Consider the following 72089-nt stretch of genomic DNA (forward strand, 5'->3'; position numbering starts at 1 on the left):
CAAGTAATATCTAACAAATTACCGTAAGGACCGACGCTGGGGATGAGAAGCAAGTACGGGGAGTCAAACAATTGTTTACAGACAGATTATTTAAATTACAGTTCACTGTATCACAAATCCAATGGGTCAGAAGTTTACATACACTAAGTTGACTGTGGCTTTAAACAGCTTGGAAGCTTTTGATAGGCTAATTGACATTATTTGAGTCAATTGGAGGTGTACCTGTGGATGTATTTCAAGGCCTACCTTCAAATTCAGTGCATCTTTGCTTGACATCATGGGAAAATCAAAAGAAATCCGCCAAAACCGAAAAGGTTATGCCAAATGTGCCTGGCACGGCCCAAAACTGCTGGTGTTTTGATCATGCAATAGTGCCTGTGATCTTGAAGTCACATTGGACAGTTATAGCCAGCCATAGATATGCAGCATATGCTAGCGGTACTAGCATTACATCAAATGTAACAATTATGGATTCCTTAAGCCAGTATGAAAGAGAATAAGAGGATACACTAATTCCACTTCCACTACCTTTTTTTCTCTCGACATTCCCAAAGTTTAGCATGTCTTTGCAGAGGACATCTTATTTTGAAAAGATACATTTCGCGTTCGTGCTGCCATCATAATATCCTGCTGCTAAGAAAACGGAAATCCCCCCTCTCTCTCTTTCAATTCAAGGGATTTATTGGCATGGGAAACATATGTTAACATTGCCAAAGCAAGTGAGGTAGACAATAAACAAAAGTGAAATAAACAATAAAAAATTAACAGAAAATATTACACTATCGCTATCATCTCTCGGTTTTCGTTCCCGGTCACACGCGCTGTCAGGGACCTAACTAGTTACCATGAACACAAAGTCATAAACCCCGCCCATTTCTACCATTTATCTTCTTAAAATCTGATTTTAAACTTAACCCTAACCTGAAACCTAATTTTAACCACACTGCTAACCTTATTCCTAACCCCTAACCTTAAATTATCAGCCAAGTTTGTTGGTAACTAGTGGAAACCGTCTGATAATGTTGCTTTGCAGACACTCGCATTTTTCCAAGCTGATGTCACCGTGCTATCCGGTTCGTAAATCCTAACTCGTTTTCCCTCCCTCCCTCCATCCCCTACACAATTCCCATCCAACTCTTTTTCTACTATCTCAGTGTGCCATCGGAAGCGCGAGATGCCAGAAAAAGCGCTGGGGAGATGGCATGGATTTCTCTAGACTGCGGAATAGGTTTGTTTATCACAGTTAAAAAACATCAGAATTACAATTTTCTCTCAACTTTGATGCAGTTGTAGCCAAATTTGTAGGCCTGCTGTTATTCACCAGCCACTTCCGCTTAATACGTGATTATCCTGGGGGTGAGGTTAGCCTACTATAGGGTTTATTACAAGTAGACTCCGAAATATGACATAGATGCAGAAAGTAAACAGCACAGCACAACAACTAATAGGGTTGAAGCCCAGGCTCAACTTCTCCACTGTTTTGATCACCTGGCTACAAAGAAAACCAGTGCAGATACTGTGCGAAGTCTTGCATCTTGCTCATCTCAATATCTGTGGTGCTTCTCGTGGCAATGCTCTTTAGCTAAGTCCACCTTTAAACTGTCATCTTGTAGCTAGCTATCCTAGACCCAGGCTATGTGGGTGGGATGTGGTGGGTTGAGTATTATGGGAGAAGCAGAGGAGTGAGATGGCAGGAACAGAGATGGAAAGAGAAGGGACAGCTGTTTTTGACTAGAGAGAACAGAGAATGGAATGTCCTCCTTTATTTAAAAGTGTAACTTTAGACGCAGACATGCCACACTTTCACAGGGGTGTTTAATGGAGGTAGAGATGTGACTGTGTGTGTGTGTGTGTGTATTAGAGCCGGGGCGATATGGAAAAAAATCTTGAATAGATGTGAAAACGATATGTAGAATGATAACATGCTGTGTTGTTGTCTTAAGTCTCTCTTTATGTAGTGTTGTGGTGTTGTGATGTGTGTTTCGTCCTTTATTTTTAATCCCAGTCCCCACAGGAGGCCGTTTGCCTTTTGGTGGGCCATCATTGTAATAAGAATGTGTTCTTAACTGATTTGCCTAGTTAAATAAAGGTTAAATAAAGGTTAAATAAAGGTTAAATAAAGGTTAAATAAAAATAAAATGAATAAATATAACAATGTGCACCGCAGTTTTTCTTAATTATCTTTTGAACTTCTACTACTAGTTTGATGGTTGTAGTGTCAGGTGTGTGTGTACTGGGAGCGGAGTCAGGTGTGTGTGTACTGGTAGCGGAGTCAGGTGTGTGTGTACTGGTAGTGGAGTCAGGTGTGTGTGTACTGGTAGCGGAGTCAGGTGTGTGTGTACTGGTAGTGGAGTCAGGTGTGTGTGTACTGGTAGTGGAGTCAGGTGTGTGTGTACTGGTAGCGGAGTCAGGTGTGTGTGTACTGGTAGAGGAGTCAGGTGTGTGTGTACTGGTAGCGGAGTCAGGTGTGTGTGTACTGGTAGAGGAGTCAGGTGTGTGTGTACTGGTAGCGGAGTCAGGTGTGTGTGTACTGGTAGCGGAGTGAGGTGTGTGTGTACTGGTAGCGGAGTCAGGTGTGTGTGTACTGGTAGCGGAGTCAGGTGTGTGTGTACTGGTAGCGGAGTCAGGTGTGTGTGTACTGGTAGCGGAGTCAGGTGCAGGAGAGCAGAGAGTTTTGAACAGGCGCACACTTTATTGAGGCAGGAATAAAACCAACAGACGGACGCCACTGAGTCAAAACCTCCAGCCAATAAGGCAAAAGTGCAAAGCGCGCCACAATAATTATGTTCAAACAAATAAACCTCATGACAAAAACATGGGAAATACGAACACCAGTCTGGCGCCTCAAACACGACACGTAACACACAACAATATCACACAACCACATGGAGGGAACAGAGGAATAAATACATGCAGTGTGATTGGGGGATGAAAACCAGGTGTGCAAAACAAGACAAAAATGGATCAATGAAAAGTGGAGCCGCGATGGCTAGAAAGCCGGTGACCTCGACCACCGAACGAGGAGAGGAGCCGAAAGTCGTGACATGTAGCCATAAAATGTCCCACTAACAATCACCCATATATTTATTTTCAAACTTAACATTTATCTAGCATAGACTACTTATCATAATGAATGATATCAACAAATGCCTGGGATAAGTGATCATTATGGTCAGTGTCGATCATTTTTGCGTTATCGTCCCAGCTCTAGTGTGTAAATACCTCTCTCTCTCTCTCTCTCAGTCTCCTGTCTCTCTGTGTATCTGCCTCTCTCTGTGTGTGTGTATGTGTGTGTGTGTGTGTGTGTGTGTGTGTGTGTGTGTGTGTGTGTGTGTGTGTTGAAGAGGGCATGTCGCCATATCTGAATATGCCCTGATCTGTTTAAAAGCAGCATTAGTACTCTAAGAACTGTGCCAGAAAGTGTGAGAAATGAACAGAGCCTGCATCCCAAATGGCACCCTATTCTCTGTATACAGTAGTGCACTACGTTTGACCCTATTCCCCATGTCTTTACATCCAAACTCATTATGGTATTGAATATCATCTGGTATCCTAATATGAAATGTGAATTCACACCCCTGACATGTTTTATGTGAAAGGACTTGTGTGTGTTAGGATGGATGACACTAGACAAGTAATTGCACGTATAATCTTTATTGTATTATTCAAAATGACAATACGAAGTACAAGCTCGACTCCACAAGACCAATTACTTTATAATTACATATCTCCATGACAATAATATCGGATGTGACATAATAAAAATAGGTAGCTATAAAGCATAGATTGATTATTTTAAGTTGGAATCATTATACCAAAGTGCAAAGTTTGGTGAGAGAATGACGGTTTCTGCTGTTTGTGCCGTCGTTCTGTTACCAAACTTTGCGTCTGCACTGTTCAACTACCTTATAGGCCCATGGCTTTCTTCATCATATTGACAGTTGGTTTCAAGAATAACACTTGCATATTGTTTTTGACTTATGCAAATCATCTTCCCGTTCTATATTTGCATACATCTAACAGAAAAGGGCTGATTGGTGGTCCCTTGTTGCTGAAGCCGATACAGCACAATGGCCAAGCAGAAAACAGAACAAAGAAATACAGTTGAAGTCAGAAGTTTACATACACTTAGGTTGGAGTCATTTAAACTCGTTTTTCAACCACTCCACAAATTTCTTGTTAACAAACGATAGCTTTGGCAAGTCGGTTAGGACATCTACTTTGTGCATGACACAAGTCATTTTTCCAACAATTGTTTACAGACAGGTTATTTCACTTATAACTCACTGTATCACAATTCCAGTGGGTCAGAAGTTTACATACACTAAGTTGACTGTGCCTTTAAACAGCTTGGAAAATTCCAGAAAGAATGTCATGGCTTTAGAAGCTTCTGATAGGCTAAATGACATCATTTGAGTCAATTGGAGGTGTACCTGTGGATGTACCTACTGGCTCAAATGGCAAAATGGATCAAGGACAACAGTCAAGGTATTGGAGTGGACATCACAAAGCCCTGACCTCAGTCCTATAGAAAATGTGTGTGCTGAACTGAAAAAGCATGTGCGAGCAAGGAGGCCTACAAACCTGACTCAGTTACACCAGCTCTGTCAGGAGGAATGGGCCGAATTTCACCCAACCTATTGTGGGAAGCTTGTGGAAGGATTCCCTAAACATTTGACCCAAGTTAAACAATTTAAAGCCAATGCTACCAAATACTAATTTTGTGTATGTAAACTTCTGACCCACTGGGAATGTGATGAAAGAAATTAAAGCTGAAATAAATAATTCTGTCTACTATTATTCTGACATTTCACATTCATAAAGTGGTGATCCTAACTGACCTAAGACAGGAAATGTTTACTAGGATTAAATGTCAGGAATTGTGAAAAACTGAGTTTAAATGTATTTGGCTAAGGTGTATGTAAACTTCTTTCTTCAACTGTATATAATATAGAAAGTATCCGTGTTTTCTCTGTGACTTTGCAATGAATAATGGGTATGTTTTTTACAGATCTTGTTCCATACTCTTTAATTAAATGAAGAGTTACCCAGCGTTTGAATAGCACAGCAGATCTACAGAGTAACCCAAAAGTAATTACTATGAATTATTATAGAGAAACGCAGACTCCTTGGTGTTGGAATATTCATGCAGTGGTTTTACATAATGTTCCCAAGAGATTCTGACTGGATCCTGGATTGTGTTTTTACCTGTTTTTCACATATATTAATATTTGATTGTGTTTGTTTGACAAACACAGCACGTGTCCTGCCATGTTCATGTGTATGTGTGCGTGTGTGTGTGCCAGTGTGTGCTATTCAGAAGTGTGTGTGTGTGTGTGCTAGTGTGTGCTATTCAGGAGTATATGTGTGCTTGTGTGTGTATATGTGCATGTGTGTGCACGCGTATGTGTGTGTGAGTTTATGCACATGCACAGATATGTGTACATACTTGCGTGTGAATCCATATGTGTTTGTTAGTGTGTTTGCATGTATGCAAATGTGTGTTTTTTAAGTGCATTTGGAGTGCTGTGTTGGCTCTCCCTGTCTGGTCTGGATTGTGTTTACAGGGACTGCATGTTCCTGGGTCGAGATATAGAACACACTAGGAAACAAGGCCCTGTCTGTGTGTGTGTCTGTTTGTCTTTGTGTGTGCTTGTTTCTGTCTTTGTGTGTGTGTGTGTGTGTGTGTGTGTGTGTGTGTGTGTGTGTGTCTGTTTTGTGTGTGTGTGTGTGTGTATTATGTGTGAGAGAGCATGTTTGTTTTGCATAGTGCGGTGGGTGTCTGTTTGTTTGTGTGTGTGTGTGTGTTTGTGTGTTCACACCCAGGAGAAAGTCTAAAAGGGAAGTTCTCATTTCCCATCACAAGATCAACTCATTTAGGGAGAAGAAGAAGTGACTATCAGAGACGAACACACACACACACACACACACACACACACACACACACACACAGAGGAACTCTTCAAAAACAACCCTCCCTTAGGAGCTATGCTTATCAAGGCCATTTGAGAACAAAGGAAGGGAAAGTAAGGAAGAAATATTAGATACAAAGATAAAACTAAATGATTAGTAGGAGAGATAGAGGAGATAAATATATATGTTTTTAATTTATAAAGACAAAGATTTACTGTTGTAGATACAAAAGTAGCTTTGTTATTGTGGATTCTGAGAGCAGCCTGTACAATACAGCCTAAACACATTTCTGCTAGTCATCTGATGGAGCGAGAAGGAGAGAAAGAGACAGGGAGAAGAAGAGAGAGATGGAGAAGGAGGGAGAGAGAGAGAGAGAGAGAGAGAGAGAGAGAGAGAGAGAGAGGGAGGAGAAGGACAGAGAGAGACAGGGAGAAGGAGAAGGACAGAGAGAGACAGGGAGAAGGAGAAGGACAGAGAGAGAGACAGGGAGAAGGAGAAGGACAGAGAGAGACAGGGAGAAGGAGAAGGACAGAGAGAGACAGGGAGAAGGAGAAGGACAGAGAGAGACAGGGAGAAGGAGAAGGACAGAGAGAGAGACAGGGAGAAGGAGAGAGAGACAGGGAGAAGGAGAAGGACAGAGAGAAGGAGAAGGACAGAGAGAGACAGGGAGAAGGAGAAGGACAGAGAGAGAGACAGGGAGAAGGAGTAGGACAGAGAGAGACAGGGAGAAGGAGAAGGACAGAGAGAGACAGGGAGAAGGAGAAGGACAGAGAGAGAAACAGGGAGAAGGAGAGAGAGACAGGGAGAAGGAGAAGGACAGAGAGAGAGACAGGGAGAAGGAGAAGGACAGAGAGAGACAGGGAGAAGGAGAGATAGAGAGAGACAGGGGGAAGGAGAAGGACAGAGAGAGAGAGAGACTGTGAGAAGGAGAAGGCCAGCAAGAGAGAGACAGGGAGAAGGAGAAGGACAGAGAGAGACAGGGAGAAGGAGAAGGACAGAGAGAGAGCGTCTGTGTGTGTGTCCTCTCCCTGACCACTGGCTGTGATGTCGCTGAAAGGAACGCTTGTTGTGGGGGTGGAGTCGACAGAAAAGACAAAAAGTGAAAATGCGGAGTCATTCTGCCCCTCTCTCCTTTTAACTCTTGCTCTTTCTCTTGTTTTAAACCACTCTCTTTTTTCCTGTCTGACACTGATCTGACAGCCCTGATTAGAGACTGGACAGTCGTGTGTGTGTGTGTGTGTGTGTGTGTGTGTGTGTGTGTGTGTGTGTGTGTGTGTGTGTGTGTGTGTGTGTGCGTGTGTGTGTGTGTGTGTGCGTGTGTGTGTGTGTGTGTGTGCATACGTGTGCACGTGCGTGTCTCTTAGTACATGCTGGCCAACACACGTCGCTAAGTACTAATTGGACGTCAATAACAAGCATAAGGAAGTAAAGAGCGCTTAATATTGACATCTAGTTAGTACTTAGAGATGTGTGTTCCAGTGCAGTGGCTGGAAAGGCAACCCTGCTCCTGGATTACCTTCTGAGGTACTTCAGCTTTTTGAGTTGACCTTTTCTGCTTAAAACCCTGGGAGACCATGTTCGGTAGGCGGAATTTATCCAGCCTTATTCAGAGAGAATGTGTTATTCAGAATGCACAGCTAGAAAACATAGCAAAACGTTCTAACTAACTGGATGGGACCCTGAGTGTCTCATAGCCATGCAGCAACACCAATTTGTGTTCTCCCCAGTGCTGCGTGAGAGTCGACGAGGCCAGGTCACAGGGCACCCTATTCTCTTTATAGTGCAGTACTTCTGACCTGGGGCTCTCAGGGCTCTGGTCAAAAGTAGTGCACTATATAGAGAATAGGGTGCCACACAGAACCGGCCTAAGACCCGAGTGGGACACTAACGGCAACACTAATTAGTATATATTACCAGAAGCTCGTTAATTAGGCCCCTCCCCCGGGGGCTGTGACTGGAAGCCACGCTGTAATTACAGACCCGATTAAGCAGCTACTAGGCCCTGGCAACTGTAGCACAGAACCCCTGCTGAGCTACAGCTTTTACCTCATTCATCTGTATCCAAAATGGTTGCAGTTTCAGTGTGTTGCAGGTGGAGGGAGAAGTTCCCAAATGGCTGCATTTTCAGTGTGTTGCAGGTGGAGGGAGAAGTTCCCAAATGGCTGCAGTTTCAGTGTGTTGCAGGTGGAGGGAGAAGTTCCCAAATGGCTGCAGTTTCAGTGTGGTGCAGGGGGATGGAAATTTCCAAAATGGCTGCATTTTCAGTGTGGTGCAGGTGGAGGGAGAAGATCCAAAATGGCTGCATTTTCAGTGTGGCACAGCTGGAGGGAAAATATCCAAAATGGCTGCATTTTCAGTGTGGTGCAGGTGGAGGGAGAAGATCCAAAATGGCTGCATTTTCAGTGTGGCACAGCTGGAGGGAGAAGATCCAAAATGGCTGCATTTTCAGTGTGGCACAGCTGGAGGGAGAAGATCCAAAATGGTTGCAGTTTCAGTGTGGGTCAGGGAGAAGAACAGTAATGGCGGGTTGCAAAACTAGAGCGGATTAAATTAATGTTCTGTTTCTTTGTGATCCGTTTGATTGACTTTGTAACAATTTACAAAAACAATGAAGAGGTTGTTACAGTAGGCCTACAGTATGTTTTTTGACTATAAAAGGGCTGCATCAAGTTGATTCAAGGTCATGTAGACTAAAGGAAAGCAATTACAATTTCAGGAACTGAAGTGACTAATTGGACAAAGTTGTTTTCCACAGAACAAGATAAACAGAGAATTAAGATAAACAAAAAGAAAGGGCCTCTGTATTGCTCTTTGGTTGAAGCACCATCTGCCTCAGATACAGCTCTTTAGTGTGTGTGGATAGAGAGAAAGAGACAGAGAGAGTGTGTAAAACACACACACACACTTTGAGTTTAGATTTTGACATTCTGTAAGGTTCTGCAGTTACCAAGCAGCATGACCCTGAGTCGTTAACAAACTGTCAAAGAATCCTTCCATTTTTACACTTGCTTTGTCCCAAATGGCACCCTATTCCCTATGGGCAAGGGTACTCTAGGGTGCCTTTTGGGATGCAAACAGTGGCTACACATTGTCATCTTCTTGTCATCCTGAAATGCCAATATGTGTCAGACATGGGTTCAAATACTATTGTAAATATTTGAAATACTTTCAGTGTTTGGTCTAGCATGCCTGGAGTGCCAGGTGAACAGGATTAGCAGTTTGGGGCCTATTGTATTGGTCAATTAAACCAGGCAAGCTCAATCAAGCACAAAAAAGTATTTGAAATGTCCTAAATAGTATTTGGATCCAGGTCGGATATGAGTAAAGCCAATAGAAGGCGTATTGAATAATAGTGATTTTGATAACAATACAAAGCATACAAAATCATTTGTGTTCCTTCACACGCAATACCCTTTTCAAAATCTCTCTAAAATGTCAAAGTAATACTCCTCAGGCTGACGTGTGTGTTTGTGTGTCTTACCCACACACTTCTCAGCCAATCCTGGTTGCCTGGACACCAGTGTAAAAGGCTGGCACAGGTTTCCCAAACCCATTTGGTGAGCTCACAGCAGAGGGGAAAGACACACACACACACACACACACACAGCTTAGCAACGTTTAGACTAACATACGGACTGTGGGCGAGCTGCAGAGGGGGAGCAGGTACTAGGGCCATTACAGTCCCAGCAGGGAATGTTTGTGTGTATGTGTTTGGTATGTTATACACTGTGTTCCTGTTAGATTTTAGAGCAGGTTATGGAGATCTAATGGTAGGAAAAGGAGAGAGTGTATGAGGGTTTAATGATCTGATGGAGCTCAGGTTCAAGCCAACATCAATATGGAAGGGAATGTTCGGAAAGGTGTGTGTGTGTTTGTCTCTATCTATGTGTGTGAGCACACAGAAGCATTTTTGAGCTTGCGTCTATGCAAATGTTTGTGTGTTTGAGCATGTGTGTGAATATACACTGAGTGCACATAACATTAAGAACACCTGCTCTTTCCATGACACAGACTGACCAGGTGAATCCAGGTGAAAGCTATGATCCCTTATTGATGTCACTTCCTAAATCCACTTCAATCAGTATAAATGAAGGGTAGGAGACAGGTTAAAGAATGATTTTCAAGGCTTGAGATAATTTAGACATGCCATTTAGAGGGTGAATGGGCAATACAAGTCAGAGAGACAATTTACATTTGCCTCATAATGATTAAAATTTTCTCATAGATATGTATTAATGTATGTATGTATGTATGCAGTGGCGACCCGACATTCAGGGCAGGAAAATTGGAACGGGGAAATCTCAGACTTCAGTGAGTTCAAGACAACTGGGAACTCTGAAAAAAACGATTACTTACTCGGGAAAAAAACAAACATTTTGAACGGTCATCCAACTCGGAATTCCAAGTTGGAAACTTGGGGCTCTTTCTAGAGCTCCGACCTGAAGATCACTGACGTCATGATTAAAACTTGTTTTTTTTTCAGAGTTCCCAGTTGTCTTGAAAGCACCATAAATCAAGAGAATGCCAGACTTTGATGGCAAAGTTTGATGACTAAATTTGCCCACAAGAAGGACCGCCATGCCAACTTCCTGTTCATGTGAGCACAGCACCACAAGGTGAGTCCATGTATTGTATGCTGCTGCATAAATGATGCAATATGACAGGGAGGAGTCTATACTGTAGCTAAGACAGTAATACTAAGTGCATGTTGTGTAGTAAGATGTTAGAAGCCCATGTGCCTCACCCTAGTATCTGGTCCCTTTCCTGTCATGTACTGTCATGTTGTGTCTTGTCTCTGTCCTTTCCCTTCACCCTGTCTCCCTCTGCTGGTCGTTGTTAGGTTACCTTTTCTCCCCCGCTTTCCCCCAGCTGTTCCTTGTCTCCTCTAACTACCCATTCACCCCGTTTCCCACCTGTTCCCTTTTTCCCTCTGATTAGGTCCCTATATCTCTCTCTGTTTCTGTTCCTGTCCTTGTCGGATTATTGTTTGTTGTGTTTCATGCCTGAGCCAGACTATCGTCATGTTTGCTGTAACCATGTCCTGTCCTGTCGGAATCTGCCGGTCTATCTGAGCCTACCTATGTTTGGTTATTAAAGAAGCTCTGTTTAAGTTAGTTCGCTTTTGGGTCCTCATTCACTCACCATAACAGAAGAATCCGACCAAGAATGGACCCAGCGACTTCGGATCCTCTCCACTCAGCCGTCGGGATCCAGGGAGCGATGCTAGGCAGACACGAGCAGGAAGTGTCTGCTGCTCGACATGCCGTTGAGACCCTGGCCACCCAAGTCTCCAACCTCACAGAACAGGTTCACCATCTCCGCCTCGATCCACTGGCCACTTCCAGGGCTTTCGAATCTCCGGAGCCCAGAATCAATAACCCGCCGTGTTACTCTGGGGAGCCCACTGAATGCCGCTCGTTCCTCACCCAGTGTGATATTGTGTTTTCTCTCCAGCCCAACACTTACTCCAGGAGCACTGCTCGTGTCGCCTACGTCATATCTCTCCTTATTGGACGGGCTCGTGAGTGGGGCACGGCAATCTGGGAGGCAAGGGCTGAGTGTACTAACCAGTATCAAGACTTTAAGGAGGAGATGATACGGGTTTTTGATCGATCTGTTTTTGGGGAGGAGGCTTCCAGGGCCCTGTCTTCCCTATGTCAAGGCAATCGATCCATAACAGACTACTCTATTGAGTTTCGCACTCTTGCTGTCTCCAGTGGCTGGAACGAGCCGGCCTTGCTCGCTCGTCTTCTGGAGGGTTTCCGCGCAGAGGTAAAGGATGAGATTCTCTCCCGGGAGGTTCCTTCCAGCGTGGATTCCTTGATTGAACTCGCTATTCGCATTGAGCGACGGGTTGATCTTCGTCACCGAGCTCGTGGAAAGGAGCTCGCGCTCTCCGTCGCCTCCCTCTCCGCATCACTACCATCTTCCTCTGCCGGCTCGGGTGCTGAGCCCATGCAGCTGGGAGGTATCCGCATCTCGACTAAGGAGAGGGAACGGAGAATCACCAACCGCCTCTGTCTCTATTGCGGTTCCGCTGGTCATTTTGTCACTTCATGTCCAGTAAAAGGCCAGAGCTCGTCAGTAAGCGGAGGGCTACTGGTGAGCGCTACTACTCCTGTCTCTCCTTCAAGATCCTGCACTACCTTGTCGGTCCATCTACGCTGGACCGGTTCGTCAGCTTCCTGCAGTGCCTTAATAGACTCTGGGGCGGAGGGCTGTTTTATGGACGAGACCTGGGCTCGGGAACATTCCTCTCAGACAGTTAAAGGAGCCCACGGCCTTGTTCGCCCTGGATGGTAGTCCTCTCCCCAGGATTCAGCGTGAGACGCTACCTTTAACCCTCACTGTTTCTGGTAATCATAGTGAAACCATTTCTTTTTTAATTTTTCGTTCACCTTTTACACCTGTTGTTTTGGGCCATCCCTGGCTAGTTTGTCATAATCCTTCCATTAATTGGTCTAGTAATTCTATCCTCTCCTGGAACGTCTCTTGTCATGTGAAATGTTTAATGTCTGCTATCCCTCCTGTTTCCTCTGTCTCTTCTTCACAGGAGGAGCCAGGTGATTTGACAGGGGTGCCGGAGGAATATCACGATCTGCGCACGGTGTTCAGTCGGTCCAGGGCCACCTCTCTTCCTCCACACCGGTCGTATGATTGTAGTATTGATCTCCTTCCGGGAACCACCCCCCCCGGGGTAGACTATACTCTCTGTCGGCTCCCGAACGTAAGGCTCTCGAAGATTATTTGTCTGTAGCTCTTGACGCCGGTACCATAGTCCCCTCCTCCTCTCCCGCCGGAGCGGGGTTTTTTTTTGTCAAGAAGAAGGACGGGTCTCTGCGCCCCTGCATAGATTATCGAGGGCTGAATGACATAACAGTGAAGAATCGTTATCCGCTTCCTCTTATGTCTTCAGCCTTCGAGATCCTGCAGGGAGCCAGGTTTTTCACTAAGTTGGACCTTCGTAACGCTTACCATCTCGTGCGCATCAGGGAGGGGGATGAGTGGAAGACGGCGTTTAACACTCCGTTAGGGCACTTTGAATACCGGGTTCTTCCTTTCGGCCTCGCTAACGCTCCAGCTGTCTTTCAGGCATTAGTCAATGATGTCCTGAGAGACATGCTGAACATCTTTGTTTTCGTTTACCTTGACGATATCCTGATTTTTTCACCGTCACTCCAGATTCATGTTCAGCACGTTCGACGTGTCCTCCAGCGCCTTTTAGAGAATTGTCTTTTTGTGAAGGCTGAGAAGTGCACTTTTCATGCCTCCTCCGTCACATTTCTCGGTTCTGTTATTTCCGCTGAAGGCATTAAGATGGATCCCGCTAAGGTCCAAGCTGTCATTGATTGGCCCGTCCCTAAGTCACGCGTCGAGCTGCAGCGCTTTCTCGGCTTCGCGAACTTCTATCGTCGTTTCATCCGTAATTTCGGTCAGGTGGCAGCTCCTCTCACAGCCCTTACTTCTGTCAAGACGTGCTTTAAGTGGTCCGTTTCCGCCCAGGGAGCTTTTGATCTCCTCAAGAATCGTTTTACATCCGCTCCTATCCTTGTTACACCTGACGTCTCTAGACAGTTCGTTGTCGAGGTTGACGCGTCAGAGGTGGGCGTGGGAGCCATCCTTTCTCAGCGCTCCCTCTCTGACGACAAGGTCCACCCATGCGCGTATTTTTCTCATCGCCTGTCGCCGTCGGAACGTAACTATGATGTGGGTAACCGCGAACTGCTCGCCATCCGGTTAGCCCTAGGCGAATGACGACAGTGGTTGGAGGGGGCGACCGTTCCTTTTGTCGTTTGGACTGACCATAGGAACCTTGAGTACATCCGTTCTGCCAAACGACTTAATGCGCGTCAGGCGCGTTGGGCGCTGTTTTTCGCTCGTTTCGAGTTCGTGATTTCTTATCGTCCGGGCTCTAAGAACACCAAGCCTGATGCTTTGTCTCGTCTCTTCAGTTCTTCAGTAGCCTCCACTGACCCCGAGGGGATTCTCCCTGAGGGGCGTGTTGTCGGGTTGACTGTCTGGGGAATTGAGAGGCAGGTAAAACAAGCGCTCACTCACACTCCGTCGCCGCGCGCTTGTCCTAGGAACCTTCTTTTCGTTCCCGTTCCTACTCGTCTGGCCGTTCTTCAGTGGGCTCACTCTGCCAAGTTAGCCGGCCACCCTGGCGTTCGGGGTACGCTTGCTTCCATTCGCCAGCGTTTTTGGTGGCCCACCCGGGAGCATGACACGCGTCGTTTCGTGGCTGCTTGTTCGGTCTGCGCACAGACTAAGTCCGGTAACTCTCCTCCTGCCGGCCGTCTCAGGCCGCTTCCTATTCCCTCTCGACCGTGGTCTCACATCGCCTTAGATTTTGTCACCGGACTGCCTTCGTCAGCGGGGAAGACTGTTATTCTTACGGTTGTCGATAGGTTCTCTAAGGCGGCTCATTTCATTCCCCTTGCTAAGCTTCCTTCTGCTAAAGAGACGGCACAAATCATCATCGAGAATGTTTTCAGAATTCATGGCCTTCCGTCAGACGTCGTTTCGGACAGAGGTCCGCAATTCACGTCTCAATTTTGGAGGGAGTTTTGCCGTTTGATTGGGGCTTCCGTCAGTCTCTCTTCCGGCTTTCACCCCCAGTCTAACGGTCAAGCAGAACGGGCCAATCAGACTATTGGTCGCATCTTACGCAGTCTTTCTTTTCGTAACCCTGCGTCTTGGTCAGAACAGCTCCCCTGGGCAGAATACGCCCACAACTCGCTTCCTTCGTCTGCGACCGGGCTATCTCCTTTTCAGAGTAGCCTCGGGTACCAGCCTCCGCTGTTCTCATCTCAGTTCGCCGAGTCCAGCGTCCCCTCCGCTCAGGCTTTTGTCCAACGTTGCGAGCGCACCTGGAAGAGGGTCAGGTCTGCACTTTGCCGTTATAGGACGCAGACTGTGAGGGCTGCTAATAAGCGTAGAACTAAGAGTCCTAGATATTGTCGCGGTCAGAGAGTTTGGCTCTCCACTCAGAACCTTCCCCTTAAGACGGCTTCTCGCAAGTTGACCCCGCGGTTCATTGGTCCGTTCCGTATTTCTCGGGTCATTAATCCTGTCGCAGTTCGACTTCTTCTTCCGCGATACCTTCGTCGCGTCCACCCGGTCTTCCATGTCTCCTGCATCAAGCCCGTCCTTCGCGCCCCCGCTCGTCTCCCCCCCCCCCCCCATCCTTGTCGAGGGCGCACCCATCTACAGGGTCCGTAGAATTTTGGACATGCGTCCTCGGGGCCGTGGTCACCAGTACCTCGTAGATTGGGAGGGGTACGGTCCTGAGGAGAGGAGTTGGGTTCCCTCTCGGGACGTGCTGGACCGTGCGCTGATCGAGGATTTCCTCCGTTGCCGCCAGGTTTCCTCCTCGAGTGCGCCAGGAGGCGCTCGGTGAGTGGGGGGGTACTGTCATGTACTGTCATGTTGTGTCTTGTCTCTGTCCTTTCCCTTCACCCTGTCTCCCTCTGCTGGTCGTTGTTAGGTTACCTTTTCTCCCCCGCTTTCCCCCAGCTGTTCCTTGTCTCCTCTAACTACCCATTCACCCCGTTTCCCACCTGTTCCCTTTTTCCCTCTGATTAGGTCCCTATATCTCTCTCTGTTTCTGTTCCTGTCCTTGTCGGATTCTTGTTTGTTGTGTTTCATGCCTGAGCCAGACTATCGTCATGTTTGCTGTAACCTTGTCCTGTCCTGTCGGAATCTGCCGGTCTATCTGAGCCTACCTATGTTTGGTTATTAAAGAAGCTCTGTTTAAGTTAGTTCGCTTTTGGGTCCTCATTCACTCACCATAACATTTCCCCTCATACTTTATTCTACTACTCTGATTTGGTGGTGCACATGTAGCCTTTAGCCTGTTTTAGAGAAATGTAATCATTGTAAAAAATGTTGGTCAGTTTGCCCCATCAAGATTTACATTGTAAATTGTGTGTGTGCTGTTTCCACCGTGATTGGAGGATCTCACTTCCTTAAACAAAGAAGGTGTTAGTTTACACATATGTGTTAGTGTCATATCACTAATCATGCAAGTACACCAGGTCTACTAAAGAGGAGGTTTTCATCATCTCATGTATCCCTTCAATAAGTGATTGCATGTAATCGGTTCTTCTAAATCAAGCCTTGTGAAATGCACAGTATGATATGTACTGTACATAATGTCACCTCCCTCAGACCAGATGCATGGTGGGAACTGAGAGAGAGAGAGCGAGAGAGAGAGTAGAGAAAGAAAGAAAAAGGAAAATAAGAGAAAAGCAATACAATTGGTTTTAGAGAGACCCTTAGAAAAAACAACATGAACAAGTAAATGTGAAGAATGTCACATGTAAAAGAAAAAAAAAGAAATTCACATTTGATATTTTCACGAGTCAGACACACGGTTACATTTTTCACATGTTTTTCCCTAATGTGAAAAATAATTTCCCCACCTGTGACTTTTTTCACCACTTCCAGCTACATCTGGTCTCCCATCCAGGGACTGACCAGGACCGACCCCGCTTAGCTTCAGAGGCCAAACAGAAATTGCTAGATTTTGTTTTGGACATTAAGATGCAGTAATATTATCCTATTACGTATCTGCGTAGACCGGTGGAGGCTGCTGAGGGCAACAACTTTGATTCTGATGTGTAAGTTCTATTGTGTGACCAGTCCAAGTTCCATTTAAAACAATGTATGTACACTACCGTTCAAACGTTTGGTGTCACATAGAAATGTCCTTGTTTTTGAAAGAAAAGCATTAAAATAACATCAAATTGATCAGAAATACAGCGTGGACATTGTTAATGTTGTAAATGACTATTGTAGCTGGAAATGGCAGATTTTTTAAATGGAAAATCTACGTTGTATTAGCTAATCCAAGTTTGTCATTTTAAAAGGCTAATTAATGATTATAAAACCCTTTTGCAAGTATGTTAGCACAGCTGAAAACTGTTTTGCTTATTAAAGAAGCAATAAAACTGGCCTTCTTTAGACTAGTTGACTATCTGGAGTATCAGCATTTGTGGGTTTGATTACAGGCTCAAAATGGCCAGAAACAAAGAACTTTCTTCTGAAACTTGTCAGTCTATTCTTGTTCTGAGAAATTAAGGCTATTCCATGCGAGTTATTTCCAAGAAACTGCAGTCCAGAATCCCGGAGTCGCCTCTTCACTGTTGACTTTGATACTGGTGTTTTGCGGGTACTATTTAATGAAGCTGCCAGTTGAGGACTTTTGAGGCGTCTGTTTCTCAAACTGGACACTGCAATGTACTTGTCCTCTTGCTCAGTTGTGCCCCGGGGCCTCCCACTCTTTCTATTCTGGTTATAGGCAGTTTGCGCTGTTCTGTGAAGAGAATAGTACACAGCCTTGTACGAGATCTTCAGTTTCATGGCAATTTCTCGCATTAAATAGCCTTCATTTCTTAGAACAAGAATAAACCTACGAGTTTCAGAAGAAAGGTATTTGTTTCTTGCCGGTAATCGAACCCACAAATGTTGATGCTCCAGATACTCAACTAGTCTAAAGAAGGCCATTTTTATTGCTTCTTTAATCAGCAAAACAGTTTTCAGCTCTGCTAACATAATTTCAAAAGGGTTTTCTAATGATCAATTAGCCTTTTAAAATGACAATCTTGGATTAGCTCATACAACGTACCATTGGAACACAGGAGTGATGGTTGTTGATAATGGGCCTCTGTACGCCTATGTACATATTCCATTAACAATCTGCCGTTTCCAGCTACAATAGTCATTTACAACATTGTTTTTCTGATCAATTTTATGTTATTTTAATGGACATTTCTAAGTGACCCCAAACTTTTGAACAGTAGAAGTGGACATATCCCTGGAGTAAACAACTAGTGGAGGTTGCTGCAGGGAGGACGGCTCATAATAATGTCTGGAACGGCACAAATGGAATGGCATCAGTACCATTGTACTGATTCTGCTGCAGCCATTACCATGAGCCCATGCTCCGCAATTAAGGTGCCACCAACCTCCTGGGGTTGTAGATATGTGCAAAGCAGGTGTGATGTGAATCATAGTGATGGGGGTTCAACAGGTTTGGTGCCATTACTGCTACGGCCAGGTGAGGGTGCTGTTGTCCACTGAGGTGCAATACAGTACACGCTATCTGTCGGTGGTCGTCATATCCTGGAGGGGGGGGGGTCCTAGTACACACACCCCTAACACATGCACGCATGCACACACACACGCACGCACACACACACACACCACAAGCACACATGCACACAGGCTTGGTCGACACACACCCAGTCTGCCTATCTCTCGCTCTCTCTCTCTTTCTCTCTCTCTCTCTCTCTCTCTCTCTCTCTCTCTCTCTCTCTCGTACACTCACCACCAATAAAACAGATGTTCCGCCAACCTTGCTATAGTTACCTACCCGATACCAACAGTACCATCTTCCTGCACCCTCTTGGCCTGGGATCTAAATAGGCCTAAACTGCAGGAGAGTGCAGGAGAGGTCAGGAGAGGTCAGGTTACACCATTATTAATAACTCTCCTCTCCTGTTTCACTTTGTAAACTAATATCTGACAAGCTCTCCCTCTTTAGCTCTCCTTCCTTCTCAAATTTCCGCTTTATCATCCCAGCTCTAGTGTAAATACCCCTCTCTCTCTCTCTCTCTGGCTCTCCAAGCCCCTAAATATATATACACTCACTAATATAGTGTTGCATGCAGACACACACGCAAAACTAGCAAACATATGTCACAGTCAGCCAAAGCTAAAAAAAAATGGAAACGTTAGGCTTTCTCTCTCTGTAAACTAATATCTGACATGCTCCCTCTCTCTTTTTAGCTCTCCCCTTTTTCTTACTGTCTCTCGCTCTGGCTTCAGCTCTCTCTTTCAATTCAATTCAAATCAAGTGGCTTTATTGGCATGGGAAACATATGTTAACATTGCCAAAGCAAGTGAAGTAGATAATAAACAAAGGTGAAATAAACAATAAAAATTAACAGTCAACATTACAGTCACAGAAGTTCCATGACAAATGTCATTATGTATATTTACAGTGTCATAACGATGTGCAAATGGTTAAAGTGCAAAAGGGAAAATAAATAAACATACATTTGGGCTGTACTTACAATGGTGTTTGTTCTTCACTGGTTGCCCTTTTCTTGTTTCAACCGGGCACAAATCTTGCTGCTGTGATGGCACACTGTGGTATTTCACCCAGTAGATATGGGAGTTTATCATAATCGGGTTTGTTTTTTAATTCTTTGTGGATCTGTGTAATCTGAGGGAAATGTGTGTCTCTATATGGTCATGCATTTAGCAGGAGGTTAGGAAGTGCAGCTCAGTTTTCATTTTGTGTGCAGTGTGCACATAGTCTGTCTTCTCTTGAGAGCCAGGTATGCCTACAGCGGCCTTTCTCAATAGCAAGGCTATGCTCAGTGAGTCTGTACATAGTCAAAGCTTTCCTTAAGTTTGGGTCAGTCACAGTGGTCAGGTATTCTGCCACTGTGTACTCTCTGTTTAGGGCCAAATAGCATTCTAGTTTGCTCAGTTTTTTTTTATTCTTTCCAATGTGTCAAGTAATTCTCTTTTTGTTTTCTCATGATTTGGTTGGCTCTAATTGTGTTGCTGTCCTGGGGCTCTGTGGGGTTAGTTTTTGTTTGTGAGAGAGCCCATTGACCAGCTTGCTCTTCTCTAGGTTCATCTCTCTGTAGGCGATGGCTTTGTTATGGAAGGTTTGGGAATCGCTTCCATTTATGTGGTTGTGGAATTTAACGGCTCTTTTCTGGATGTTGATCTCTCTCTCTCTCTCTCTCTCTCTCGCTCTCGCAGTACCTTTCTTCACTGACAGGTTTGCCAGGTTTGAGCAAATATAATAACCACAGTCGCAAAATGGCCATTAAAATATTTATCTTGTAGTCCATCAAGGGATATTGGGTTATTGATATTCTTAAAATTGTTCATAGGGGATATCACCATAACTATGTGCCCTGTACTCTGTTCTATAGAATCTGTGCCCTGTCTGTCTGTCTGTCTGTCTGTCTGTCTGTCTGTCTGTCTGTCTGTCTGTCTGTCTGTCTGTCTGTCTGTCTGTCTGTCTGTCTGTCTGTCTGTCTGCCTGCCTGCCTGCCTGCTAGCTAGCTAGCTAGCTAGCTAAGGACTGCACTGGCAGAACACAGTATGCAGGCAACAGTATGCAACTGTATCTATTTCAACAGGTTCTATGGCACAGAGTATTAGTTTCAGGATATTATCAGGGGTGGCAGGTAGCCTAGTGCTTAAAGCATTGGGCCAGTAACTGAAAGGTTGCTGGATCGAATCCCTTAGCTGACAAGGTAAAAATCTGTCATTCTACCCCTGCTGTCATTGTAAATAAGAATTTGTTCTTAACTGTCTTGCCTACTTAAATAAAGGTAAAAAAAATAATAATTATGAATGTTGATGATTATATGACGCTCTCAATATGTCTCTACAGTACACCTCCATCAACCCAATCTCATAGCTCATCAACCCTCAGAATTCAATGGTGGCCATCTTGTGAATGCTCACACCTTCGGTGTCAGTATTTTTAGGCATGGTCAGGGACCTCTACAAAACTTAATATGGGAATGGAATCCTCCCTCTCTCTGTCACCCATACCTTCTCCCCTCCCTGACACTAGGTATGTCTCTCTCTCTTCTCGCTCCGTAGCCATGGCATCCAACAGGTGGCCCTAAGATAGCCCCTCCCACGTGTCCACCCATTTGCTATTTTCTAAACCCCCCAAACCCCTCGTCAGTAAGACCCCCCCCTTCTACTTTCTCTCCCTACTTTTCAGCGGTCAACTCTCCCTGGGTCTTCAGCCTGCTTCTCTCTCTCTCCAACTCACTCTCGTTATTGGAACCACTCCCCTCCCTCACCCCCCTGGCCAGTAGCGTCTAAGCCCACGCGCCATTTTTTTAAAAGGGGGATTCAACACTCCGACCTGCTCCTCTCTGGCCGGCGTCGAAACGAAGTGGACCTTGTTCCTGGGTGTAGTGTTTTGTGTATTTTAGGAACAACGTAAAACATATATATATATTTTTTTTTACGAAACATTAAACAATTCATCCATTGACGTCCGAGTCGTGGGAGACTTGAGTGTCGGGAACCAACAATAACCTGGAACCATGAAGTGGGGTTGGGTGTTTCTGGGGGCCCTGCTCTCCTTGGGGTCCCTGTCCTGGGGGGAGAAGGGTCTGGAGATCCCTGAGTATGATGGGAAAGACCGCGTCCATGATCTCAACGCTAAGAATTACAAATCTGTGATGAAGAAGTACGATGTGATGGTGATCTACTACCATTCACATGTGGAGAACAACAAAAACGCCCAGAAAGCTTTTGAGATGGAGGAACTCGCCCTGGAGGTAGGTCCTATAAAGGGAATGAATGGAAAGATGGAGGGTGGGTGGATTGAGAGGATGAGTGAGGTAGTGAGGGAACAGTTAAGAGTCTTTGAGATGGAGTTGGCCCTCAAGGTGTGTCCCAAGGAGCATGAACAATCGGAGGGATGAGGGGAATAAGGGTTGTAGAGGCACAGAGTGGATGGAGGGATGTGAGGATGAGTGAGATGGAGGACATGACCCTGTAGGTAGGTGTTGGGACAGCATGACGAAGTGGAGGGATGAGGGGAAAAGGGTATGGAGGGATGAAGGGTTGAGGGTGGAGGAATGAGGGAGATGCAGGAGGTCGGTCCTAGAGAGGTACAGACAAGAAGTTGAAGGGTGGGAGAGTGGATGTAAGGAAGCCGAGGAATGAGAGAATTGAAGGAGGGGCAACAATGAGGGAGAGACACACGGCATCAGTGGAGCTGTAGGTACATCCCAGGAAGTCAGCATCATCAAGCCAGAAGATATTGAGGGAAGAGAGGAGGAGAGAGAGGGGAGACAAGATGGCAGGGGAGAAGACTAAATGCTGAGAGATGCTGAAAATAGCTGCGTCGATCAGTCTTTACCAAGTCTATTGTCTATCCCAAGTCATTCTAACCTGGTTAGAATGTGCACAGCAGACCAGGCTAAACCTGGGGCTGTATGCATCAGTCGTCTCAGAGTTGGATCTAGGGTCAGTTTTTTAGATCCTAATCAATTACATGGACATGAGGGACCTGGGGCTGTATGTATCAATCGTCAGAGTAGGATTGCTAATCTAGGATCAGGACCCCCCCCATCCATTTAATCTTATTCGTTGTAATTAAAAAGGAAACACTGATCCTAGATTTGCACTCATACTCAGAGACTGACAGTGTCTTCTTCCAGGTCTAGAGTAGGGCTATCTGTAAACCACGACTCTAAATTGCTCTGGAAAGGGGTGACGTGGTTAGGAAGAAGGCCTCTGGGGAGAGAGAGAGCATATCTCATAGCTCTAACTGCAAGGTGGCAGGTAGCCTAGTGGTTAGAGTGTTGGGCCAGTAACTGAAAGGTTGGTGGCTCAAATCCCCAAGCTGTTAAGGTAAAAATAGCTTGTTCTGCCCATGAACAAGGCAGTTAACCTACTGTTCCTAGGCTGTCATTGTAAACAAGAATTTGTTCTTAACTGACTTGCCTGGTTTTAAAAATTATCTGCTCTTTATGTGCCATAACACACAATGCTTGCTCTCAGGTTAGTGTCTTAAATCATTGTTTTTGTACCTATCACGCTTTGGATATGATCGGTGGACTGGGTGAATGTGCCTGAGTTGAGCATGTTTGCGAGTGTGAGGAGTTGTTGAGTAGCTAGACCCCTATTTTCATACTGCGGACTCCTAGCCAATCGGTAACTAGCTCTCAGGGGTCTAAAATAAATACTGAAAATAGCAGGTCATTACTACCAAATGGGATTCATTCATTATTAATTGATGATGAACCCAATAGAACCCAATTGATGGACCCAATAGAAAAATATGTTATTGGTTTTATTGCAGTGAAGACCCTACAATCTCAAGATATTGATCAGAGGAATGGTTTTTCATGGTGGTTTAGGTTGTGTGACATGCTCTGACACATTTCATAGCTGGGAACATTTCATATGTTTTCTCTTCGTCTGTGTGATGTCTTGTAATGCTATTGGACAGATGAGTAGCATAAGATGTGTAATTTAATGTTCTCTATCTAGCTCTAACTGTGTTGATCAGACTTCTGAAACTGCTGTCTCCTCATGGATATCCCAAAACCATAAAGAGGCTCAGCGTGGATACGATTGATTTAACCGTTAGATACAAATTACAGCAGTCTAGCCACATTACATCATTTTTGTTGAGGCTTGTTTCTTTCTTTAGATTTAGCGTTGTTGTTGAGGTTGTGACAGTGTCTGGATTCAAAAGCAGTGTTTATGTGAAAAGCTTATTGAATTGGTAGTCTAGAGGTTAACTGTTAAGACTGCTAAGTGAGAGATAAAGAGAGAGAGAACGAGAGACACACCAGAAACACTGACAGTTAAGACAGGTAGTGTGACTCTCCATGTGTACGAGATCGCAAATATGTCCTCTTGTGTCCATAGCAAATAGGACCCCTGGTTTTACTGCCGCCCGAGACTGAACCATCCTCGTCTAAGTGTGGCTGTCGCGAACGACACCTTCAGCATCTTCTTCTCAGAGAGATCAAAGGTCAAAATGCTAGCGAGAGTCATCCTGGTCTGTCACCCCTCTAACCCTGCTGGAGTCAGGTTATAGTGTATCTCTCTGGGTTGAAAAACAAGACCACTGAGAGGAAGATGCTATTTCTATATGTGTTTGGGCGTATCGGTTTTGGGGTTGATATGATGTTGAGGAGTATATGATGTTGCTTGAGGATGATTTGGGTGTGGGAGAGTATCAGTGTTCATACAGTGCCTTGCGAAAGTTTTCGGCCCCCTTGAACTTTGCGACCTTTTGCCACATTTCAGGCTTCAAACATAAAGATATAAAACTGTATTTTTTTGTGAAGAATCAACAACAAGTGGGACACAATCATGAAGTTGAACGACATTTATTGGATATTTCAAACTTTTTTAACAAATCAAAAACTGAAAAATTGGGCGAGCAAAATTATTCAGCCCCCTTAAGTTAATACTTTGTAGCGTCACCTTTTGCTGCGATTACAGCTGTAAGTCGCTTGGGGTATGTCTCTATCAGTTTTGCACATCGAGAGACTGAAATTTTTTCCCATTCCTCCTTGCAAAACAGCTCGAGCTCAGTGAGGTTGGATGGAGAGCATTTGTGAACAGCAGTTTTCAGTTCTTTCCACAGATTCTCGATTGGATTCAGGTCTGGACTTTGACTTGGCCATTCTAACACCTGGATATGTTTATTTTTGAACCATTCCATTGTAGATTTTGCTTTATGTTTTGGATCATTGTCTTGTTGGAAGACAAATCTCCGTCCCAGTCTCAGGTCTTTTGCAGACTCCATCAGGTTAACTTCCAGAATGGTCCTGTATTTGGCTACATCCATCTTCCCATCAATTTTAACCATCTTCTCTGTCCCTGCTGAAGAAAAGCAGGCCCAAACCATGATGCTGCCACCACCATGTTTGACAGTGGGGATGGTGTGTTCAGCTGTGTTGCTTTCACACCAAACATAACATCTTGCATTGTTGCCAAAAAGTTCAATTTTGGTTTTATCTGACCAGAGCACCTTCTTCCACATGTTTGGTGTGTCTCCCAGGTGGCTTGTGGCAAACTTTAAACAACACTTTTTATGGATATCTTTAAGAAATGTCTTTCTTCTTGCCACTCTTCCATAAAGGCCAGATTTGTGCAATATACGACTGATTGTTGTCCTATGGACAGAGTCTCCCACCTCAGCTGTAGATCTCTGCAGTTCATCCAGCGTGATCATGGGCCTCTTGGCTGCATCTCTGATCAGTCTTCTCCTTGTATGAGCTGAAAGTTTAGAGGGACGGCCAGGTCTTGGTAGATGTGCGTGGTCTGATACTCCTTCCATTTCAATATTATCGCTTGCACAGTGCTCCTTGGGATGTTTAAAGCTTGGGAAATCTTTTTGTATCCAAATCCGGCTTTAAACTTCTTCACAACAGTATCTCGGACCTGCCTGGTGTGTTCCTTGTTCTTCATGATGCTCTCTGCGCTTTTAACGGACCTCTGAGACTATCACAGTGCAGGTGCATTTATACGGAGACTTGATTACACACAGGTGGATTGTATTTATCATCATTAGTCATTTAGGTCAACATTGGATCATTCAGAGATCCTCACTGAACTTCTGGAGAGAGTTTGCTGCACTGAAAGTAAGGGGACTGAATAATTTTGCACGCCCAATTTTTCAGTTTTTGATTTGTTCAAAAAGTTTGAAATATCCAATAAATGTCGTTCCACTTCATGATTGTGTCCCACTTGTTGTTGATTCTTCACAAAAAAATACAGTTTTATATCTTTATGTTTGAAGCCTGAGATGTGGCAAAAGGTCGCAAAGTTCAAGGGGACCGAATACTTTCGCAAGGCACTGTATGTGTGCAGTTTGTGTTCATGAGGTGTGATTATAACAATCCTGAATGAGAAATGCTGATAGTGAGAGGGAGCGAGAGAGAAGAATAGAGAGAGTTCTTTGTTCTCAATGAAAGTACCGAGCCTACTATAAATGGTTCCAGATCGCAGCTGTTTGTTCACTATGGAGATGTGTCTTAACTTGAGTCAGTCAGTGACTGCTGCAGTAGGCCTAACAACATTGACTCATGCTAGCTATAATTGCTGTACTGTAATAGGCTCAAACGCCAATGACTCATGCTAACAAAAGCTAGCATTTCTGCTCGAGGCATAACGACAGTGACTCATGCTAGCTAACATCGCTGCACCAGGCCTAACAACATCGACTCATGCTAGCTAACAATCACTCATGCTTGGAAAAGCTAGCATTGCTGCACTAGGCCTAACAACAGTGACTCATGCTAGCTAGCATTGCTGTACTTTAATAGGCTCGAACAACAATGACTAATGTAAGCTAAGCTAGCATTACTACCTTAAGTCATAGGGAACTGGTTGGCTCCATGGTGGATTCTATTGAGAATGTGTAGCATTGCTGCACTATGTGTAGTACTGGTGAGCTAGCATTTCTACACTACATTATGCCTAGGGAAGTGGTAGCTATGTGGTATTCTATAGAGAATATATTTGTCAGTGACTCATGACAGTTTAGCACACTACACTATGGTGGATTCTGTGTAGTTGGGTAAAGATAAGACAAAATGCCACATTGAGGCAACGTCGTCACATTGATTGATTTGGTTGAAATGACGTGGGAAACAACATTGATTCAACCAGTTTTTACCCAGTGGTTAGGTTAGGGGTAGCTGTACTTGAATTTGTAACATTCTACCCTGAAAGTATCTATGTCTGCCTGTCAGGGTATTTTAACGGTGCAATATGTCTGCTGGGTATACACATCCAAATCTCACAGGATTGCATCCAAAGTTAAAGACTTAATATGCTGAGTCCTCGCTAAGGCACCTAAGCATAGTAAAGTACCTAAGTAGCCTACAACATGGTTTTTCAGTGTACTTTCAGTTTCACTATGGGACTCTAAAGCTGTTATGTTGACCAGACCTCAGGGTTATACCCAAGAAGAAGAACATGAAGAATGTTGGTATACCAGACATCAGATAACTCTGCAACAAACTTTACAGTGACTTTTCAGTCGTTGTCTGACTAACGCTCCTTGGACCTACATAGCCAATATTGGGCACCATTGCTCTACCACTGTTTGCAGGGTAGGGACTGCGAGCTAGGTCTATACCATGTATCTAAGGTGGGGAGACAGAGAGTGGTCGAGGTCTGGTCAGTAAAGGAATACTGTAACCCAAAGCCTGAGGAGTGCCTTGATTTATGCATCTAGGAATGTACTCGAAGCAGAAAGGTCAAGGGTCAACCTCATAGGCTGAATGGGATACTGGCTAAAGGGGGCAGCAGGACATCTGGTTCTTCATGTCATAGAAGGGGGACAGTGGGCAGTTAGGCTTTTATGGCTCAATGGCTTTGAAAAGAGGGGAATAGAGTGAAGAAGAGATGCATCCACTGTAGTAAGGTCCACATGATACTGAAGTTTCCTTGGGTTAAGTTAGGGTGTAGTTTTATCTCTTCTATGGAACAGGACTGACCTGGCCTAACATGAAGTGGGACACTAAGGGACAGCGGGCAGCTATAGGTTTTATGGGTCTATGTCTTTGAAAAGATAAATGTACTTTATAGTTTGTATGAAAAATAAATGGTACATGAGTTCACACGTGATACTGTATTTAACTTTGTCTCTGGTTTCAAACTGCAGTGTAGTTTTAACCCTCCTTTGGGACATGGATTGAGATATGGACTGAGATAGCCTGCAAACAGTGGGCTTACTGTCCCTACCCTATAAACAGTGAGCTCACAGTCCCTAACCTGTAAACAGTGAACATACAGCGCCTACCCTATAAGCAGTGAACTCACAGCGCCTACCCTATAAACAGTGAACTCGCAGCACCTACCCAGCAAACAGTGAGCTCACAGTCCCTACTCTGCAAACATTAGTAGAGTATTGCGGCATCAACAGGCTGCAGTGAGTGCAGGCTTTTGCTCCAGCACAGCGCAAACATATTTAGTTCAACTAATTATTGTCCAGATCAGTTGCACTAGTTGAACACACAGTGGACATCCACAGCCACTATCGGCCACCCATGGACAATACCACATTACCTTGTTCGTCTACACATCTTCCTTGCATGACTAGCCACATCTTCTACAGTACCTTGTGGAGTAGACGATCTCTGTAGTATGGAGTTGAAAGGTCAGACTGTCATCATGGCAACCGTGTCACTCTTCATGGGGGGCCATGCCGTTTATGCAAAATAACATAATCACTGCTTGTTCATTAGGCAGCAGCGGGAACAACAAGAAGCTTCAGACTTTGATTACTGCAAGTTCTCACGAGAGTAACGATGTTATGCAAGCCTTACTGCTACTAACTAAGAAATGTAAAAACGTTTTAGAGCTGAGTAGAACATTTGGGGACAATTAAAATGCTACAAAGGATGAAGCAGCCTATGGTTAAGTTGTGCAGTGTTCTTGTGTGTCATAGTTTGCATTTCCTATACTCTGTTCCTTGTTCTGAAAAGTGATAATCAAACTTTTCTTTCAGTCCTGCTCTCTATTTCCTGACTGTTACAGTCCATACATACCTTTCCTCTGATGACACTTTGGAATTAACAGATCAACAGCACAACGTGGACCAGGTCCAGATCATAAGCTTAGTTAATGAGTGAATGAATTAGGAGCTCGTTGAAAGGATTTTCCAAAGCCTGGCGACTCTGTGCCAATCAGCCAGACTGGAGACCACAGCCAGCCAGCCGGCTAGAAGACCATAGCCTCTTTAACTCTGACCCTGACTGCAACAGACCCACTGGGCAAAAATTGGCAGAATCAATGTTGTTTCCATGTAATTTCAACAACAAAAAATCTATTTGATGACATTGAATCATCATGGAAAACTGATTGGATTTGCAAAATGTCATCAAAATAAGGGAATTTCATTTTTTTTTACCCAACAAAAAAAAGACAAATTGTTGTTGATTTCACTTTGAATTCACATTAGTTGACAACTCATCCAAATGTAAATCAAAACTAGACGTTGAAATGACGTCTGTGCCCAGTGGGCAGTGTCATCAGGCATGAACTGAGAGGGAAACGCTAGGCTATATCCTGTAGAGTTTATTCTGGTCATGACAAACTCCTGGTTCTAAAGATGGCCCTAGTCTTCGAGGAAAGGGCGCGAGGAGAGGAAGCTATTTAAGTTATTGAGACACATCCAAGTTAGGAGGACACATTCCGTCATCATCTCACAGCTCCAATGGTTGGGGTATGATGTCACGGGGATTGAAGAATACATTCACACAGAGATTTCTTTCTTTTTCTCAGTGTGTGTGTGTGTGTGTGAGAGTGTGTTTGATTCACCCCCACGTGACAACATGTGACAGGAGGGAAACAACTTTATGCACATCCTGTTATTTAGAATAAGCACAATCTAGAACTTCAACAACTACAGTTTCTCCTTGTGTGTGTGTTTGTGTGTTTGTGTGTATGTGTGTGTGTGTGTGTGTGTGTGAGACATCTCTTACCCAATGTTGATTCTACTGCGTTTCCACACCTTTCTAGGATATTAATAATTTCCAGACCTGAGTTCAAATACTATTCAAAATCAAAAACATTGAGTGTTTGCGGGACTATTCTATTGTTTCCTCTGCGACAGGCAAGCTCAATCATGTGCAGCTAAAGTAGTTGAAAATAGTATTTGAACCCAGGTCTAGAAATGTGTAATATACAGGAGAGGTATGGGAAAACATGTGGACAAATATCCTACCTTTGATGCTGTTACTGTACACCTTTCTGAGCAAGACGGACTCTGCACTAGAGAGATTTATTGCACATCAATCATTCGGATGACTATGCATTTGCGTGGGTATATGTAATGTATACAGCATATGATGTCAGAGACATTTAATGTGACATGAATATACTTTTGCATGAGAGTCAGGCTGTGTCCAAAATATCTAGGATTAAGTAGGTACTGTACATGGCATAGGTTACTATGCCTGCGTTAACACAGGCAGCCCAGTTCTGATATTATTTCTACCAATTGGTCTTTTGACCAATCACATCAGATCGTTTTACATCAGATCTTTTTTCAGAGCTGATCTGATTGGTCAAAAGACCAATTGATGAAAAATTAACATCATAATTGGGCGTCCTGTGTAAACGCAGCCTATGAGTCATAAAAAGATATGTGTGTATACTCTAACTCTGAACACGACTCTAACAGTAGATATGCAGTTTGTCAGTTTGTTGATGGTATGAACGTCTGTAGATCATCTATGGGGGACTATCTAAATAAGTGTGACCTAAATAGGTTGCATGGTATAGAAGGTTACTGTCAGTCATAGAACGATGTGTTTACTGTGCATTCCGTAAAGTATTCAGACCCCTTCACTTTTTCCAAATTTTGTTACGTTACAGACTTATTCTAAAATGTATTAAATCATATTTTTTTTCAATCTACACATACTACCCCATAGTGACAAAGTGAAAACATGTTTCTAGAAATGTATTTTAAAAAAACAACTGAAATATCACATTTTATCACACAATATCACACTTTACTCAGTACTTTATTGAATGACCTTTGGCAGCGATTACAACCTCTAGTCTTCTTGGTTATGACGCTACAAGCCTGGCACACCTGTATTTGGGGAGTTTCTTCCATTCTTCTCTACAGATCCTCTTAGACAAAAAGGCTCCAAAAGGGTTATTCGGCTGTCCCAACAGGATAACCCTTTTTGGTTCTAGGTAGAACCCTTTTTGGTTCCAGATAGAACCCTCTAGGCTACACCCCAGTCCTAGCGATTTATTTGGTCATTGCTACAAAAAACAACAGGATATTGGTGTCAGGCCCTTACGCAGTCTCCATCTTCTTCCATCCCAGCAACAGTCTGTTTTCCCCCTACACTACAGCACACAGCAGTTTTCTAACCTATCAGATAATCAGACTCCTATCCCCAGATTCTGGCAAAACACACACACACACACACACACACACACACACACACACACACACACACACACACACACACACACACACACACACACACACACACACACACACACACACACACACACACACACACACACACACTCACTGATTCTGCAGCGTTGGCTAGCTGCAGCCTGTAGCAGACAGCTATGCGGGTTTGATACTGTACTTGTCAGCAAGTCCCCAAAGCCTTGCCAAAATAGTCCCTGTTGAAGCGGCCGGCCGGCTGCTTTCTCTCTGTCTATGTCGGGCTAAATTTACCCAATGACACTGACATTTCACCCTTTAACACTTCCCCCAGTCTAGCCTATCTAGTCTGTTTAGGCCCACGTATTTAAGCTAGGAAGTTCTTCTGAGTGGTCTTGTATCAGAGATGATTTGGGTGCTATCACTGTCTTTTAGTTTTATTACATCCCCTTCTTGTTTCTCACTATTTCCTGTGTGGGTTTGCACTGAATCTGCCCCCTTCTGGAGATTACAGTATGGTACAGTTGATAGTTGTGACTACTAGGTTGCTGAGCTCTATAATTAACTTATGCTGTGTGCACTGGAATAGAGTTTCATTCTAGAATCATTCAGGAAATTTTTGGGCCTCATCATTGCTGTCTGAACATCATATGTAGAATCGGAGGTGGAATTCAGAAGAATGTGGGACATCAAAGCCTTGGAATCTCTTTAATGTCTCAAAGAGAATACATTCCTGTTATTGTGCTTCTATGCGGGTCTGTTTATTGTGCTTCTATGAGGTGGATGATCACTGTTGTGTTCCTTTGAGGTGGATTTGACCTCGTTGAGGTTGTCGTTCCCAGATTTAGTCACAAGCGACAGGCAACGTGACACACTGTTGTTCCATTGTGTTTCTACTGGGAGGCTTAGAGAAGAGGCATACACACGTTGCTGTTGTGTTATAATAGTCTGTACTTCGTGTTGTGCCTAATGATTAATGAATGACCCTCCTCCCTCTCTGTAGGCGTACTGAATGTTGGAATGTATTTTTATATCTTATTCATAGGAGAGGTAATGTTAAGGCCGGGAAAGCACACACACACACACACACACACACACACACACACACACACACACACACACACACTGAAAGACAGGGGAGCAAAAAACCTGGTTAAAGTTTAAAGTTATTTTATTTCTTGCTTTATAGATCGGAACTAGAGGGAGAGGCAAAAGTGGGGAAGTGTACGTTGTCATGGTTTTCACTTGCTGTTGTCATTGTTACTCTGAAGTATTAACATATATAAATACCTGTTTATTGGAGGATCATGTTGTAACATCTTGGGCCTAATATGTACACAGGATTGAGCACATTTTTATAGATATACAGTATACTACTGTACCATGGCTACTAATAGGAGCTGTAGTTATACAGTTAGTAGTATTGTATTGTCGGTTAAGGTCATGTGGTCAGGAAAAAACACCTAGTATTGTAGTATGGTTTACTGTGTGTTATTGTGCATCTTAGGCCTGTGTTCTGCCTCTTAAATACAGGCAGAATAGCCAGAATGAGGTACTCCAGGAGAATAGACCGTGTTTGATAAAGCTGTGCCACAAGTTCTCTCTTTGATAGATCTATCCTGCTTGGCTAACCAACCCCTGACGACTGCAGGGTGATGTGTGATGCGAGGAGGGTATTGGCTGGTTGGCTGGTTTGGTGTGTGACAAAGCTGCGATGGAGTTCATGTAGTGAGCATGAGTCACTCAACAATGGTGACAAACAGAGCTCCTTAACACTCCTCCAGACGCTGATCTTGGGTCAGTTTTGTATTTTCCCCTCTAATGGTTCATCGTAAGATTGAGGGAGGGGAAGCTGACCTTAGATCTGTACCTAGAGGAACCTTAACCCCGGAGCCCTCCAGCAGATACTGTAGTTGTGTTGGTGTTAAGTCTGATATGATTTAGAATTGATATTCAATGGCATGCAAAGCTAGGCTATTAAATGTGCATTCTGTAACTTTCAATTCATTTGATTCCCCCAGTGGAACTTAAACTGTGACTTAAAACTGACTTAAACTCTGGTTCAAACTGTGACTTAAAACTGACTTAAACTCTGATTCAAATTGTGACTTAAAACTGACTTAAACTCTGATTCAAACTGTGACTTAAAACTGACTTAAACTCTGATTCAAACTGTTACTTAAAACGGACTTAAACTTTGATTAAAATTGTGACAAAACTGCCACTCAACTCTGACTTAATAAGTCACACCCACGTGTTGCCTTTAAACAAAGCTCTGCTGGCTCCTTTTGCTCAGCACGTTTAAATCTGTTGTTTGAATCTTTAATGCCCACCCAGTTATGTAACACATCGCTGTAGGCTGTAGGGATGTGTTCAGCATCAAACATACTGTACACACACACACACACACACACACACACATACTCAGACACACACTGGTATTTTACAGCTACATCCATGACTTATTTACACTATAGCTGGGAGTCGATGGGATAGAATTGGAAGGCCTTGTTATTCTGCATCCCTGGGCTCTTAGGGATGTCCTGGTGTGTCCAGCACAGTGTTAATTTTGTCAACAAAAATTGTCACTAAAATATTCGTGAAGCACTATTTTTCAGTGGCGAGACGACAACTGACTAAATAGACCCAGGAAAAACTATAACTAAATATTTTTCATTTCAGTTGACTTAAACGAGACCAGACTAAATTATCTCTGTGACTAAAATTAGACTCCGGCTCCGCCTTCGATTTATACACATCGCCCAGGCGACTTTCTTGTTTCAACTTGGCTAAGCAGTCACCACCAGCCTTCTAGTTAGCTAACTTTTGCCTGGTTAAGAAACATAAGCTGCTTTACAAAATTAAAAGCAATAGCAGCATTAAGTTTAATAGTAAAGCAACAATCTTCTTTACCAATACTTTGTGACACCATCTGGGGATTCTCTCTCTCTCTTTCTCTCTCTCTCTCTCTCTCTCTCTCTCTCTCTCTCTCTGTCTCCTACTCTCTCTCTCTCTCTCTCTCTCTCTCCTACTCTCTCTCTCTCTCTCTCTCTTTCTCTCTCTCTCTCTCTCACTCATTCTCTCTCTCTCTCTGCTTGTGTATGTCTGTTTGTTTTTTATGTAATGTGTAATATCTATTTAGGCTGAATTAGTAATTCACATGGCCAGATAATTCCTATATAATATTATTATTCTTAAATATATGTCTGCTGTTGAGAAGAGTATAGGATGTTATACAGAAAAATATGTTGGTAGGACCAGGCTATGTATGTTTGTTCACGTGGAAGTCAGTGAATATGTTTACTATGGGTTATTGAGGTGAAATGAAAGAGCATTTAGTTGACAAAAAAATGGCCCACTGTTTTCGTAATTTTGACAATAACTAGACTAAATCAGTATTTAATGATATTTTAGTAAAAATGACTAAGACTAGAGACTAAATCTAAAAAAAGAGTGCCACACACACACACACACACACACACACACACACACACACACACACACACACACACACACACACACACACACACACACACACACACACACACACGTGTCATGAGCGATTCACCACATCCCATGCTAGGATCGGTTCCTGTTGTGCTGTGACACGTTCTGTTTTTGCATCACTTGGGGAGAAAATCTCTAATTTAACAAGGCAGTCTTGCTATTGCGTTTCTTTGTGTATTAGCATACGGGGATTGAGTTGTGAACTCCTAACAGTTATTCAGTAGCTATGGGTAGAAATGTGACTCTTCGTTGTCCTGGGGTCTCATACAGACCTCAAATCTCTCTGCATCAAAACTAAGTGGTTTAATCATAACATTGGTGCAAGGAAAAAAATGGCTTTTGACACAAATGAGAAGTCGGTTGTGTTAGTAATTGTATCAGTTTGTCTTCTTCTTTCCTTCGGAACGGAGAGGTAGAAGGGATGGATGTAATAAGCATACACACAGTCATAAACACAGCCTCCTTCCTCGCCCTACCTAATTACACCAGGACAACCACAATATACTGGCGCTGTTAAGACCAAAAAACGATGCTATAATAACATCATGGAGGCCGTCAGACGTCCAATGAGCCTCTCCACTCTGTGAGTGACTCACTCAAATCAGATGTGACGCATACACAGACGTGTTGTGACTCATCAAACAACGAGCAGCGTTCAGTTCCCAGATCAGGTTTTCTTTACATCAAAGGTCAGCCACACAGCAAGGTTGAAGATAAACGATTCAGCTCCCAGATCAGTTTCAGCAAGGTTGAGTTGACCTGCTAGAACTACCGCTTTACTTTAACAATGGAGCTATTTTAATTTATGGACATGACGTTAATGCACGATTTACAGGAAACTAGGGATGTACTACCTCTTTGTTTCCCCTGTTTGCACTTAGACTGTCCTTCATTCACCCATAGAATATGAATGAGGATGCATTAATCTGATCCAAGATCTTAGGAGGAATTGTACCCCATCATTCATCAACATTATCAAATTGAGTGTCTCTACAAATGTATTATTATTATTACTGTTATTATTATTACTGTTATCATGATTCATGTTATTATTATTCATGTTATTATTATTACTGGCATTATTATTACTGGTATTATCATTATTACTTGTATTATTATTACTGTTATCATGATTCATGTTATTATTATTCATGTTATTATTATTACTGGCATTATTATTACTGGTATTATCATTATTACTTGTATTATTATTACTGTTATCATGATTCATGTTATTATTATTCATGTTATTATTATTACTGGCATTATTATTACTGGTATTATCATTATTACTTGTATTATTATTACTGTTATCATGATTCATGTTATTATTATTCATGTTATTATTATTACTGGTATTATTATTACTGGTATTATCATTATTACTTGTATTATTATTACTGTTATCATGATTCATGTTATTATTATTAATGTTATTATTATTACTGGCATTATTATTACTGGTATTATCATTATTACTTGTATTATTATTACTGTTATCATGATTCATGTTATTATTATTCATGTTATTATTATTACTGGCATTATTATTACTGGTATTATCATTATTACTGGTATTATTATTACTGGTATTATCATTATTACTGTTATTATTATTACTGTTATTATTATTAATGCTATTATTATTACTGCTATTATCATTATTACTGTTATTGTTATTACTGTTATTATTATTAATGCTATTATTATTACTGCTATTATAATTATTACTGTTATTTTTATTGATGTAATTATGATTACTATTATCATTATTATTGTTATCATTAACACTTTTATTATTATTACTGTTATTATCATTACTAGTATTATTGTTATTGGTATTATTATTGCTGGTATTATTATTATTACTGTTATTATTATTACTGTTATTATTATTGCTGTTATTATTATTACTGTTATTATTATTGCTGTTATTATTATTTATTATTATTATTGCTGTTATTGTCATTCTTACTGTTATTATTATTAATGTTATTATTATTACTGTTATTATTATTACTGTAGACAGACAGACAGACAGACAGACAGACAGACAGACAGACAGACAGACAGACAGACAGCGAGAGAGAGAGCGAAAGTGATAGTCACAATGAATCAGATAGGAAATGCAAGTCAGAGAGAAACAGAAGTGACAGTGATTTCTCTGTGAGGAGATGATTGATATTCTAACATATCAGAGATATAGGTGGAAATGATCAGATATGGCTAGATAGAAAGTTAGGAGATCAAATGGTCAACCTGTGGGAGGACGACTGGGCTGGCTAGTGGTTTACTATACAGCAGAACTGCATGTCATAATGGATCCTTTGTATGTTGCATAGCAAAATGTTCATTCAAAAAGTGTCTCAGAGTAGGAGTGCTGCTTCTAGATCAGGTCCCTCCTGTCTTATTTATTATTATCTAAAATGCCGTACTGATTCTAAATCAGTACTCCTACTTTAAAACTTATTGATGCACCTATCCCGTTAGCGGGATCATTTTCGTCAACATCCGCTGAATTGCAGAGCGCCAAATTCAAATTAAATTACTAAAAATATTTAATCTTCATGAAATCACAAGTGCTATATAGCAAGACACAGCTTAGCTTGTTGTTAATCCACTTGGGGTGTCAGATTTCTATCCTAATCTGACAATTATATGCATATTCTAGATTCTGGGCCTGAGAAATAGGCAGTTTCATTTGGGTACGTTTTTCATCCAAACATCAAAATACTGCCCCCTACACTCAACAGGTTTTTAAGACACTTTGTGAATCTTTGTGGTTCAAAGAGCATTTGTGCTTATTCTAATGTCTGAACTCCGACCTCCATTGAAGTTAGATTGTTCTGTACTCTGCCTCTTGACCCGTCACCATCTCTGTGTTCTATGGACTGTCCTGTATAGTGGAAGTATTCTACATTCTATTCACTGTCCTGTGATGTCATGACTCTGTCCGTATGTCTTAATATCCATATTCATGATACTAACATAATATGTTTTATGATGACGTAATGAAATCGGCAAGTAATCCCACTGGGCACACACTGGTTGAGTCAACGTTGTTGCCACGTCATTTCCACGAAATCACATTGAACCAACATGGAATAGATGTTTAAGTGAAGTCTGTGCCCAGTGGGATATTAGTGAATAGTATATATTTACTATAAAGTAAAAAGTAATATAGTGACAATGCACTCTACATGAATATGGATATTGGGACACATACACTATGTTATGCTTTGTTCACTGTCCTTGGTCCATTTGTTTACTATCCTTTGTTTACCATCCCTTGTTTACTGTCCCTTGTTTACTCAGTCTTGTAGTGGTTATACAATCAATCAAAGACGCATTGTCAACAACGCACATTTTAAAGGCAATTTCTCCGGTCTTTCGTGGAGATTGCATTCATGGTAACTCTGCGGATGTTGGCTCAAGCATAAATTACCTTAAGAGTCTAGAGCGGTGCTCTTGTCATCAATGCACCTTTGATTGAATCCCGGACTACGCGTCAATGTCCTGTGCTAAAGCATAACTTCTCTCTACAGTTACTCACCAGTCCAGCTGCCCTGACGTTCCAGGTATGTCCAGGCCTTCGAACCAGCCCTCAACAAAGCTGCTGCCCTACAGCAAAACCCTCAGCAGCTTGCTCTATCGCAGCGTCCCAAATGGCACTATATTCCCTATGGGCTCTGTTCAAAAGTAGTGCACTATACAGGGAATAGGGTGCCATTTGGGAAGCAGACTATTACTGCTTCTCTGTACTACAGCAGTGAAAGTAATGTTGCAAATAAAGGTCACCGAAACAACAAAACAAATGGAAACAGTCTACAGTCTAACCCCTTTATCCTTTCATTCATTCATTCATTCATTCATCCTTTCAACAATTTCATGCAAAACATAGATGCTGGCCCAAAGCAATTGCTTGGCACGAGAGCAGGACTTGTCACACTGGCTTTATTGTAAACCGGATTGAGCCACATAACGTTGGCCTTCTTGTTTTGTCGCCCATCTTGGTTTGGTGCTATCCGGGAATGGTCCGTGCTATCTGGGATCCTGGGGACTTCCCAACCCCATTTGAAGTTGACATTTAAAATGGGGTAGGTAAGGGTTGTGGTCAGGGTTTAGGATAAGGCCGTCCCAAGGATACCAGGTAGCACAGTCCAAACCAAAATGGATCTCAGGGCTGTTGTTATGGCTGAGGTGGAGTTGAGGCTGGGACCGAACCGTGACCTGGCTATGGTGGATGTTGCCTAGCTTGACTGTGTGGGCTGGACATATCAATGGATATTCCTTGATGGATAGTGCCTGCTTTTGAATGATACCCATTCTGTAGACATTTGTAATTAAGACATTTGTAATTATTTGATTCTTAGACATCAATTGGAGTACAATGTTTTTTTTACTGATATTTTGTTCCATGTACTGCCATAGACTGCTATAAAATGAGAACAAAGTATGTGTGTTTGTGCATCTGTGTGTGTGGGAGTGTGTGTGTGTTTGTGTGTGTCTTTGCAAGTAGGTGTTAGTGAGCGTGTGTATGTAAGTTTACTCTCACAAAGCGTGAGCCCTTCTCCTTTTCCACCAGTCCACTGCACCTGTCGTGACCACGTCTCTTCCTGATGACACACTAGGAACATGCCCCCCCTTCTCTTCTCTCTCTGACCTCTCATTCGCTGGGCTAACTATCCATCAATAGGTCCAGTTTCACACAGATTTAGAAAGTGCAAGGCAGCGCTCTAAGGCTTTTGCTTTTAAGGCCTTGAAAGAGGGAGGAAATGCTGTGGTTGGGGGTGTGAGTGCTTACAGAGTATGTGGGAAATATATTTTCCATGCAGTCCATTGGAGTGCAATGTGGTCATATGTGTCTAGGACTGGAGTGCTGAGCACCTCATTCCTGAGGTATGGCACATCTATTAACATAGGGGGGGCATACACATATCTTTTCCGTTCTAAGTCAACCCCCTGTCCCTTTAGGCAGTTGTGTAGATCTGAAATGATTGGATAGGTTAATGATTGGATAAGCAATATGTTGAAAATGTCACCTAGCCTATCAGAGGACACAGTTGAGCTATAGCGATATTGCTGATACCTGTCAGATCCATTCAAGGTTGTTCAAATAAGTAAGATCTAGAAATCCAAAAATGGAGCGTAAAACAGACGCTAGGATGCTAGGGTCCATGTGCTCTGATACAGCTCCATCTCCTTCCTTTCTTTCTTTCTTTCTTTCTTTCTTTATTTCTTTCTTTCTTTCTATCTTTCTTTCTCTCTTCTCTCTCTTCTCTGTAGCTTGCAGCCCAGGTTCTTGATGATATCGATGATGAAGACATTGGATTCGGTCTTGTGGATGAGAAGAAGGACCTCTCTGTCGCCAAGAAGCTGGGTAAAAGCTCACTCATCTCTTGACCCCCTTTTCATCATCGATTAAACCTCAGTCTTTCTGTCTGACTTCACATAGAATCCTGATCTCTCCTGCCCTCTTCTGCCCGAGGTGTGGTATCTTTCCTGTTGAAATACATGAGAGCAGTGATATTCAAATCTCTCCTCGGGACCCCCAGACATTTCACAATTTTGTTGTAGCCCTGAACTAACTCAAATGATTCACAGCCAGTGCCTAGTGAAAGTCTAGACACCCCTCGCACACTCTTCACATTTTGCTATCTTAATATTAAATGTAAAAAGGGATTACATTAGATGTTTTTCCTGCTGTTCTAGACAACCTACTCCACATTTTGAAAGTGAAAGAAAAATTATAGAAAATGTTCTTAATTAATCAAATATGAAGATGTTTTGATTGCGTATGTCTTCACACAACAATGTGACACACAACTTGTTGGAAGCACGTTTGGCAGACAATTACAGCTGTGAATCATTTTGAATAAGATTCTACAAACTTTGCACAACTCTTAAAGCAACATGCTCAGACAATTTGGTTGGGAGTCATTGATGGACAGCAATATTCAAAGCTTGTCTCTGAGTTCCTGACTGACTCGACCATTCAGAAACACTCAACACATATTACTCAACACATGAGCTTTGGAATTAACATTAAAATGTTGTGTAATTGTCCCGTTGAAATTAAAAACTCCATCCCAGGGTTAGATTTTAGGGAGGTTTTCCCTCTAACCGTTTACCTGGGGTTTGCTCATTTTTATTTTGATCCTGACAAACTCCCCAGCTCCTGCAAGTGACAAGCATACCCATAATATGATGCTGCCACCATTCAAAATACAGAGGGTTTCACTCTGTGTAGTGTTGTATTGGATTGGACCCAAACCTATTTTCAAGTTTAAACTAAATATAATAGCAGACCTACAGTAGTAGACGTACAGTTGTAGACTTACAGTAGTAGACCTACAGACACATAAAAGCCTCGTTATAAATTGGGTGGTTCGAGCCCTGAATGCTAATTGGCTGACCGCCGTGGTATATCATATCGTATACCACGGGTTTGACAAAACATATATTTGTACTGCTCTAATTACTTTGGTAACAAGTTTATAATAGCAATACGACACCTCGGGTTTGTGATATATGGCCAATATACCATGGCTAAGGACTGTGTCCTGGCACCCCACTTTGCGTTGTGCCTAACAACAGCCCGTGGCAGTCGTATATTGGCCATATATCACACCCCCTCGGGCCTTATTGCTTCAGTATCCCCCTCAGTACATCATTCAGCCACCAGAGAGCTGTAGTGGTCAACAAACATTCCTCACAGAGAGATCTGAGTCTCACTTTCAGTTTCTAAATGACTTGCAGCTCTCTGTATCTTTGTCCTTATAATACCATGTAATATTTTATGCTTATCTCGTACTGTCACTGCCTTGAACAAATACATGTCTAAAGTTCAGTCCCTACACACCTGATTCCACTAATCAAAGGTTTGCCGATGGGCAAAAAAAGATTGAAAAGAAACCATTGCATTTACAGTAGGCAGAACTCTGGACCCAATCTAGTAACTGTGTAAGATATCTTTATAACACAGAACATATTATATGGGAAGGGCAGAGTTTTTCAAACAAGGAATAAAATCTGTCCTAGTTCTGGTTAGGAAAGGTTATTGTCATGTTACATGTTCAGGAAGAAGTCAGGGCTCTACAGCCTAGACACGTAAAAGCTTCACTATCACCCTCAGTAGATCATTCAGCCACCAGAGAGAGCTGTAGTTGTCCAGCAACATTCCTTGCAGAGATCTGAGTTTCACACTCAGTTTCTAACTGAAAAAACATTCCTTTGCAGAGATCTGATTATTTCACACTTTCATTTTCTAACTGACTTGCAGCTCCCTCTGTCTAATACAGACACCCTTATCTTGTACTGTCACTGCCATGGAAGAAAAAAAAGTTATAGGTGGCTCAGTCACCGGTATGCAATTAAACAACTAAAGCATTCTACTTCAGGAGGGAGTAACTCACTTTATGTTCATACTGTGCAGATAAAATAATACATTATTTTACAGGTGAGAAGAATGTCTTGTTACCAATTTACTTGCCCATCCCTTCCCTAGCCCCATCCCTTCTCTAGCCCCCATCCCCTCCCTAGCCCCATCCCATCCCCTCCCTAGCACCATCCCATCCCTTACCTAGCCCCATCCCTTCTCTAGCCCCATCCCTTCCCTAGTCCCATCCCTTACCTAGTCCCATCCCTTCCCTAGCCCCTATCTCCTAGCCCCTAGCCAGAGTCTCTAACATGTCCCCCTAAATCCTCAACCCTAAGTATATTTTCTAACCTGTCCCCTAAACCATAACCCCTAACCAGAGTTCCTAGCATGTCCCCTAAACCCTAGATCCTAAGTAAAGATCTTAATCTGTCCTCTAGACCTTAAGTAGAGTTCCAAACCTGTCCTCTAAACCCTAGTTCCCAGAGTTTCTAACCTGCCCCATCCCTTCCCTAGCCTCTAGCCCCATCCCTTGCCTATTACCTAGCCCCCATCCCTTCCCTAGCCTCTAGCCCCATCCCTTGCCTATTACCTAGCCCCCATCCCTTCCCTAGCCCCATCCCTTCCCTATTCCCATCCCTTACCTATACCTAGCCCCATCCCTTCCATAGTCCCCATCCCTTTTCTAGCCCCAATCCTTTCCCTAGCCCCCATCATTTCCCTAGCCTCATCCCTTCCCTAGCCCCATCCCTTCCCTAGCTCCATCCCTTACCTATACCTAGCACCATCCCTTCCGTAGCCCCCATCCCTTCCTAAGTCCCATCCCTTTCCTAGCCCCATCCCTTACCTATTACCTAGCCCCCATCCCTTCCTAAGTCCCACCCCTCTCCTAGCCCCATCCCTTACCTATTACCTAGCCCCCATCCCTTCCGTAGACCCCATTCCTTCCTAAGCCCCATCCCTTCCCTAGCCCACATCCCTTCCTAGCCCCATCCCTTCCCTAGCCCCATCTCTTACCTAGCCCCATCCTTTCCGTAGCCCCTAGCCCCATCCCATCCCTTCCCTAGCCCCTTCCCTAGCCCCATCCCTTACCTAGCCCCATCCCTTACCTAGCCCCATCCCTTATCTAGCCCCATCCTTTCTCTAGCCCCCATCCCCCCATAGGCCCATCCCTTACCTAGCCCCATCCCTTATTTAGCCCCATCCCTTCTCTAGTCCCCACCTCTATCCTAGCCCCATCCCTTCCCTAGCCCCCATCCCCTTACCTAGCCCCTTCCCTAGCCCCCATCCCCATCCTAGCCCCTTTACATCCCTTCCCTACCCCCATCCCTTCTCTAGCCCCCATCCCCTCCCTAGCCCCATCCCTTCCCTAGTCCCACCCCTACCTAGCCACATCCCTTCCCTAGCCCCATCCCTTCTCTAGCCCCATCCCTTCCCTATCCCCATCCCTTCCCTAGCCCCATCCCTTCTCTAGCCCCATCCCTTCCCTAGTCCCATCCCTTAACTAGCCCCCTCCCTTCCCTAGCCCAAATCCTTTACCTAGCCCCATCCCTTACCTAGCCCCATCCCTTACCTGTCCCCTTCCCTATAGTCCCTAGCCCCATCCTTTCCGTAGTCCCCATTCCTTCCTAAGCCCCTTCCCTAGCCCGCATCCCTCCCTAGCCCCATCCCTTCCCCATCCCCTTCCCTAGCCCCTAGCCCCATCTCCTACCTAGCCCCATCCCTTCCCTAGCACCTTCCCTATCCCCTAGCCCCATCCCTACCTAGACCCATCCCTTCTCTAGCCCCATCCTTTCTCTAGCCCCCATCCCCTCCCTAGCCCCATCCCTTCATTAGCCCCTTCCCTAGCCCATAGCCCCATCTCGTATCTAGCCCCATCCCTTATCTAGCCCCATCCCTTCTCTAGTCGCCACCTCTTCCCTAGCCCCATCCCTTCCCTAGCCCCATCCCTTCCCTAGCCCCTAGCCCCCATCCCCTCCCTAGCCCCATCCCATCCCTTCCCTAGTCCCATCCCTTCTCTAGCCCCCATCCCCATCCTAGCCCCATTCCATCCCTTACCTAGCCCCATCCTTTCCCTAGCCCTCTCCCTTACCTAGCCCCATCCTTTCCCTATCCCCATCCCTTCCCTGGCCCCATCCCTTCTCTAGCCCCATCCCTTCCTTAGTCCCATCCCTTACCTAGCCCCATCCCTTCTCTAGCCCCATCCCTTCCTTAGTCCTATCCCTTCATAGCCCCCTCCCTTCCCTAGCCCTATCCTTTCCCTAGCCCCATCCCTTACCTAGCCCCACCCCTTACATAGCCCCCTCCCTTACAAAAACCCATCCCCTCCCTAGCCCCTCCCTTCCCTAGCCCCATGCCTTACCTAGCCCCATCCCTCCCTAGCCCCATCCCTTCCCCATCCCCTTCCCTAGCCCCTAGCCCCATCTCCTACCTAGCCCCATCCCTTCCCTAGCCCCTTCCCTGTCCCCTAGCCCCATCCCTACCTAGACCCATCCCTTCTCTAGCCCCATCCTTTCTCTAGCCCCCATCCCCTCCCTAGCCCCATCCCTTCATTAGCCCCTTCCCTAGCCCATAGCCCCATCTCTTATCTAGCCCCATCCCTTATCTAGCCCCATCCCTTCTCTAGTCTCTTCCCTAGCCCCATCCCTTCCCTAGCCCCATCCCTTCCCTAGCCCCTCCCTAGCCCCTAGCCCCCATCCCCTCCCTAGCCCCATCCCATCCCTTCCCTAGTCCCATCCCTTCTCTAGCCCCCATCCCCATCCTAGCCCCATTCCATCCCTTACCTAGCCCCATCCTTTCCCTAGCCCTCTCCCTTTCCTAGCCCCATCCTTTCCCTATCCCCATCCCTTACCTAGCCCCATCCCTTCTCTAGCCCCATCCCTTCCTTAGTCCCATCCCTTACCTAGCCCCATCCCTTACCTAGCCCCATCCCTTCTCTAGCCCCATCCCTTCCTTAGTCCCATCCCTTCATAGCCCCCTCCCTTCCCTAGCCCTATCCTACCCTAGCCCCATCCCTTACCTAGCCCCATCCCTTACATAGCCCCTCCCTTCCCTAGCCCCATGCCTTACCTAGCCCCATCCCTTCCCTAGCCCTCTCCCTTCCCTAGCCCCCAACCTTCCCTAGCCCTATCCCTCTCCTAGCCCCCTCCCTTACCTAGCCCCATCCCTTCCCTAGTCCCCTCCCTTACCTAGCCCCATCCCTTCCCTAGTCCCCTCCCTTACCTAGCCCCATCCCTTCCCTAGCCCCCTCCCTTCCCTAGCCCCCTCCCTAGCCCCTAAACAGCATCTCTAACCTGTCCAAATCCCTCCTCAGGTCTGGACGAGGTGGAGAGCATCTACATCTTTATTGATAATGAGATCATTGAGTATGACGGTGAGCTGGCCGCTGACACCCTAGTGGAGTTCCTCTACGACGTGAGTAACTGTTATAACATTATATAGTCATTTAGTTGTCGTGCCACCTCATTTTGCTCTCAGTCATTTGGTTTTAACTTCACTTTAACGTGTTTTTATTACTGTGTAAACACTCTCGGAAGTGTAGTGTATTAACAGGTAAAAAAAGGATAGAAAAAATAAGGCCAGTAAAATCTTTCTCGACCTTCTAAAATCTTCTCTTCTAATCTCTTCTCCCTCATGCAATCTCTGTCCAGGTGATTGAGGACCCCGTGGAGATAATTGATAATGAGCGTGAGCTGAAGGGCTTCCACAACATTGACGAGGACATCAAGCTGGTCGGCTACTTCAAGAGTGAAAAATCGCCCCGTAAGTACAGCCAACAAACTCTTGGGAAAGAACAGAGAAATCATGACTGAAATTACTAGCCCAGTCCCAGATGTGTTTGTGCTGTCATGCCAACTCCTATGCTCATTGTCACTGAATTGGCACAAAAAGATCTGGGATCAGGCTAATGAGTTGCTAGTCACAACTATTTCTGTGAGCCACATGCAGGTATTCTATGCCTGAATTCTGACAATTTTCTCAATCAAGTATGTCAATGACAATATCACATTAGGTTAATGTTATTTTTCTCTTTTACAGACTTCATTGAGTATGACGATGCTGCCGAGGAGTTCCATCCATTCATCAAGTTCTTCGCCACCTTTGACCCCAAGGTACGGAACCACAGAGCGTAAAATTAGAGTTGACTATTGTTAGGGCCGATTTGGACATATTTGTACGGACATGGAGCTCCATGTATATTTATGTAAATATATTAAATATTAATGTATCTGATGAAATATTAGGTACGTACCTTTTATGATTTATATTTACCTGATTGAGATATATTAATTTGTTAGTGTAACTCAGTTTTTGGACCCCTCCTCTTGCCCATTCATTGTATTGTGGTAAGTGTGTTAGGATAAAGGCAGGAAGTTGAGTCCTTGCTAGATGCGGGACCGGTATAGTTTTTTGACCATACAGACATACATACAGGTCATAATATGTATTTTCCATATTAAGTAATCTATGCTTTAAGTTGATTGGAGAATAATGTATTTGTTAGATATAAGAAGAATAAACTTTTTTGTTGCACCATATCCCTGGATGTCATTGAATGTTTGGCCGTTTGGGAACCTTCAGTGTGGACTGTATGCGTACCAAACAACCCCGCTTCAGGCTTGGGCAGTGGCTATGGTAAAAAGGAAAGGAAGCCACTACAACTATATTCTAAACTCCATTCTGGAATATTTCCATTGTCCCCAATGCAGACCAACTGTCTATACAGTGTACCATTTTTAGTAGTTTTAACTTGAAAAGATAAGTTACTGCGCTACCTTGAAGTGTTAAGTCAACTTAGGAAATCAAGTTTAGTCCACAAAACATAATATTAGTTACATTGCAAATACTTTAATTCAAAATGTTAATTCATCTTTTCATGTTGAAACAAGATTTCTGATAGCCAAATGAATGTTCTTTGTCCATATCCAGATTGCCAAGAAGCTGAATATGAAGTTGAACGAGGTTGACTTCTACGAGCCCTTCATGGAGGAACCAGTGACCATCCCAGGAAAGCCGTACACTGAGGCTGAGCTTGTAGACTACATTGAGGAACATGACAGGTGAGTTAGGGTCTGCAGTTCAGCTGAACTACAATCAGAAAAAAACTACAGCCAGAAGGCCTATACTATGTTATGTAGACAAAGTGTGGTTCAAACGACATTACTTCTTTTCCCAAGCCACTGTGCTCTTGCTTCAGCCTTTCCTTGCTTGCTCTTTTGGGTCTAGGCCGTGTTACTGTGAATGCACTCTATGACTGCCGATGTAAAAGGGCTTGATATCATTCTCATTCCAGGCCCACTCTGAGGAAGCTCGAGCCCCACAGCATGTACGAGACCTGGGTAAGATTTATTCACTCACTATTAAAACATTTAGAAAGCGGAACTGTCCGGTGGGCCTATTTCTCATGGAGATGTACAGTAGGCCTGAGTCGCGTTCCTTCTTTCCTACTTCCTTTAGGAAGATGACATTGATGGAGAGCACATTGTAGCCTTCGCTGAGGAGGATGACCCTGGTATGTACAGTGCACTAGTCCAAAGCAATGTTTCACTATATATTTTTTCTTATATTTACCATTTACTCTATATATATACACTACAGTATATATATATATATATATATATATATATATATATATATACAGTGCCTTGCGAAAGTGTTCGGCCCCCTTGAACTTTGCAACCTTTTGCCACATTTCAGGCTTCAAACATAAAGATATAAAACTGTATTTTTTTGTGAAGAATCAACAACAAGTGGGACACAATCATGAAGTGGAACGACATTTATTGGATATTTCAAACTTTTTTAACAAATCAAAAACTGAGAAATTGGGCGTGCAAAATTATTCAGCCCCCTTAAGTTAATACTTTGTAGCGCCACCTTTTGCTGCGATTACAGCTGTAAGTCGCTTGGGGTATGTCTCTATCAGTTTTGCACATCGAGAGACTGACATTTTTTCCCATTCCTCCTTGCAAAACAGCTCGAGCTCAGTGAGGTTGGATGGAGAGCATTTGTGAACAGCAGTTTTCAGTTCTTTCCACAGATTCTCGATTGGATTCAGGTCTGGACTTTGACTTGGCCATTCTAACACCTGGATATGTTTATTTTTGAACCATTCCATTGTAGATTTTGCTTTATGTTTTGGATCATTGTCTTGTTGGAAGACAAATCTCCATCCCAGTCTCAGGTCTTTTGCAGACTCCATCAGGTTTTCTTCCAGAATGGTCCTGTATTTGGCTCCATCCATCTTCCCATCAATTTTAACCATCTTCCCTGTCCCTGCTGAAGAAAAGCAGGCCCAAACCATGGTGCTGCCACCACCATGTTTGACAGTGGGGATGGTGTGTTCAGCTGTGTTGCTTTTACGCCAAACATAACGTTTTGCATTGTTGCCAAAAAGTTCAATTTTGGTTTCATCTGACCAGAGCACCTTCTTCCACATGTTTGGTGTGTCTCCCAGGTGGCTTGTGGCAAACTTTAAATTACACTTTTTATGGATATCTTTAAGAAATGGCTTTCTTCTTGCCACTCTTCCATAAAGGCCCGATTTGTGCAATATACGACTGATTGTTGTCCTATGGACAGAGTCTCCCACCTCAGCTGTAGATCTCTGCAGTTCATCCAGAGTGATCATGGGCCTCTTGGCTGCATCTCTGATCAGTCTTCTCCTTGTATGAGCTGAAAGTTTAGAGGGACGGCCAGGTCTTGGTAGATTTGCATTGGTCTGATACTCCTTCCATTTCAATATTATAGCTTGCACAGTGCTCCTTGGGATGTTTAAAGTTTGGGAAATCTTTTTGTATCCAAATCCGGCTTTAAACTTCTTCACAACAGTATCTCGGACCTGCCTGGTGTGTTCCTTGTTCTTCATGATGCTCTCTGCGCTTTTAACGGACCTCTGAGACTATCACAGTACAGGTGCATTTATACGGAGACTTGATTACACACAGGTGGATTGTATTTATCATCATTAGTCATTTAGGTCAACATTGGATCATTCAGAGATCCTCACTGAACTTCTGGAGAGAGTTTGCTGCACTGAAAGTAAAGGGGCTGAATAATTTTGCACGCCCAATTTTTCAGTTTTTGATTTGTTAAAAAAGTTTGAAATATCCAATAAATGTCGTTCCACTTCATGATTGTGTCCCACTTGTTGTTGATTCTTCACAAACAAATACAGTTGTATATCTTTATGTTTGAAGCCTGAAATGTGGCAAAAGGTCGCAAAGTTCAAGGGGGCCGAATACTTTCGCAAGGCACTGTATATATATATATATATATATATATATATATATTCTCTGCTCTTTCAAAAATCTGGTCATAAAAACATGTAAAAGTTAGATAATAAAAATGCAATTGTCAATTGTCTTCCAATGTTGGGGTGTAGAAGTGGCTAAAAGACTACAGTATCTAACCTTTTACTTTTCCAAGACGGTTTTGAGTTCCTGGAGATCCTGAAAGAGGTGGCCCGTGAAAACACTGACAACCCCGACCTCAGCATCATCTGGATCGACCCCGACGACTTCCCCCTGGTAAGAACAGGCTGAAGATATTTGAACTGGCTGAACATACTGTGTACAGTGCATTCGGAAAGTATTCTGACCCCTTAACTTTTTCCTAATTTTGTTACATTACAGACAAATTTAAAATGGATTACATTTTTTTATCAATCTACACACAATACCACATAATGACAAAGCAAAAACAGCTTTTTAGAAATGTTTGCAAATTAAAATAAATACATTGAAATAACTTATTTACATAAGTATTCATGCCATTTTCTATGAGCCTCAAAATTTAGCTCTGGTGCATCCTGTTTCCATTGATCATCTTTGAGATGTTTCTACAACTTGATTGGAGTCCACCTGTGTTAAATTAAATTGATTGGACATGATTTGGAAAGGCACACACCTGTCTATATAAGGTCCATCAGTTGACAGTGCCTGTCGCACAAAAGCCAAGCCATGAGGTCGAAGAAATTGTCCATAGAGCTCCGAAACAGGATTGTTTCAAGGCACATATTTTGGGAATAGTACCAAAAACTGTCTGCAGAATTTAAGATCCCCAAGAACACAGTGGCCTCCCTCATTCTTAAATGGAAGAAGTTTGGAACCACCAAGACACTTCCTAGAGCTGGCCGCCCGGCCAAACTGAGCAATCGGGAGAGAAGGGCCTTGGTCAGGGAGGTGAACAAGAACTTGATGGTCACTCTAACAGAGCTCCAGGGTTCCTCTATGGATATGGGAGAACCTTCCAGAAGGACAAGCATCTCTGCAGCACTCCACCAATAAGGCCTTTAAGGTAGAGTGGCCGGACGGAAGGTAATCCACAGTAAAAGACACAAGACAGCCCAGTTGGCGTTTTCCAAAAGGCACCTAAAGGACTTTCAGACCATGAGAAACAAGATTCTCTGGTCTGATGAAACCAAGATTCAACCCTTTGGCCTGAATGCCAAGTGTCACGTCTGGAGGAAACCTGGCACCATCTCTACAGTGACGCATGGTGGTGGGAACACCATGCTGTGGGGATGTTTTTCAGCGGCAGGGACTGGGAGACTACAGAGAGAACCTTGATGAAAACCTGCTCTAGAGGGCAAAGGACCTCAGGCTCGGGCAAAGCCTCACCTTTCAACAGGATACGAACCCTAAGCACACAGCCAAGACAACACAGGAGTGGCTCCGGGACTAGTCTCTGAATGTCCTTGAGTGGACCAGCCAGAGCCCGGACTTAAACCCGATCAGGCATCTCCGGAGGGACCTGAAAATACCTGTGCGGCGACACTCCCCATCCAACCTGACAGAGCTTGAGAGGATCTGCAGAGAAGAATGGGATAAACTCCCCAAATACTAGGCAAGTCAGTTCACTTCACTAGGGTAGGGGGCAGCATTGGGAATTTTGGATGAAAAGCGTGCCCAAATGAATGTGCCTGCTACTCAGCCATAAAAGCTAGAATATGCATATAATTATAGATTTGGATAGGAAACACTCTGAAGTTTCTAAAACTGTTTGAATGATGTATGTGAGTATAACAGAACTCATATGGCAGGCAAAGACCTGAGAAAAAAATTGGTTGATGCTTCTACTGAGAAGTGGGGACGAATGAGAGGGGAATGAGTTAGAGATCTGCCAGAGAGGCACAAGCTCAGTCTCGCGCGTTCACATGAGAGCGTGCTCTGTTCCATTGCAATTCTACAGACAAGGGAATTCTCCGGTTGGAACATTATTGAGATTTATGTTAAAAACATCCTAAAGATTGATTCTATACTTTGTTTGACATGTTTCTACGGACTGTAATATAACTTTTTGGACTTTTCTTCCGTGCCTTCCGCTGGACTTGTACGCGTGTCGTGAGTTTAGATTGTGTACTGAACATGTGAACAACAAGGAGGAATATGGACATAAATGATGGACATTATCGAACAAAACGAAAATGTATTGTGGAACTGGGATTCCTGGGAGTGCATTCTGATGAAGATCATCAAAGGTAAGTGAATATTTATAATGCTATTTCTGACTTCTTTTGACTCCAACATAGCGGATATCTGTTTGGCTTGATTTGTTGTCTAAGCGCCGTACTCAGATTATTGCATGGTTTTTTTATTTTTTATTTTTTTAAATCTGACACAGCGGTTGCATTAAGGAGAAGGGGATCTAAAATTCACTGCATAACAGTTGTATCTTTTATCATTGTTTATTATGAGTATTTCTGTAAATTGATGTGGCTCTCTGCAAATTCACCGGATGTTTTGGAACTACTGGACATAACGCGCCAATGTAAACTAAGATTTTTGGATAGAAATATGAACTTTACCAAACAAAACATACATGTATTGTGTAACATGGAGTGTCATCTGATGAAGATCATCAAAGTTTAGTGATTCATTTTATCTATATTTCTGCTTTTTGTGACTCCTCTCTTTGGCTGGAAAAATGTCTGTGTTTTTCTGTGACTTGGCTCTGACCTATCATAATCGTTTGGTTTGCTTTCGTCGTAAAGCCTTTTTGAAATTGGACACTGTGGCTGGATTTACAACAAGTGTATCTTTAAAATTGTGTAAAATACATGTATAGTTGAGGAATTTTAATTATGGGATTTCTATTGTTTTGAATTTGGCGCCCTACAGTTTCACTGGCTGTTGACAAGGTGGGGCACTACTGTCCTACAAACCCTAGTGAGGTTAAGAACAAATTCTGATTTGCAATGACTGCCTACCCCCACGGCCAATCCCTCCTCTAACCCGGGCGACGCTGGGCCAATTGTCACCACCCTATGGTACTCGATTGTCACCACCCGATCACGGCAGGTTGTGACACAGCCTTGGTACGAACCAGGTTCTGTAGTGACACCAGGTTCTGTAGTGCCTTAGACTGCTGTGCCACTCTGGAGGCATACCCAAGAATACTCAAGGCTGTAATCGCTGCCAAAGGTGCTTCAACAAAGTACTAAGTAAAGGGTCTGAATACTTATGTAAATACGACATTTCAGTTTTTTTATACATTTGAAAAAATCTCTAAAAACCTGTTTTTGCTTTGTCATTATGTGGTATTGTGTGTAGATTGAAATAGAAATAGAAAACGATTTGATACCTTTTAGAATGAGGCTGTCACGTAACAAAATGTGAAGAAAGTAAAGGCGTCTGAATATGCTGCATGTGTTCGAGACTGACTAAATTGGAGTTGGACAGTGTAGAATCACTGAATCCTGCAATCATTTTGTAATCCCAAATAACTACTCATTATGTGATCAAGATGATTAATTTTGCACCTGTATGTGTATCGAACAGTCTAACAAGGGAATATTAGAAATGTCCAACAGATACACTAAGGACTTGAAAAGCAGAACTTTAAATTGTAGTTTCCAAGACTCAGAATAAGCCTATATGTAGTATTTTTATATTTTTATTTTCTCTCTCTATCTCCCCTCTCTACCTCCCTCTCTCTTTTTAGCTTGTGCCCTACTGGGAGAAGACCTTCGGCATTGACCTCGGTTCCCCTCAGATCGGTGTTGTGGATGTGGAAGATGTAAGTCTGATCTTCCCACCTACTTTGTCTCTGTCGTCTCCTTTGTGTTATCCTCTTCTCCTATCTATCTATCTATCCATCCATCCATCCATCCATCCATCCATCCATCCATCCATCCATCCATCCATCCATCCATCCATCCATCCATCCATCCATCCATCCATCCATCCATCCATCCATCCATCCATCTTCTCTGGGAACCTCAGGTTTTTGATGGTCTACTCTCACTGTCTTCTCATCCAAGCCTCTCTTGAATTTCAGTGTCTTTCTGTCTTGTGCAGACTTAGTCTCCATCTTGTTTCGTGACATTAAAATTGTGATCTCACTGTGTGTGTGTTCCCTCATAGGCCGACAGTGTGTGGATGGAGATGGATGATGATGAGGACATGCCCACTGCTGATGAGCTTGAGGACTGGATCGAGGATGTGCTGTCCGGAAAGATCGATCCAGATGATGATGATGATGACGATGATGACGACGACGACGATGATGATGATGATGATGATGATGATGATGACGACGACGATGATGATGATGATGATGACGACGATGATGATGATGATGACGACGAAGATGACGACGACGACGATGATGATGATGATGACGATGATGAATAAAAGCTTACTTGCCATCCTTGGGTTGGCTCGGCTTTAGCCAACAGTGGCCGAAAGCTGGTACCAATCATCAGTTTCCTAACATCTCGTCAAACACATGTTGTGTCCCTTCCTGTTTGCTTCCTGTATCTCTTTCTCAAAGCCCTGATCAGATAGTCCGGTGATATGCCAAAAGGGCAACACCTAAATCAAATTGACTCACAGAAGGTTGGTGGCACCTTAATTGGGGAGGAGCGCTCGTGGTAATTGCTGGAGCGGATTAGGTGGAATAGTGTCAAATACATCAAACACATGGTTTGATGCCATTCCCTTCGCTCTGTTCCAGCCGTTATTATGAGCTGCCCAACCCTCAGCAGCCGCAACTGATTTCACTGGGTGAGAAAAGACATGGAAGCAGGGGGAAATTTTTGTCTGTGAAAAGAAAATGGGTTGCGGCTCAAATGTAAGATCAGTGTTCCTTGTTCAGTATGAAACGTTTGTCTCTCTCTTCATGTGGTTATAACTGTGAGTGTATGTGAGGACAAATTTGAGGAAAACTAGTATGTTTGACTTAGTTTTATCTCGTTTTTCACAATCAGGGTTGCTCCCTTTCCCCTCTCTCATTTGTTCCATTTGTCTGTACTCTGTAACATCTACATGTTTTCTACTGGTAAAGAGAAGAAACATTGTACTATATTTTACTATATTGTATTATTTTTTAAAGAGAAGGAAACTTAACCTCACTGAAATGTCTTGACATGTCTTAAGAAAAAATCAGTTTCGAAGAGTGATTATGAAGATCTTGGAATTCACAAAAAGACAAAATAACTTGATTGTTTCTGGTCCAATATTGGAAAAAAAATGAAAAAACAAACAATTAAAAATGTAATATTGTTGTTTGTCATAATTTCTATATGAATGTGGAAGTGTCTTTGTGTTTTTGTGACACAACAACATTTCTACAAACGAAAGCTACATAATTGTGAAACCTATAAGAACCAGTACATATTTTGATGATGGTGAAGCTTTACACATCAAATATAATCTAATTCAAGACTCTTGAGAATGTCAGAGAGACAAGACTGTGGCAACTTTCATGGCTCCACAAAACTAAAAGGTGCAAAATTCTCACAGGAGCAAACATTTCGTAAATCTGTCCCAGAGAGTATTTTACTGCCTTGATGAGGCATAAAACACATGATATACAGAAATACCTTCAGAAAGTATTCATTCCTGTTCACTTTTTACACATTTTGTTTTGTTACAGTTTGTGTGACTGATCTACTCATAACGTCAACGTTAAATTTTGTTTTTAAGAAAGGTTTACAAACTAATTAAAAATAAAAAGCTGAAATATATTGAGTATTCAACCCCTTTGTTATGGCAAGCCTAAATAAGTATCCCATAATACTTTGCATGGACTTTGTGTGCAATAATAGAGGTTAACATGATTTTTCAATGACTACTCCATCTCTGGACCACACAAATACAATGATCTGTGAGGTCCCACAATCACTTAGTACATTTCAAGCAGAGATTTGACCACAAAGACGTGTGATGCTTAGCAAAGGAGGGCACCTATTGGTGAATATGCATCCCTTTGAGCATGGTGAAGTTATTAATTACACTTTGGATGGTGTATCAATACACCCAGTCACTACAAAGATACAGGTGTCCTTCCTAAGTCAGTTGCTGGAGAGGAAGGTGACTTTAAAACAGAGTTTAATGGCTATGTAGGAAAAAACAGGATGGATCAAGAACATTTCACAATTTTGTAGTAGCCCTGAAACAAACTCACCTGATTCACCTAGTCAAGGGCTTGAGGATTAGTTGACCATTTGAATCAGGTGTGCTAGCTGTGGAACAGTTACAATACATGGAATGGCTTAGGGTCCCTGAGCAGAGGTTTGAGAACCCTTGCCTTAAATGCCAGATCGATAAGACGGAAGCCTGGACAGAATACATTTATTCAAAAACATAGATTCGATTTGTAAAAAGGCACCACATTTATAACTGCAAAAATGTGGCATAGAAAGTATATTTTGGTCTTTAATACAAAGCATTATGTTTGGGGCAAATCCAACACAACACATCCCTGAGTACCACTCTTCCTATTTTCAAGCACAGTGGTGGTTGCATCATGTTATGGGTATGCTTTTCATTGACTAGGACCAGATTTATTTTCTTTAACCTTGATTTACCTAGGCAAGTCAGTTAAGAACAAATTCTTATTTACAATGACAGCCTAGGAACAGTGGGTTGTCTGCCTTGTTCAGGGGCAGAGTGACAGATTTTTCCATTGCTCAAGGAAACCTTTCAGTTTCTGGCCCAAAGCTCTAACCACTACCACCACCTGCTGCCCCTGGATATTTTTTTTGTTAAAAATAATGGAAAGGAGCTAAGCACAGACAGCGTAATGGGGGTTCAGTCTGTTCTCCAACAGGTTCAGTCTGTTCTCCAACAGACAAATTCAGCTTTCAGCAGGAAAATACCCTAAAACCCAAAGTCAAATCTACACTGGAGTTGCTTAACAAGACAACACAGAATATTCCATAGTTACATAGTAACAATTTTGACTATATCTGCTTCAAAATCTATGGCAAGACTTGAAAATGGCTGTCTAGCAATGATCAACAACCAACTTGACAGAGCTTAAAGATTTTCTTTAAGAATAATGGGCAAATATTGCACAATCCAGGCCTGCAAAGCTCTTAGAGACTTACCCTGAAAGACTCAAAGATGTAATTGCTGCCAAAGGTGATTCTAACATGTTTTGACTCAGGGGGTTGAATACTTATATATCCAATCTAATCAAAATAAACGTGTTTTATTTTCCATTAATTAAAAAAAATATATATATACATTCTTCCACTTTGACAGTAGAGAATTTTTATCACACTTTGTAACACAACAAAATGTGTAAAAGGTCAAGGGGTGTGAATACTTTCTGATTGCACTCTATGCTTCAATGCAGTCATATTCGTGGCTTATTGGGGGAGGGGGGGGGGTATGTATTTTTGGAAACCCTTCCCATGAGAGTGAATATCATTCCAGTTCATCTGTTCTGTTCTATTTAATCAAATCTGATTAACCCAGTCCACTGCTTGCTATGAATTCCATCTGACGGTGTTTGCACGTGTAGGTAAAAAGAAAAATAATGTCTAGTTTGGAACACTGACAACCAAAGAGCATAATTATATATACATTTATACAGTACCAGTCAAACGTTTGGACACACCTACTCATTGAAGGGTTTTTCTTTAGTTGTACTATTTTCAAAATTGCAGAATAATAGTGAAGACATCAAAACTATGAAATATCACATATGGAATCATGTTGTAACCAAATAAGTGTTAAACAAATCAAAATATATTTTATATTTGAGATTCTTCAAAGTAGCCATCATAATCCTTGATGACAGCTTTGCACACTCTTGGCATTCTCTCAACCAGCTTCACCTGGAATGCTTTTTCAACAGGAGTTCCCGCATGTGCTGGGCACTTGTTGGCTGCTTTTCCTCCCCTCTCCGGTCGAACTCATCTCAAACCATCTCAATTGGGTTGATGTCAGGTGATTGTGGAGGCAGGTCATCTGATCACTCCCCTTGGTCAAATAGCCCTTACACAGCCTGGGGGTGTGTTTTGGGTCATTGTCCTGTTGAAAAAACAATTATAGTCTCACTAAGCACAAACCAGATGGGATGGCATATCACTATAGAATGCTGTGGTAGCCATGCTGGTTAAGCAGTCAACCAGCCAAATCTTACACTGTTTCTCATTCAGCTGCATACCTGAATCGTCATTGAGTAAGCGGTTCACAAACTAGAGGTCGCGACTTCTTCTGGATTTGATAAAGAGACAACATAATGCAGCTATTCTGGTCAATGTGTAACCAGTAAGTTGAACTTTCCAGCAAGAATCACTTTCCTATAAAGCACTGTACTGAGTAAGTCAATAAGATCCTGTTGTGTTGATATAACATGGAGCCTCCCAGTTTCCCTACGTGATTTTTGCTGGAAAGTTCAACTTACAAAAGAAAACAAAAAGTCTATATACTGAACAACTGTTGAGCATCTGAGTTTATAGTTTGTGTGTGTGTGTGTGTGTGTGTGTGTGTGTGTGTGTGTGTGTGTGTGTGTGTGTGTGTGTGTGTGTGTGTGTGTGTGTGTGTGTGTGTGTGTGTGTGTGTGTGTGTGTGTGTGTGTGTGTGTGTGTGTGTGTGTGTGTGTGTATTTTGGGGGGGGGGAACACTTGCCTAATGTTGGCTCTAACTCAGTACAAACAGATGAGCTTCATAGCATTTCCTCTGCACACTCTCTCTTTTTTTTCCCCACCTTTATTTAACCAGGTTGGCTAGTTGAGAATAAGTTCTCATTTGCAACTGCGACCTGGCCAAGATAAAGCATAGCAATTCGTCACATACAACAACACAGAGTTACACATGGAATAAACAAAACATACAGTCAATAATACAGTAGAACAAAAGAAAACAAAAAGTATATATACAGTGAGTGCAAATGAGGTAAGTTAAGGAAATAAATAGGCCATGGTGGCGAAGTAATTACAATATAGCAATTAAACACTGGAATGGTAGATCGGCAGAAGATGAATGTGCAGGTAGAGATACTGGGGTGCAAAGGAGCAAAATAAATAAATAAATACCAGTATGGGGATGAGGTAGGTAGATAGATGGGCTGTCTACAGATAGGCTAAGAACAGGTGCAGTGATCTGTAAACCGCTCTGACAGCTGGTGCTTACAGCTAGTGAGGGAGATGTGAGTCTCCAGCTTCAGAGATTTTTGCAATTCGTTCCAGTCATGGGCAGCAGAGAACTGGAAGGAAAGACGACCAAAGGAGGAATTGGCTTTGGGGGTGACCAGTGAGATATACCTGCTGGAGCGCCTGCTACAAGTCGGTGCTGCTATGGTGACCAGTGAGCTGAGATAAGGTGGTGCTTTACCTAGCAGAGACTTGTGGATAACCTGTAGCCAGTGGGTTTGGCGACGAGTATGAAGCGAAGGCCAACCAACGAGAGCATACAGGTCGCAATGGTGGGTAGTGTATGGGGCTTTGATGACAAAACGAATGGCACTGTGATAGACTGCATCCAGTTTGTTGAGTAGAGTATTGGAGGCTATTTTATAGATGACATCACCGAAGTCGAGGATCGGTAGGATGGTCAGTTTTACGAGGGTATGTTTGGCAGCATGAGTGAAGGATGCTTTGTTGTGATATAGGAAGCCGATTCTAGATTTAATTTTGGATTGGAGATGCTTAATGTGAGTCTGGAAGGAGAGTTTACAGTCTAACCAGACACCCAGGTATTTGTAGTTGTCCACGTATTCTAAGTCAGAGCCGTCCAGAGTAGTGATGCTGGACGGGCGAGCAGGGGGGGCAGCGATCGATTGAAAAGCATGCATTTAGTTTACTTGCGTTTAAGAGCAGTTGGAGGCCACGGAAGGAGAGTTGTATGGCATTAAAGCTCGTCTGGAGGTTAGTTAACACAGTGTCAAAGGAGGGGCCAGAAGTATACAGAATGGTGTCGTCTGCGTAGAAGTGGATCAGAGAATCACCAGCAGCAAGAGCAACATAATTGATGTATACAGAAAAGAGAGTCGGCTCGAGAATTGAATCCTGTGGCACACCCATAGAGATTGTCAGAGGTCCAGATAACAGGCCCTCCGATTTGACACACTGAACTCTATCAGAGAAGTAGTTGGTAAACCAGGCGAGGCAATCATTTGAGAAACCAAGGCTATCGAGTCTGCCAATAAGAATGCTGTGATTGACAGAGTCGAAGGCCTTGGCCAGGTCGATGAATACGGCTGCACAGTAATGTCTCTTATCGATGGCGGTTATGCTGTCGTTTAGAACCTTGAGCGTGGCTGAGGTGCACCCATTTCCAGCTCTGAAACCAGATTGCATAGCGGAGAAGGTATGGTGGGATTCGAAATGGTCAGTAATCTGTTTGTTAACTTGGCTATCGAAGACCTTAGAAAGACAGGGTAGGATAGATATTGGCCTGTAGCAGTTTGGGTCTAGAATGTCACCCCCTTTGAAGAGGAGGATGACCGCGGCAGCTTTCCAATCTTTGGGAATCTCAGACGATACGAAAGAGAGGTTGAACAGGCTAGTAATAGGGGTTGCAACCATTTCGGCAGATCACTTTAGAAAGAGAGGGTCCAGATTGTCTAGCCCGGCTGATTTGTAGGGTCCAGATTTTGCATCTCTTTCAGAACATCGGCTATCTGGATTTGGGTAAAGGAGAAATGGTGGGGGCTTTGGCGGGTTGCTGTGGAGGGTGCCGGGCAGTTGACCGGGGTAGAGGTAGCCATGTGGAAAGCATGGCCAGCCGTAGAGAAATGCTTATTGAAATTCTCAATTATAGTGTATTTTTCGGTGGTGACAGTGTTTCCTAGCCTCAGAGCAGTGGGCAGCTTGGAGAAGGTGCTCTTATTCTCCATGGACTTTACAGTGTCCCAGAACTTCTTTGAGTTAGTATTACAGGATGCAAATTTCTGTTTGAAAAAGCTTGCCTTAGCTTTTCTAACTGCCTGTGTATATTTGTTCCAAACTTACCTGAAAAGTTGCATGCTAATAAAGAACGCCACAGGATGTTTTTGTGCTGGTCAAGGGCAGACAGGTCTGGCGTGAACCAAGGACTATATCTATTCCTAGTTCTACATTTTTTGAGAGGGGCATGCTTATTTAAGATGGTGAGGAAGGCACTTTTAAAGAATAGCCAGGCATCCTCTACTGACGGGATGAGGTCAATGTCATTCCAGGATACCCCGGCCAGGTCGATTAGAAAGGCCTGCTCGCAGAAGTGTTTCAGTGAGCGCTTGACAGTAATGAGGGGTGGTTGTTTGGTCGCAGACCCATTACGGATGCAGGCAATGAGGCAGTGATCGCTGAGATCTTGATTGAAAACAGCAGAGGTGTATTTGGAGGGTGAGTTAGTTAGGATGACATCTATGAGGGTGCCCGTGTTTACTGATTTGGGGTTGTACCTGGTGGGTTCATTGATAATTTGTGTGAGATTGAGGGCATCAAGCTCGAGAACTCAGGCTTTTTTCTAGAGCATGAATATCCAACTTGAAAGTCAATGATGTCATGATTTGACCTCGAGGTCCATGTTGTCTTAGAAGGACAATAAAATACATTGTACCCTTCGGCAGCTCATATCTGTGTGAAGCTAGATTCAGTGTTCTCATCTGCATTAAAACCAAATATCGATCCAGGTTGGATGTGACAGCAGAGATGAGGTGCGCACTATCGACCACATCCCCTGATTTTGAGAAGGTCCAGCGCGACATGCATGAAGCCATCTCCTTAGTGCTGGTGAGATACATCATGTCAGACTGATTTGTCACAGCCCCACATTAAAAATATGTGATGGTGAGTTGAGAAGACATTCAGAAACACTGTTAGAATGTTTTTAAATTGACTGCCATAGCCCCAAAATCTAAAGTAAACAAAGGCTGTTAATAGCATGTTTTTTTACATGGTTGGGGTCGCGATACTTTTCAGATATCATAATGGGGTCGTGGGCCAAAAAAGTTTGGGAACCCCTGGTATATATAATGCTTCCAGTAACTAAACTGGCCATGAGAGAGAGGCAGCTTTCCTATTAAAGTACTGTAATGAGGAAGCCAATAAGATACAGATGTCTTGATGAAACCTGGACCCTCCCAGTTTCCTTACGTGATTCTTGTTGGAAGGTTCAACTGACTGGTTACCCATTAACCAAAGGAGCTGCAGTATGCTGTCGCATTATCAAATCTTTCTGTTCTCGTAGTTATGGTCACTCGCTAGCATTTAGCATTAGTCAGTTGGTAAATGGGTACTTGGTATGAATAATATTTGAGACTATAGGTGGTACATATACAACATAACAGGACAGGTTTTGTACACAAGGTAAGTGTCTGAAAGATAATCACCATATGGTCTTGAAATCAATCTTCTTTGATTCACTCAGCGGTATTGTTTTATTACTGGGTCTTAGAGCTTTTATACTAAAGTTTTAAACAATAATCCTTTTGATATGAGACAACTTGAAATATCTCTGGAACAGAACACATTCATCAGGATAACTATACTGCCTTTCTGAAACAAAATTCTCACGTTTAGAACGTCATCCTTTCTTCAAATGTCTCTGGAATTGAACTAGCACAGTAGAAAGTGATATGGGTAGTACTTCTTTTACAGTATTTAAATGACACCATTTGCTAGGACATTTTAAGGTATCAATGGGTACATTCTGGTACTTACTTCAAATAACTGTACCCAATTGATAACTACCTGATACCAAATGCCTTTTACTGCTTGTTCCACTGAGTCCCAAAGGTAACAGTTTACTTTAGGTGACCTTATTCATACATTAATAAAGCCTTTATAACAGCTATATAACACATTATTACATTTGTCATAAGTAATGTAATGTAATGAGTAGTTTTAAATAGTTATGAGTAACGGCATAAGATGTTATAAAACTGTTGTCATATGTGCTTATGTCACCTTTTAATAACAACTGATATTACACAGTCTGCATGACAACTTATTTCATATGTTATTACAAGCTACTTAAGTGTCTACGTACCAGATGTTATAATAGGGGCGTTATAGAATTGATCAAACTCTGTGTCACATTAATATATTAAATGTAATTATGGGTGTCATAACCATGCCATAGGCCGTTATGGAGTGTGTACAGACACTTTAAATAAAGTTACATTAATTTGAGGTGCTATAAAACAGTTATGAATGTACTGGGTTGAGCGTATCACAAAACCATTCAACATCACTCACTTCTTTTGGTGGTATCACAATAACAATTCTGCGTTTGAGACTGACCAGAGGCATTGCAAGTTACTTTCACCAATTAAACAATTAATAATATATAAAGTTTGCCTTCCTCCCAACTCAATAACTTTTCCATAGTTTTTGTGGAATCATGATTCCTTTACATTTGTCTCTTGGTTTTTTGTTAACATCGTGAATCGGGCCTATCAGACGTTAAATAAGGCTGATCATTTCTTTATAGGTGCCGTGGCTGAGTATTGGAGAAGGACAAGACACAGAGTTGTTCTGGGACTATTTGACTGTTAACGAATACAATTTAGCCACCATCACCATGGGTAAAGCTGCCCGGATATATATACTTAAGGGCTGGATTCAATCCGTATCGTGGAAGCTATACGTTCAAATTTAAAAGCAAATTTCCGATTGAGCCCACATACGGTATGCAGCATTTACCGTGAATGCAGCCACCGCAAATTCTGGAACATTGCAGTTAAATTTCTATCAAGCCATAACGCCGATCCGCAATAATTCTGCAATATAGATTGAATCCAGCCCTCAATCATTACCCCTAAATGCATTATGTGATATATTGGTGAATATTTGACTGTTAGCTGTTACCATTTAGCCACCATCATGACAAGCCATGGCAACAGCCACCATCACCATGGCAATAGCCACTATCACCATGGGTAGAGCTTGCTCGCGTATACAAACCTAAATCATTACCCTAAATACATTAATTTACCCCTGACTACAATATTGATTACAGCTATAGTACATATACCACTGGGTCAAAAACTGTTTCCTTCATTTACAGGATGTTTGGAATCAAAAACAGAAGAACAGAGTAAGTTAGTTTTCTTGTCCTTGCCATAAAAATATGCATATTTGTCTTTCAAAAGAAGAAAATGTGTTATTCAACAGTATATTACTTTATACAGTACAGAGCCCGGTGGATTCAACAACGAAGGGTCAGCTATTAATCTCTTAATTTAAATATTTTTAGTGGAATTTTTTTACAAAAAGATAGTCATGAGTTGGTATATTTAAATACATGATTTCTGACTCATAAGGATTTAATATGTTGGTGTTTGAAGTTTTAACCTAACATTTGTTAACTAATAAACAACAAAAACATGACATTGATGGAAAGCATAGGATCTGACAAAAAATTTCAGAGGAAGAATGTTTATTTAAATTACTTAAGGAGAATTCTATTATTTTGTTGATATGAATGTTATGACTCAACTGCAGACAAAGAAAACCCTTCACAGTCAGAAACTCAGCTCAAACTATCTCCAGAAAAAGGTGAGTTGAGTTCGGTAATGCATCTCTTTTAAATACAATATAATTTCAGAAAATATTAATATGAAATGTGATACTCATGTAGAGTATATATTAATGTAGAGTATATATTGAAATATATATATATATATATTTCTCCAGATATAAATCAAGCACGCTCACATGAAGGTAATGGGCTCTGCCAACATAATCGTTTTTTCAACTAAATTAAAATACTTACTAAAATAAAATATAATACTAATACTTAAACCACTGAAGGTTAAATTACAATGAAAATAATAAGTGAATAAAATATATTGTTTTCCTATTCTCCACAGTGGATGTTACTCTGGATGTGGACACAGCTCACCCTAAGCTGAAGATACATGGGAACTCACTACAGTGGATAGATGAATCACCACAAAGAAACATTGACAATGAGAACTGTTTTAATGAAGAGCCTTTTGTGTTGGGCAAAATGGGCAGTCCTTTGAAGACTTACTGGGAGGTGAATGTGAAGGAGAAGGAAGACTGGGTGCTTGGAGTTGCCAAGGCAATGGCTAACAGGAAGGGGCCGTTGGCTTTCAGTCCAACTAATGGCTTCTGGGTAATCAGACTATCCAATGGGCAAAGACTTAAAGCCATGGAGGATGAAGAACACGTTCTTGACAAAGGTATTCCAGGTAAAGTTGGTATCTATCTAGATTATCAGGAAAGGAAGGTGACTTTCTTTAATGCAGAAGAAGATTCACTCATCTACTCATTTATTAATGGACCAAGTTATCAGGATGATGTCAAGCCACTTTTCTCACCCTGGAACAATGATGCAAAACCAATCACAATTTTGTCCATCACAGCAACATAGAAAAACATAAATGATTGCATTCCCTGTCTGTCAATAGCTTGTCATGGTTTAAAGCTATGCAAAACATTTTTTATTAAGTAATATCCAGAATTGTGGATTACTTTCTATGTTAATTTGCTGTCATCTAACCAGGTATCAACGTTGTGTCCATATTTTTTGTTAATATATTAATGCTCTGTCTTTCCGACTTGAAGATTACTGACATCATGATTTGACCTCGTATTTGTCTGAGTTCCCTGTTGTCGTGAAAGCACTATAAAACTCATGGTACCCTTCGCCAGGCCATATCTGTGTGATGCTTGACTCAATGCTCTCATCTGCTTTAAAACCAAATATCAATCCAGGCTGGATGTGACAGCAGAGATGAGTTGCGCACTGTCGACAACCCCCACTGACTTTGAGAAGCTCCAACACGACATGCATAAAGCACAACCATCTCATTAGTGCTGGTGAGATAAGACACATCATGTCCAGTGGGGACCCTTCGTTCAGGGCAGGTGGGGCAGAAGCCACGACAGGTGATCCACCACCTATTTTTGGGGGGGCCTGCTTTGCATGTTATTTTAATACAGGTAACACATCAGTTTGCAAACAATGTCTGTTGTGTAGGAAGCTGTTAGTAGCCCATGTGCTTCACCATAATAATTTGCTCCCTTTTCCCCTCATAACTTAGCCTACTGTTCTGACTTGGTGGTGCACATTCAGCCTATAGCCTGTTTTAGAGAAATGTTACCATCAAATATTGTAAGTATTAAATATAAAAGTATTAAATAACAATCAAATATTGACTTGGTTGTCAGGGAGAACACTGTAAGAATGGCCCATGTTCTCAATTCTGTCGCAGTACATTTTAAAAGTGCTGAACAAATAGTTATATTGACTACGTCAGTCCTAGCTCTCTCATTAATGTCTTAATCAATGTTATGGATTGCCTCTTATCCGCTCATTGTCCCCTTATGCCATAGTTTGTACATCTCAATTGCAAGAAGACACCACATCTGTTTAGCAAGTCAGCCATATCAGCTATGCTTTTTTAAAAGGCAGTAAATGAGGCTGAATGAACTGTTTCGCTGCCAGACAAGGCTCTGCTGATAGCCAGGTGTAGCAGTGGTAAGGTGTTGGGACTGCTGTTGGAACTCTGCTGTTGGGACAGCTTTATGTAGGCCCTACCAGTTTGTGAGCACGGTTTGTCACCGTTATATTGCAATTAATGTTTTGTTTATTGTTGTGTTGTGTTGTGTAGTGGCTTTTCTGGCATGCATAAATCAAAAGTAAAAAAATGTCACACCATTATTTACACGCTAAAATTGCCACTGATTATGTCAGTCTCATTTGCAATTCACTGTCATAGCCCCACATTAAAAATATGTGAGGGTGAGTTGAGAAAATCAGAAATCAGAAATACTTTTAGAATGTTTTTCAATTGACTGCCACAGCACCAAATAAAATGCACCAAATGGCATTTAGAAAAACAAACATTTTTGGTGTTCATTTTAATTGTTTTAAGGCGATAATTTTCAAATATCAAAATGGTGTCGTGGGACAAAAAAGTTTGCGGATCACTGGCATAGAGTATATATTTGGCTTGCAGTAACTAAACTGGCCATGGAGAGGGGCAGCTTTCCTATAAAGTAGTGTAATGAGGAAGCCAATAAGATACAGATGTCTTGATAAAACCTGGACCCTCCCTGTTTCCCTACGTGATTCTTGCTGGAAGGTTCAACTGACTGGTTACACATTAACCAGAGGAGCTAGAGCATGCTGTCTCATTATCAAATATTTCTGTTTCATAATTATGGCTACTCAATAGCCTTTAGCATTAGCAATTTGGTAAATGGGAAGTTGGAATGAATAATATTTGAGACTATAGGTGGTACATATACAACAAAACAGGCCATTCATATATACACAAGGTAAGTGTCTGAAAAATAAACACCATAGTGTCCTGAAATGAATCTTCCTTGATTCTCACTCTCTCTCTCTCTCTCTCTCTCTCTCTCTCTCTCTCTCTCTCTCCCCCCTTCCCCTTGCTGACTAACCATTCAGCGTTATTGTTTTATTACTGTGTCTTTCATCTTTTATACTAGTGGGTTAAGCAATAATCATTTTGACATGAGACAACTTGAAATATCCATGAACGACAAGCCTTCAACAGGATGACTGAAGTACTGCCTTTGTAACACTAACTAATCACTTCTAGAATGTAATCTTTTCTAGAAATGTCTCTGGAATTGAACTAGCACAGTAGGAAGTGATTTCGGTAGTACTTTATTTTACGGGTATATAAATTACACATTTGCTAGGACATTATAAGGTATCAGTGGGTACTTTCAGGTACTTACTTCAAATAATTGTACACAATTGGTAACTTTTAGTGCTTGTTCCAATGAGTCCCAAAGGTAACAGTTTACTATAGGTGACCTTATTCATATATTAATAAAGCCTTTATAACAGCTATATAACACATTATTACATTTGTCATAAGTAATGTAATGTCATGAGTAGTTTTAAATAGTTATGATTAACGGCATTAGATGTTATAACACTAGTTATAATGTGTTTTATAGAGAACTGTTCATCCTGTTGTCATATGTGCTTATGTCACCTTTTAATAACAACTGATATTACACAGTCTGCATGACAACTTATTTCATATGTTATTACATGCTACATAAGTGTCTACGTACCAGATGTTATAACAGGCGCGTTATAGAATTGATCAAACTCTGTGTCACATTAATATATTCATTGTAATTATGGGTGTCATAACCATGCCATAGGCCGTTATGGAGTGTGCACAGACACTTTAAATAAAGTTACATTAATTTGAGGTGTTAGTTATAATATGCTTAATACCACAGAGTTGAGCGTATCACAAAACCATTCAAGATCACCCATTTCTTTTGGTGGTATCACAATAACAATTCTGTGTTTGAGACTGACCAGAGGCATTGCAAGTTACTTTTTCCAATTAAAATATTAAGGAGAGATAAAGTTTGCCTTCCTCTGTACTCAATACATTTTCCATCGTTTTTGTGGCGCCATGTTTCCTTTACACTTGTCCCTTGGTTTTTGTTAACATTGTGAATCAGGCCTAGCAGACGTGAAATGAGGCTGATCGTTTCTTTATAGGTGCCGTGGCTGAGTATTGGAGAAGGACAAGACACAGCGTTGTTCTGGGACTATTTGACTGTTAGCTATTACCATCACCATGGGTAAAGCTGTCTCAGATATAGGTACTTAAGGGCTGTATTAAATCTGTATTGTGAAAGATCCCAGTTCAAATGTAAAAGCAATTTTCTGATTGAGCCGACATACGGTATGCAGCATTTACTGTTAATGCAGTCTCCGCAAATTCTTGAACATTGTCTTTAAAATTCAATCGAGCTATAACGTGGATCTGCAATACTTCTGCAATATGGATTGAATCCAGCCCTCAATCATTAGCCCTAAATACATGATGTGATGTATTGAGGAATATTTGACTGTTAGCTGTTACCGTTTAGCCACCATCTCCATGGCAATAGCCACCATCACCATGGGTAAAGTTGCTTGCATATACAAACCTAAATCATTACCCTAAATACATGAATTTACCCCTGACTACCATATTCATTACAACTATAGTACATATACCTCTGGATCAAAATAAGCCACAACTCTTTCTTTCTTTTACAGGATGTTTTGGCTCAAAACCAGAAGAACAGAGTAAGTTTGTTTTCTTGTCCTTGCCATAAAAATATTGATATTTGTCTTTCAAAAGAAGAAAATGTATTATTCAATTACATGTTACTTCATACCGTAGAGAGCACAGTGGATTCAACAAAGAAGGGTAAGCTTTTAATCTCTTAATTTAAATACTTTTAGTGGATACTTATTACAAAAGAAGACAATCATGAGTTGGTATATTTAAATACATTATCTCTGACTCTTCAGCACTTCATTTTTTAGTGTTTGATGTTATAAATAGTGGAGGAAATGTTTGTGTGGGGTGGGGGGTGGGTTTTGGAGCATGTGCAGTTATAGGGTCTGGCAAAATATTTCAGATGAAGAGTGTTAATTTACATGATTCTATTGTTTTGGTGATATGAAGGTTATGACTCAACTGCAGAGCAAGAAAACCCTTTACAGACAGATACTCATGTCAAACTATCTCCTAAGAAAGGTGAGAAATATTGTACATTAATACAGAGGATGCTGTATAACTTCTGGGTAAGCACCAACTTTGCACCAACTTACACAATATTAAGTCAGTGTCACGCCTTGACCTTAGATATCTCTGTTTTCTTTATATTTTGGTTAGGTCAGGGCGTGACTAAGGTGGGTACGCTAGTTTTTGTATTGTCTAGGGTTTTTTGTATGTCTAGGGTTTTGTAGGTCTAGGTGATTTGTATGTCTATGGTGGCCTGATATGGTTCCCAATCAGATGCAGTTGTTTATCGTTGTCTCTGATTGGGGATCATATTTAGGTAGCCATTTCCCTTTGGTGTTTGGGGGATCTTGTCTATGTGAAGTTGCCTGTCAACACTCATTTGTATAGCTTCACGTTTCGTTTTGTTATTTTGTTAGTTTGTTCAGTGTTCATTCTTTAAACTTCTTATGGCTGGGGGCAGTATTGAGTAGCTTGGATGAATAAGGTGCCCAGAGATGCCCAGAGTAAACGGCCTGCTCCTCAGTCCGAGTTGCTAATATATGCATATTATTAGTAGCATTGGATAGAAAACACTCTGAAGTTTCTAAAACTGTTTGAATGATGTCAGTGAGTATAAAATAACTCATATGGCAGGCAAAAACCTGAGAAGAAATCCAAACAGGAGGTTGGAATTGAATACACAGTGGGATATTGGTTATGTTGCAGTTCCTAAGGCTTCCACTGGATGTAAACCGTCTTTAGAAACTTGTTTGAGGATTCTACTGTGAAGTGGGACCGAATGAGAAGGGAATGAGTAAGGTCTGCCATGAGCTGACCATGCTCTGACCATGCACGCTCACATGAGAGGTATCTCTTGTTCCATTGCTTTTCTACAGACATAGGAATTCTCCAGTTGGAACATTATTGATGTTTTATGTTAAAAAACATCCTAAAGATTGATTCCATACATCGTTTGACATGTTTCTACGGACAGTAACGGAACTTTTCATCTGCAACTAGGGAACGCGCTTCATGACTTTGGATTTGTTTACCAAACGTGCTAACAAGAGTAGCTCTTTGGACATTAATGATGGACATTATCGAACTAAATCAAACATTTAATGTGGAACTGGTATTCCTGGGAGTGCATTCTGATGAAGATCATCAAAGGTAAGTGAATATTTATAATGCTATTTCTGACTTCTGTTAACTACCCAATATGGTGGATATCTTTTTGTCTGCTTTGTTGTTTGAGCGATGTACTCAGATTATTGCATGGATTGCTTTTTCCGTAAAGTTTTATTGAAATCTGACACAGCGATTGCATTAATCTCTAGCACTTAGCCATCCCGGATCCGGGATCGTGAATACAGCCTCGAGCTCATTACCATAACGCAACGTTAACTATTCATGAAAATCGCAAATGAAATGAAATAAATATGCTAGCTCTCAAGCTTAGCCTTTTGTTAACAACACTGTCATCTCAGATTTTCAAAATATGCTTCTCAACCATAGGAAAACAATAATTTGTGTAACAGTAGCTAGCTAGCATAGCATTTAGCGTTAGCGTTAGCGTTAGCATTTAGCAGGCAACATTTTCACAAAAACCAGAAAAGCATTCAAATAAAATAATTTACCTTTGAAGAACTTCAGATGTTTTCAATGAGGAGACTCTGTTAGATAGCAAATGTTCAGTTTTTCCTGAAAGATTATTTGTTTAGGAGAAATCACTCCGTTTGGCTACCAAAAAAACCAGAAAATCCAGTCATCAAAACGCCAAACTTTTTTCCAAATTAACTCCATAATATCGACTGAAACATGGCAAACGTTGTTTAGAACCAATCCTCAAGGTGTTTTTCACATATCTCTTCGATGATATATCGTTCGTGGAAGTGTGCTTTCTGTTCTGAATCCCAGGAGAAAATGCCTGCAGCTGAAGATTACGCACCAATTTAGACAAAGGACACCGGGCGGACCCCTGGAAAATGTAGTCTCTTATGGCCAATCTTCCAATGATATGCCTACAAATACGTCACAATGCTGCAGACATCTTGAAGAAACGACAGAAAGGGCAGGCTCGTTCCTGGTGCATTCACAGCCATATAAGGAGACAATGGAAAACAGAGCCTCAGATATTCTGCTCATTTCCTGTTTGAAGTTTCATCTTGGTTTCGCCTGTAGCATGAGTTCTGTGGCACTCACAGATAATATCTTTGCAGTTTTGGAAATGTCAGACTGTTTTCTTTCCAAAGCTGTCAATTATATGCATAGTCGAGCATCTTTTTGTGACAAAATATTGCGCTTAAAACGGGCACGTTTTTTTTATCCAATAATGAAATAGCGCCCCCATAGACTCAACTGGTTAAGGAGAAGGGGATCTAAAGTTCCATGCATAACAGTTGTATCTTTTATCAATGTTTATTATGAGTATTTCTGTAAATTGATGTGGCTTTCTGCAAATTTACCAGATGTTTTGGAACTACTGAACATAACGCGCCAATGTAAACTCAGATTTTTGGATAGAAATATGAACTTGTGTATCTATATTTCCATGTCTAACAATTGTATTTTCATCGACATTTATAATGAGTATTTCTGTAAAATGATGTGGCTCTCTGCAATATCACCAGATGTTTTTGGAACTAGTGAAGATAACGTGCCAATGTATACAGAGATTTTTTTATATAAATATGCACTTTATCGAACAAAACATATATGTATTGTGTAACATGAAGTCCTATGAGTGTCATATGATGAAGATCATCAAAGGTTAGTGATTATTTGTATCTATATTTGTGCTTTTTGTGACTCCTCTCTTTGGCTGGAAAAATGGCCGAATTTTTCGGTGACTTGGTGGTGACCTAACATAATCGTTTGTGGTGCTTTCGCTGTAAATCCTATTTGAAATTGGACACTTTGGTGGAATTAACAACAAGATTACCTTTAAAATGGTATAAGATACAGGAATTTTAATTATGGGATTTCTGTTGTTTGAATTTGGTACTCTGCACTTTCACTGTCTGTTGTCATATCAATCCCATTAACAGGATTGCAGCCCTAAGAAGTTTAAATAAGAATATGTGCATACCACGCTGCACCTTGGTCCGCTCCTTATAACGAACGTGACAGAAGATCCCACCACAAAAAGACCAAACAGCATGTTCAAGAGGAGTGGACATCCTGGGCTCGGGAGAAAGATGAGTGGAGGACATCCTGGACCTGGGAGGACGTAATGGCAGGGGAGAAGACCATGACATGGAAGCAGGTGGAATGGCGACGATATGAGGGGACACGGCTAGCACGGAAGCCCGAGAGGCAGATTTTTTGGGGGGGCACACAGGGAGAATGGCAGAGTGAGGGGTTAGCCCTGAGCCAACTCCCCGTGCTTACCGTGGGGAGCGTGTGACTGGTCAGACACCGTGTTATGCAGTGATGCGCACGGTGTCTCCAGTTCGCATTCATAGCCCGGTGCGCTCTATTCCAGCTCCTCGCTTTTGCCGGGCTAGAATGGGCATCCAGCCAGGACTGATGGTGCCAGCTCAGCGCTCCTGGTCTCCAGTACACCTCCTTGGACCAGGATATCCTGCGCCGGCTCTGCGCACTGTGTCTCCGGTGCGTCTGCACAGCCCAGTGCTTCCTGTGCCAGCTCCCCGCACTTGCTGGGCTCAAGTTAGCATCTAGCCAGGACGCATTGTGCCAGCTCTACGCAGATCTCCAGTGCGCCTCCACAGTCCAGTACGTCCTGTGCCTCCTCTCCGCACTCGCCCTGAGGTGCATGTCTTCAGCTCGGTACCACCAGTGCCGGCACCACGCATCAGGTTTCCAGTGCGCCTCCACAGTCCAGAGCTTCCGGTGACAGTTCCCAGTCCAGAGCTTCCGGCGATCGTTCCCAGTCCAGAGCTTCCGGCGACAGTTCCCAGTCCAGAGCTTCTGGCGACGTTTCACAGTCCGGAACCTCCAATGACGTTTCACAGTCCGGAACCTCCAATGACGGCCCACAGTCCGGAACCTCCAACGACGGCCCAGAGTCTGGAACCTCCAATGACGGTCCACAGTCCGGGAACCTCCAATGACGGTCCACAGTCTGGAACCTCCAACAACGGTCCACAGTCCGGAACCTCCACCGACGGTCCACAGTCC

At 42.5% G+C, this 72089-nt stretch overlaps 2 protein-coding genes across 13 annotated transcripts in view; both read left to right on the plus strand.

Moving 5' to 3' along the window:
• Positions 1-20834: 20834 nt before the first annotated feature.
• LOC110531519 (calsequestrin-1) lies at positions 20835-54225 on the plus strand. 2 transcript variants are annotated; one of them, XM_036989198.2, is made up of 12 exons: positions 20835-21248; positions 37423-37455; positions 39164-39257; positions 44569-44669; positions 44906-45017; positions 45294-45367; positions 46185-46315; positions 46549-46594; positions 46713-46767; positions 48684-48784; positions 52200-52274; positions 52622-54225. In XM_036989198.2, exons 1-12 carry the CDS (start codon positions 21012-21014, stop codon positions 52889-52891), a joined length of 1329 nt encoding a protein of 442 aa, XP_036845093.2. In that variant the 5' UTR covers positions 20835-21011; the 3' UTR covers positions 52892-54225. The 2 variants fall into 2 exon arrangements, with proteins under 2 accessions (XP_036845093.2, XP_036845094.2); XM_036989199.2 differs by lacking the exon at positions 37423-37455.
• Positions 54226-60557: 6332 nt separating this feature from the next.
• The window catches only part of LOC110531520 (butyrophilin subfamily 1 member A1), a 12906-nt gene continuing 1374 nt past the window's right edge, over positions 60558-72089 (plus strand). Inside the window, exons 1-7 of one of the 11 annotated variants that reach the window (XM_021614734.3) lie at positions 60558-60783; positions 61910-62003; positions 62486-62515; positions 62610-62639; positions 62923-62976; positions 63115-63141; positions 63291-64092. In XM_021614734.3, the coding sequence (XP_021470409.2) occupies positions 62000-62003; positions 62486-62515; positions 62610-62639; positions 62923-62976; positions 63115-63141; positions 63291-63817 (672 nt within the window). In that variant the 5' untranslated portion in view covers positions 60558-60783; positions 61910-61999 and the 3' untranslated portion in view covers positions 63818-64092. Of the gene's footprint in view, positions 60784-61909; positions 62004-62485; positions 62516-62609; positions 62640-62922; positions 62977-63114; positions 63142-63290; positions 64093-65515; positions 65731-66949; positions 67054-67323; positions 67360-67495; positions 67526-67622; positions 67650-67910; positions 67983-68120; positions 68138-72089 lie in introns of those variants that run through there. The other 10 variants (XM_090183646.1, XM_090183645.1, XM_090183639.1 and 7 more) reach the window with 10 other exon arrangements.

This window comes from Oncorhynchus mykiss, chromosome 9 (assembly GCF_057628025.1).
Source record: "Oncorhynchus mykiss isolate SJ-2025 chromosome 9, ASM5762802v1, whole genome shotgun sequence".
Lineage (NCBI taxonomy): Eukaryota > Metazoa > Chordata > Actinopteri > Salmoniformes > Salmonidae > Oncorhynchus > Oncorhynchus mykiss.

What these genes read in the sequence shown, in the direction of transcription:
- LOC110531519 (XM_036989198.2), top strand. Translation starts at nt 21,012, where the DNA reads ATGAAGTGGGGTTGGGTGTTTCTGGGGGCCCTGCTCTCCTTGGGGTCC. An exon ending in TCGCCACCTTTGACCCCAAG is followed by an intron (nt 45,368 to 46,184) that starts GTACGGAACCAC and finishes GTCCATATCCAG; the next exon opens with ATTGCCAAGAAGCTGAATAT. An exon ending in ACAGCATGTACGAGACCTGG is followed by an intron (nt 46,595 to 46,712) that starts GTAAGATTTATT and finishes TACTTCCTTTAG; the next exon opens with GAAGATGACATTGATGGAGA.